The 72089-nt window shown below is 38.0% G+C and overlaps 2 protein-coding genes across 2 annotated transcripts; one reads left to right on the plus strand and one right to left on the minus strand.

Annotated features, from left to right (window-relative positions):
- The first annotated feature begins 33634 nt into the window (after positions 1-33634).
- Positions 33635-35520, plus strand: LOC122040204 (lysine histidine transporter 1-like). The gene is made up of 7 exons (XM_042599548.1): positions 33635-33801; positions 33892-34275; positions 34363-34756; positions 34881-34986; positions 35072-35163; positions 35270-35338; positions 35422-35520. The coding sequence occupies exons 1-7, from the start codon at positions 33635-33637 to the stop codon at positions 35518-35520; spliced, it is 1311 nt and encodes a 436-aa protein (XP_042455482.1).
- Positions 35521-70767: 35247 nt separating this feature from the next.
- Positions 70768-71214, minus strand: LOC122044167 (zinc finger MYM-type protein 1-like). The gene has a single exon (XM_042604700.1). The coding sequence runs from the start codon at positions 71212-71214 to the stop codon at positions 70768-70770; it is 447 nt and encodes a 148-aa protein (XP_042460634.1).
- Positions 71215-72089: the final 875 nt, after the last annotated feature.

A 72089-nucleotide genomic window follows, 5' to 3' on the forward strand; every position in this document is an offset into this window, starting at 1 on the left:
TGAGACGTTCCTATTGGTGGAACGGTATGAAGAAAGACATCGCGGATTTCGTAGCTAGATGTCTTGTTTGTCAGCAGGTGAAGGCTGAGCACCAGAGATTCAGCGGATTCCTATTCCTGAGTGGAAGTGGGATCACATTACCATGGACTTTGTGGTAGGGTTGCCGAGGACACGACGAGGCCATGACGCGATTTGGGTAATCGTTGATCGATTAACCAAATCCGCGCACTTTTTAGCGATTCGGAGGACTGATCCCCTGGATCGATTAGCAGATTTGTATTGTCGAGAGATTATCAGACTACATGGTGTTCCGTTGAGTATCATTTCGGATAGAGATCCACGGTTTACGTCTCGTTTCTGGCAGAGTCTGCAGCAGGCCTTGGGCACACAGCTCCGTTTCAGTACAGCCTTCCATCCACAGACAGATGGACAGTCAGAGCGGACCATTCAGACTTTAGAGGACCTGCTGAGATCATGTGTTATGGATTTCGGAGGCAGTTGGGAGGACCATCTGCCGTTGGTAGAGTTTGCCTACAACAACAGCTTCCATTCGGCTATCCAGATGGCACCGTTTGAGGCGTTGTATGGTAGACCTTGTCGGACACCCGTCCTTTGGGATGAGGTTGGAGAGGCCCAGTTGTTGGGACCTCATAGAGTTCAGCAGGATGCAGAGTTGGTCCGTACTATCAGACGGAGGATGTCAGAGGCGCAGGATCGTCAGAAGAGCTATGCTGATCGGAGACGCAGACCCCTGGAGTTCTCTGTTGGCGACCATGTATTTCTGCGAGTTTCACCCACGAAAGGGGTGAAGAGATTTGGCCTCAGAGGTAAGCTAGCTCCGCGGTACATTGGCCCTTTCGAGATCTTGGAGAGGATCGGAGCGGTAGCTTACAGACTGGCACTACCACCGTCCCTGTCAGGCGTCCACGATGTATTCCACGTATCTATGCTGAGGAGATACGTACCTGACCCGACGCATGTACTGGCTGATATTCCAGTTCCAGTTCAGCCTGACATTACCTATGAGGAGGTTCCGGTACGGATTCTCGACCGGAAGGAGCGTCAGTTGCGGAACAAGACCATCCGGCTGGTTAAAGTCCGATGGCAGCATCATTTGGACGAGGAGGCTACTTGGGAGCTCGAGGACACTATCCGAACTCGATATCCCCATCTTTTCACTTGAGGTATGTGATTTATTTACCGTTCAGCATTTATACTCTATATCTGTTGTTAGTACTTGCTGATGGTAGATAACGAAATTTGGGGACCAAATTTTTATAAGTGGGGGAGAATGTAAAATACCGGAAATAGACGAATATGATTAAGGGAATTTTCCGGAATTCTTGAAATTTTTTCGGGAATTTTTCGGAGCTCGCACGAACAAGTTAACAGGGATGGAAACGGGGCCGGGAAAAGCCTGTTTTACGCTATCCATTTATGTGAGGAAAAGTTTATTTTCTTTTCCTTTTCTAATTCTTTTTCTTTTTATTCTTTTTCTGATTTTCCTTTCTTATTTCTTTTCTCCTCCCCCGCGTGCCGAGCCATCTCCCCGAAAACCGCCCGCACCCTCTTCCATTCTTCTCTCACGCCGAAGCGCCTATCCTCCTTGCCCTAACCACACTCGGCGGTTCCATCTTCCCCCGAGCATTTAGGTAGTGATCAAGGGAGAAGCCGAGCACTCCTCTTCGTTTTCTTTCTTCTTCCTCTTCGCCGAGACCCCACTTCTGTTCCTCCTCACTGAGCGACGCGCCGCCGCCACCACAATCGCCGCCGTCGCCTCTTGCTGCGGAGTTCTCAGCGCTGCCGCCGGCCTTCCTCAGCCCTAGAGCTTTCCCTCCGATCGTCGAGCAGAGCTTCTGCCCTAGCCGAGCCCTGCTGAAGTTGTGCCCTTGCACTGCCGCCGGCCACAGGTTCGTTTCATCACAAGACTTAGGCTTTGTACCCTAACTGTGATTGGAATTAGGTACTCTTTCGATTTGAGGTTAGGGTACAGATCCAATCAGTAGCGTTTGGGCCTGTTGGATAACATCAAGTGTTGATTTTGAGTATTTTGATTTAGGAATCAGTAATTTCTGAGGTAGCTGCAGCTAGGAATTTTGGCAGTAGGTTCCTCAGGATTGGAGCAGCTGTTTACCTTGAAATCCAACAGCAAACGACTTGTTTTTCAGCAGCAAGCAGTGGCTATGATTTGAGGTAAGGGGTAGGAATTTGATATATTTTGTAGTTAGGTTCATGTGTAGTAATTTTGATACGTGATGTTGATGAATTAGGTTTATGTATCAAATTGGAGATAAATTGGATTTCTGGATGGTTAGATTGATCAGGGTTTTACCCTAATTTAGCCTTAAGAATTTTATTTAGCTATACATTTGGATTAGTTAAATAAAATATAATTGTATTGGTGACACAGGACTTTGATTCGAGACGAGTTTATCGATAGTCGGATTGGACTACCCTATTGGAGGCGAGTACTTTTGACTTATGTCATTTGATATGCTTAGTAATTAAATTAACATGTTGCATTAATTGTGTTTCTTATCTGTTTCGGTTAATCACTACCCAAATCTTACATGCTTGATTGATTGATTGGTTTTGCATCTCAGGTATATTTTACCTGTTTGTACATGCTTATAGGGGTAGTGATATGTCATGCTTGACCATGTTCAGGACCTAGGTTTTTATACCTTCTGTGTACCTTTGATTCGATATGATTCGTTGACCTAGGGTGCACTTTTCTATATATATGGATTAGGTCAGGATGTTTATATGGTTATTGCCATGCATCATTTGCATGATTGCATGCTGTGCGATAGTCCGCTCCATTATTGTTGAGCACATCGCCAGTTACATGGATCTGCACACACCACCACTTATGGGTTAGTAGTCGATTCAGGATGAGTGTGTTGCAGCAGGGACTCTGTTAGGCACCGTTGGTCCGCTCATGGGTAGTGTGACACAACGTGTTATCCGGCAGGGATTCCTCCCCGTCTTTGAGTACCGGGAGTTGAGAGCATTGCGCTCCCCCATCTATGATTTGGGGTAGGAGGATAGGTGTACTCCGACATCCGTCCACTCGGTCACTCATCGGGAGTAGTGACGACAGAGTGCACGTTGTCACCCTACCCACTCGGCCTCACTTTTGTATGGGGTGATCGACTGGCGTCGGGGTGACCAGGACGCATCATTGGCATCATGTGCATGATGCATTTATTGCTGTGTTTGTGTTTGCTGCATTTATATCTTGCATATTGTTTGGATACCTATGTTTGACATGCATCAGATTTCCTTATCCCTCGGATTGTTTGACCTTATACTCAGGGAGTACAGTATTCTCTGCTTATTTCAGATGCATTCTTATCTTTCTTATCAGGATGTTCGCATGATTAGTGCTAGGTGTTGTTTCTTTACTTTGCATATCAACTGTACTGCTGAGTGTTGGACTCACCCGCCTCCATTGTTGTTATTTTCGGGTTGATCTTTGTCAGGAGGGAGTTCAGTCGCTAGTCCCCATCGCACGTAGCTACTCCGCTGCTGGTTTTTGAGTTGTTTCATTTTAGCTTTTCGCTATCAGACTTTATTTTAGTTTTGTTTTGGACTTACATATGGATATTGTATGGAATCTTTCCGTTGGATGAACTTTTCGTATGATTTGGATTTACTTTACTACATGCCTGCCTGAACGGCAAAAGAGGTAAGAAAAATCGGATTTGGGCTTTACGAGTGTAGTTGAGTATGGTTGATTTCGAGTCAGAGTATTATTACTGCGTGGTTGTGTCAGCCAGAGGCTGAATATATATATAAACTGCGTGGTGATTGATTTTTATTATTGTTATGATTCCAGCCGCATGTGGCTGAGTATTTAGTGCTTGTAGAAAATCTTTGATTGTCCGCCGTACAGGGGAGATGCTGCCGAAATTTTCTCGGACAGGGACTCTTCTGGGGGCGTGACAGCTTGAATCTGCTGGAATTTAAAACTTAGGTAAAGCTTAATCGAAAGTCTGCACTTAATAGTGGTTCTTCCTGCTATGTGTCACGGCAACAAAGAAAACACAAAACCTAAAAATCCGAAAGCCATGAAAACACGAAAGCCATGAAAACAGATCAAAACTCGGAACTACTCCTACTGCAGGTGAGTAGCAACTCACCTCGTTGTTCTTGGACTTACAACCGAGAAGAAGGAGGCTTCTAGGGCTTCGGATATATGCTTCCTCGACGATCTCTTGGTATCTTCTTGCTCTCCTCGACGAGAGGATCACAAAGGTATGAAGAACTCGCGGAGAAGGGTGCTCGCCGGCCGCCGGAGACGAAGCCCTAGCTTCGTCTCTGTTTTCGCCCGAGAGGAAAAAACGCCGTCACGAGAGGAGGAGAGGAGAAGATTTTTGTCACGGGGAAAACATAAGTTCTCTTCTTATAACTTTAATATTCTGTTAACTAACTATTGCTTAAATACAACTTGATTCGGGTTTTATTAAGAAAAGTTCGGCTGGTCTGTTGGTGGGCTGCGTTCTGCTTAAGGCCTAGCGCATGGGTTCGAAACTTGGCTGCAACCATTTTTCCTTCCTATTTATTTCCTATTCATTAACTACTTCTTAAATAAAATATTTCTCCTTTTTAAATAAGAAACGATCGCTAGCACACTTGGTCAGCCCGGCTTTAACCAAATCCCAGGTCGCGGCTTCGATTTCTCAGCCGCGCACTTTTATTTCCAATTTATTTTACTGTTCCTAACTACTAGTTAAATATATATCGCTCCATATATGATTAACAAAACTGTGTAGCTCAGCTGGTTGGGCCGATTTCTGCTTGGGCCGAGGAGCTGGGTTCGAACCCCAGCTTCTACAAACTTATTTTTTTTTCTTTTCTTTTTATTTTATTTTTAAAACTTCTTCCTCTGGGTAAAAATACCAAACGAACTCCAAAAATTACATAAAAGTACTCTAAAAATTCCTAAAAATCTCTAGAATATTTTAAAAGCATTTCCAGATTTTTATAAGGACTTTTAGAACTCGAAATAGGGAAAATTGGGTCGTTACACTTCTTGTGGCCGAGACTTCATCATCTCTTGGAGGCATAGAAGTGGCCGGATCTAGCTTGGAGAAAAGGAGAGAAAGGAGTCTTGTTTCATGCATCCCTTGGAGCTTGATTGGTGGAAAAAGATCTTCATCTTTTGGAAGCATTGTGCTTGGCCGAAACTTGAAGAAAGGAGAAGAAGGTGCTTTGGTGGTTTCTCATCTCGGAAGATCGTTGCCCACACAACGTCCGAGGTTAGAAGAGGAATACGGTAGAAGATCAAGAGGTCTTTCTAAAAGGTATAACTAGTATTTTTCCTTTCCGCATCATACTAGCTATTTTTGGAAATAATACCAAATACAAGAGGCATGCGATTCTAGTATTTCGAATTTGTTTTTGATGTTGTGTTCTTTTGTTTTTTTTCCTTGTGATTTGATTGTTCTTTTCGGTTGACCTAAAGTTATTTAAGGAAATTAAATATTAACTTTCCTTAAAAGGCTTTGTCTAGTCGGTGGTGGTTGTTCCCATATCCAAGAAGGTCATGTGCCTCGCCACGTCAGTACTGGAAGCCAATTTTGGAAATTAATATTTAATGAAATTAATAACCTAGGTGATTTGGATCGAACGTGTTAAGTTCCGCAGGAGATCCGAGTCTAAACCCAAAAGAACAAATAGATTAAACTTTGGATCAAACGTGTTAAGTTCCGCAGGCGATCCAAGTTTAATTTAAAAGAACACATGGTAGCTAGGAAAAGGTTCAGACCTTTATATAAAATTTTTGTACAGTGGAACCATTAGGTTTTCCGAGTAGCAACCAACAATTGGTATCAGAGCTAGGGTTTTGCCTCTGTGTATTTGGTATTAGTTTAATTATGCACACGTTATACATAATTTAGGCAGGTTAATAGTAGGATGTGCTAACTTTGTGGATGCAGGATCCAACTATTATGGCTTATAGTTATTATGTGTGTGATTGGACCCTTGGACATGTCAAGGGCATTTTATTGTGTGTGCCTGATTGCATTATAAAATACAGCAGGAGCTGTATTTAGTTTTATTAGGATTTTATTTTTTGATCTAATTACATGTACATTCCTTTTATGGAATATAGGATCGATGGATGTAAATTTTATTTTATGTTCGATCTAGTTTACATGTACATTCCTTCGAGGAATATAGGATCGAAAAATGTAAAATTCTATTTATGTCGCGGATCGAATCTTGCAAGGCGTGTAACCTTTTGAGGATCAGAGGCACAGCGGAACAAGGAGCAAGATGGATGCGACAACTAGACCCGGTGGCGGTGGCCAAAGATGGCAGCAGCTAGGGTTGGCGACACACGGAGGACAACAATAGATAAAAGCCATAATAGTTGAAAATTAGTTTTTCTATTTATTGCTTTTTATGCTGTGTTGTGTGTGCTTGTTAGTATGCATGCTAAGTAGGCTAGCATAGTCAAAATTCTTCACTTTAAATAACTAAGTGGGAGAGGAATTTATTTTTAAATAAATTCCACGGTCTCCATTACTGGTTTATAAGTGATGCAACAAGCTTGCGCGTTGGCTCTGAGTGCCTTCCTCCATATCGGATGAGCTTGTTTGCGGATCACTAGCTTAAACTTCCATTTTGGATGATTATAGGAAGTTAATTAAGAGCGTGTGATCTTCCCCATCGGAAGGGAAACAATCTTATTAACGGACTTAGTGTCAAGTAATGGTATACACTTAGGCACGTCTAATAGTATCCTCCCCATCGGAGTCACTGCTATTATTTGTGTGACCGAAGAAAACCAACTATTGATTTGTCAAATAAATAAGTTGACAAGATAATAAAATTAAAAACCCCTCTAACAAATGTTTGATTTTGTATACGTCCACACTATCGTGGCATACAAAATTCACAGTGTTTGAGGTAATTTTATTTTTCATAAAGATTTATTGACAAGATAATTAATGGATAAACCCCTCCTCTTACAAATGTTTAATTTTGTATACGTCCACATTATCGTGGCATGCAAAATTCTCGGTGTTTGAGGTGTTGGAGAATTTAAATAATATTGTTTGGGGAATCAATATTATTTTAAATTCAAAAGTTTTGACCAAATATTTGATCAAAGAAAGATCAACTATTAATTTTATTCATCATAAAGTAAAGTTGACGAGATAATAAAATTAAAGGATAAAATCTCTTCTTTGATTTTGTATATGCCCACACTATCGTGGCATACAAAATTCATGGGGATTTTAAGGAATTGATCTTGACCAAATATTTTTGTGATTCATAGGATTTAAAATGTTTGTCAATTCCCTAGCTGTTATACTATAGAAAAGACTTAGTAGTCCCGATTATAAAAAATTGGAAATAGGACTTGGACATTAAGGTAGTCTGTCTTTTTAGAACTAAAGAACAATATAGGTGTATTTAATTCATTAGTTGAAAAATGTTTAGTGGTGTTATCTACCAGAACCTGGAGTGTAGATACAGATGCCATTAATCATATTCGCAATTCATTGCAGGGTTCCAGGAAACTCGATAACTAAATGAAAATAAAAACACCGTCCACAAGGGCACTGCTGTAAAAGTGGCAGATGTTGCAGTGGGAGATGTTTATCCTTTAAATAGGAATAAAATATGGATTATTAGAAATTGTCTTTACGTACTAAGTTTAGAAAGAACCTGATTTCAATTTCTAAACTATTATAGAATAGATATTGTGTCTATTTTGATAACAAAGCTGTTATCAAGAAAAATAGAGAAGTTATCTATTCTGGTATGTTGGTTAACAATTTATAAATAACTCTCACGATGCAATAAATGGAAATTATAACACATCTTCTAACTTTAAGAGAAAGCAACCTTCGGAAATGAACCAATTATATCTTTGGCATCTAAGGCTAGGTTATATTAACTTGAGTAGGATTCATTGGTAGCTGATGAACTTTTGGGTTCATTAGTAGTGGAAATCTTTCCAACCTGCGAGTCTTACTTGGAAGGAAAAATAACCAAGAAGCTTTTAAGTCTAAGGGGTATGGAGCCAAAGATATGTTGGAATTTGTTCATTCTGATTTGTGTGATCCTATGACTATCCAGACAAGAGGTAGTATCGAATATTTCGTCTATTTTATAGACAACTATTCAAGATACAAATACATTTACTTGATGTGCCGCAAGACTAAGTGTTTTTGATTAGTTCAAAAAGTACAAGGCTGATGCGGAGAAAAGTCAAAGTAAAAGTATCAAGACACTACGGTGAGATCGTAGTGGCAAGTACCTCTTTGGGAGAATTTATGAGTCACTTATCAGAAGTAGGGATTCAATCCCAACTAACTGCACCTGGTACACCCCAACAGAATGGTGTAGAAAAAGGAAGGTATATGACTCTTATAGAAATAAGTAGATTGATGATGAGTTATTTGGAAAATTACCAAATTCATTTTAAGGATATACTCTGGAAACGGAAGTGAACATAGTAACTTCCAAAGTCAGAACTCTCTACTCATATAGAATTGCTGAATAAGCGTAAGTCTATTTTGAAGCATATTCGGATTCGGGTAGTCCAGCACATATGCTGAAGAGAGATAATGATAAGTTGGACAGGAATTCACTTGTTTATGGGTTATCCTAGAGAAATGAAAGAAGGATTATAGTCTTAAAAATCAGAAAGGTCATTGTTAGCATCAATGACCAATTTTTAGAAAAGGACTATGTAATAAATTACGTGCCCATAAGTAAATTTGTTCTTAAGGAAATAATAAAGGACATGTCTAACCTAGTACCAACTGTACAAGATGAAATATCACAAGAAACTGCAACACGTATCACAAATGATACACAATTGCAGAAAGTGCCTCGTCGTAGTGGGAGTGTTGTTAGGCAACCTAAAAAGATTCATGTTTTGGGAGAGTTTTTGGACTCGATCCCTGGAGGACATGAACCTGATCTCCGGACATATGACGAAGCACTCTAAGATAAAGATGCAGCATCTTGGCAAAGAGTAATGAATTGTTGGTGCAACCTTAGGTCAAGGTTGACCTGGTTGACCAGACTCGAGTTGACTTGACTCAAGTTGACTAATTGACTCGAGTTGTGTTTTGATGTTTGACGAGTTATGTTTGACAATGTTTGACGTGAACAGAAAAGTTGTATCTTGATGTTTTACAAGGATACAAGCTTGGGAGATTGTGGGTGCAACCCGTGGTCAAGGTTGACCTGGTTGACCCGAGGTGAGTTGACCTGACTCGGAAAAGTCCAAGCAGGGAGCTTGGCATGTGAAAAGTCCAAGCAGGGAGTTTGGCATGGTGAAAAGTCCAAACAGGGAGTTTGGCATGGTGAAAAGTCCAAGCAGGGAGCTTGGCACGGGGAAAGTCCAAGCAGGAAGCTTGGCACGGGAAAAGTCCAAGTATGGAGACTTGGCACGGAGAAGTCCAAGTATGGAAGCTTGGCACATGGGAAGTCAGAGAGGGCTCGGTAGCTCGTTCTCCGGACTGTGGTCAGAGAGGGCTCGGGAGCTTGTTCTCTGGACCGGATGGAAGTCGGAGAGGGCTCGGTAGCTCGTTCCCCGAACTGTGGTCAGAGAGGGCTCGATAGCTCGTTCTCTGAACCGGATGTGGAAAGTCCTGGTGAGTGAAGCCGGGCAAGGGAAAATCCAGATGGATCAAGGGTCATCGGACATCTGGTGTTGAGAAGGTCAAGTAGGTCAAGAGAGTGACCGGATACTTGACACGAAGAGAAAAGTCCAAGTGGGTCAAAGGGATTGACCGGACACTTGGTGGGGAGTCTTAGCAGGTCAAGGGAGTGACCGAATGCTAAGCATGATGTACCAACAGGTCAAGGTTGACCGGATGTTGGTTTGGAAGGCTTGAGACTTGGTTTGGGCAAAAACCAAGCTCTGGATCGATCAGTGGATCGATCCAGTGATACATGAGTATCTGGATCGGTGCGGTGACCGATCGGTAACAACGATAGCCTCGAGTGTTATCGATCGATGCGGACCGATCGGCAACGATCGAAGGCAAGAAGGAAGGGACATGCATGATGATCGGTCCTCGGGACCGATCGAGTCTTCTGGACCGATCGGGACATAGCTTGATCGGTCGAGCTTCTGATCGGTCCCCAACACGATCGGGGCGGTGTGGACCGATCGGGTTGGAGCTGATCGGTCCAAGACTAGCCGTTGTGAGTAACAACGGCTGATCTCGATCTTCTATGTCTTCTTACGCCTTCACAGGTTTGCGGGTTCAGCTATATAAAGAGTCGAGCGACTCTACTTCTTCTTGCTTCGCAAGTTCTTCCCGGTTCCTTCTGCGAGCTTTGCTGAGCTTCGGGTGAGCTTCCTTCTGGTTTTCTAGCTGAGCTTGGATCCGAGAAGTTGCTTCATCAGGATTCCAGTCGACAACGAGAAGGCAAGCAAAGGGTTTTACATTTCGATTGTTCTTGTTTGCTTTCTCTACTGTTGTACTCCTTATTGCTGTTGCAAAGTTATTGTGGCGAGGTTTCTCCACCCAGAAGGAGTTCATATTAGCCGGTTTTCCGGGGTCTCATCCACCGACGGATTGATAGGCATCGTCCACCTTACGGACACGCCGAGGAGTAGGAGTTTCATCTCCAAACCTCGTTACATCGACGAGTTTGAGGTTTGCTATTCTCCGTTGTCGTTTCTATTGTTTATTTCCGCTACGCTAACCTTGATTTGTAGAAAGAAACGAACAATTTGGGGCGGCTATTCACACCCCCCCTCTAGCCGCGACCATCGATCCTAACAAGTGGTATCAGAGCAAGGTTGCTCTTCGACGGATTAACACCCAAGGAAGCACAACCTAGAGAATGGATTTACTTGGAGAAGACATCACGATTCCACCCTTCTACGATCGCGACGACTTCGCGTTTTGGAAGGTAAGAATGAAATATTTTCTTATGACTAATCTTGAGAATTGGAGTTGTGCCCAAGTAGGTTTCGCTCCTCCAATGGATGAAGAAGGAAAACCTATCGAAAAGAAAAAGTGGACGAAGGATCAAATCCACCGATCCGGAATCAATGACGAGGTAACGAAAATTCTGGAATTTTCATTACCTAATGATGTCTTGTGTGAGATAGGTGGTTACAACGATGCCAAGGAGTTGTGGAACAACTTGGCGAAGTTCCATGAGGAGAGCTCCAATTCAAGCCATGAGGAGGAGTCAAGTGAGCCAAGTAGCTCACATCATGGAAGTGTCGAATTAGAAGTTGAGGGCCACTCAACATCTAAGGATGAAGTGGAGGAGAGCTCCTTTTCAAGTTCGGAGCAAGAAGAAGAAGAAGTTTCTACCTCCGGAAGGGATGAAGAAGAGAGCTTTCATCCATCCTCAAACCTAGGTAACTCAAGCATTTTAATTTCTAGCAAATTACACATAATGTGCTTTGAGTGTAGGGAATTTGGGCACTACAAGAGTAAGTGTCCAAAGAGGATTAGAAAGTCCCCACCGGCGCCAAAGATCAAGGAAGCCGGAGTCCCGATACGCAAGAGCAAGGAGCACGTGGTGTGCTTCCAATGCAAGCGAAGGGGACATTATCGGAGCCAATGTCCGAGGGGAAGGCAACCTCACAAGGACAAGAAGACAAGCACATCGATAGGGGGAGCTAAGGCAAACCCTAAGGTAATCTCTAAGGCACATTATTGCAATAATAATAAGACACATGCTAGTAGCCTTATTGCTATTGTTAATAATGGTAAGCATGATAACATTAGAAATCGATACACATGCTTAGGTGCCAAACATGTGAGCCTAGATAAGGATAACACTAGGAAAGCCAACCCTAGAATTAACCCATCTAAGGCTAAGGAAAACCTAGGTAGGAATTCCAAATCAACTAGACATATGTCTAGGAATACCTCAAAGAAAAATGATAAATTAAAGCTTGAGGTATTAGAGAAAGAAAATCTAGTCTTGAGGTCAAGACTTGACTCTCTAGAAAAGGCTCTTAAGGATTTGACTCTAGGGTCTAGGGGTCAAAAACCCAAGTCCAAGGACAAGAAAGGTTTGGGTCACAAACCTAAATCCCAAGTGGTCAAGCCCACTTATCACAATGTTCCATTAGATTATGGAACAAAATCTAGGGCAAGGAAGACCATCACCAAGGTCACAAGGGGAGTCACCCCTAGAGTTGATCTTGATGAGTCCCAAATGACCAAGGCTTCAAAGCCTAGAAGGGTCATTAGGAGGGTTGTTAGGGAAGTCATCCCTAGTGAATATTTAGTGAACCCAATGAGCTCAAATAGGTATTGGGTTCCTAGGAGCGTGATTTCATCACGCTAGATGAGTTAGGATGTGCCAACCTTACTTGAATAGGTAGTTAACCTAATCATGGCAAAAGGTGGCACTTTAGGAATTTTCAAGGTGTAATCAAGCCTTGAAAATGAAATGGAAAGTTATTCCTAAGGTGATTAGGATGTGCCAATCACATTTGAGGAGTTTTCTAGAGTCAATCTAATTGGCACATAGTTGATCTAAAAATCTTTGGTTTATGATTTTAGGTCTATTACACTTAGGAATATAAAACCTATGGCAAAATGATCAAAACTATCAAAAATGGCAATTAAGGCTAGAATTAGGTATCTTCTATACCTTTACATGTTATTTGCCATATATTGTTTGCCATATGCCATGTCATGACATCATATTTATTTTATGATCATTTAAAATGTCATGATAATGCTTAGGTTAGTTAAATGTCATGCTTTATTTAAGTTTCATACTTTATGCCATGACATCATGACATTGGCACATGTTTCCATTTATGATACAATTATATGCCATGTCATCATCTTGTGCATTAATGATCAATGAAATTGATTTAAGGACTAAAACACAATTTGATATGGAGATCAAATTGTTATTTAGAAAAATGCATGAGAACTTAGATTAAGCTAACCTAAACCCATATCTCACATCAAAATTGACTTGGATGTGTTTGATACACCTTAGATGTGTGTGAGATATTAGGATTGTGAGTTAGGATCAAGGTGCATAGTTCTTGTACCTAGATGAGCCTAATTCTAATTGGGGGATCATAGGGAAAGTTTGTGTACAAGTCATGTACATTTAGCCCTAAGATTGTGGTCCCAAATTAAAGGGTTTAAAATCATTTCAAAATTGATTTGAAAAACCTTGATGAAGCTTTTCTAGTGATAGCATTCATCATTGAACAAGTTGATACAAAGATAAGTTAACTTTGAGCTATTTCAAAGACTTTTGAACCTTGTATCAAGATTGAAAAATGGAAGTTATTTTCATAGAAAACTATTTTTCCATGATAGTATATGTTATGAGGAATGTATCCTCAAATTTTCACAATTTTTGGAATTTTCTATAATTTTCTAGAGGTTTCTGAATTTCGTGGAGAGAAATCAGGACTTATCAGACCTTTATCAGGTTTGTGGACCGATCAGAAGGGTTTCTGATCGGTCCAGGGGAGCCTGGATCGGTCACTGTGACCGATCCAGAGGGAGCCTGATCGGTCTGGTGATCGATCAGGGCGTGCCAACCTGCTGAATTTCGACTGTTTGTCTGAAATTGCAGCTATGGAAGTGGTGTTTTAGAGTTCTAAAGGTTTGAAACTCTCCAAGACATTGTTGGTGCAATAGTCAAGGAGGAGTTGACTTTTAGGGGGAGTTTTTACTCCTAAAAGACTTAAGTGATATGGGATTATCACTAAGTTAATTGTTGACTCTAGTGTCAAGGGGGAAATTAAGGGTTTCAATGAAAGGTATGAGACTTTCATTAGGAAGAAATTCTTGACCTTGATTCACTCTTTTTGATGTGTGTCAAAAAGGGGGAGAGTGTAGGTTTGGGGAGAATGTTCAAGGAAGAACATTAGAAAACCTAAGTTTGATTATGAGTTTTGTCAAACATCAAAAAGGGGGAGATTGTTGGTGCAACCTTAGGTCAAGGTTGACCTGGTTGACCAGACTCGAGTTGACTTGACTCGAGTTGTGTTTTGATGTTTGACGAGTTATGTTTGACAATGTTTGACGTGAACAGAAAAGTTGTATCTTGATGTTTTACAAGGATACAAGCTTGGGAGATTGTGGGTGCAACCCGTGGTCAAGGTTGACCTGGTTGACCCGAGGTGAGTTGACCTGACTCGGAAAAGTCCAAGCAGGGAGCTTGGCATGGGAAAAGTCCAAGAAGGGAGTTTGGCATGGTGAAAAGTCCAAGCAGGGAGTTTGGCATGGTGAAAAGTCCAAGCAGGGAGCTTGGCACGGGAAAAGTCCAAGCAGGGAGCTTGGCACGGGAAAAGTCCAAGTATGGAGACTTGGCGCGGAGAAGTCCAAGTATGGAAGCTTGGCACATGGGAAGTCGGAGAGGGCTCGGTAGCTCGTTCTCCGGACTGTGGTCAGAGAGGGCTCGGGAGCTCGTTCTCTGGACCGGATGGAAGTCGGAGAGGGCTCGGTAGCTCGTTCCCCGAACTGTGGTCAGAGAGGGCTCGGTAGCTCGTTCTCTGGACCGGATGTGGAAAGTCCTGGTGAGTGAAGCCGGGCAAGGGAAAATCCAGATGGATCAAGGGTGATCGGACATTTGGTGTTGAGAAGGTCAAGTAGGTCAAGGGAGTGACCGGATACTTGACACGAAGAGAAAAGTCCAAGTGGGTCAAAGGGATTGACCGGACACTTGGTGGGGAGTCTTAGCAGGTCAAGGGAGTGACCGAATGCTAAGCATGATGTACCAACAGGTCAAGGTTGACCGAATGTTGGTTTGGAAGGCTTGGGACTTGGTTTGGGCAAAAACCAAGCTCTGGATCGATCAGTGGATCGATCCAGTGATACATTGGGTATCTGGATCGGTCTGGTGACCGATCAGTAACCAAACAGTAGCCTACTGAGTGTTATCTGATCGGTCTGCAGACCGATCAGGAAACGACGATCAGAAGGCAAGAAGGGAAGGGACATACATGCTGATCGATCCGATCCTCAGGACCGATCAGAGTCTTCCTGGACCGATCAGGACATAGCCTGATCGATCCCCAAGACCGATCAGGGACAGTGTGGACCGATCAGGTTGGAGCCTGATCGGTCCAGGACTAGCCGTTGTGAGTAACAACGGCTAGATCTCGGTCTTCTGTGTCTTATTCTGCCTTCACAGGTTTGCAGGTTCAGCTATATAAAGAGTCGAGCGACTCTACAGGGCTTTCTTCTTGCTTCTGCAAGTTCTTCCTGGTTCCTTCTGCGAGCTTTGTTGAGCTCTCATTGCCGAAGCTTCGGGTGAGCTTCCTGCTGGTTTTCTAGCTGAGCTTGGATCCGAGAAGTTGCTGCTTCATCAGGATTCCAGTCGACAACGAGAAGGCAAGCAAAGGGTTTTACATTTCGATTGTTCTTGTTTGCTTTCTCTACTGTTGTACTCCTTATTGCTGTTGCAAAGTTATTGTGGCGAGGTTTCTCCACCCAGAAGGAGTTCATATTAGCCGGTTTTCCGGGGTCTCATCCACCGACGGATTGATAGGCTTCGTCCACCTTACGGACACACCGAGGAGTAGGAGTTTCATCTCCGAACCTCGTTACATCGACGAGTTTGAGGTTTGCTATTCTCCGTTGTCGTTTCTATTGTTTATTTCTGCTGCGCTAACCTTGATTTGTAGAAAGAAACGAACGATTTTGGGCGGCTATTCACACCCCCCCTCTAGCTGCGACCATCGATCCTAACATGAATAACAGAATTAGAATATATGTATTCTAATAAAATCTAGAAGCTAGTAGAACCACCAAATGGTGTAAAAGCCTTTGGGTATAAAAAGGTCTATAATAGGAAAAGAGGAATAGACAGGAAGGTAGAAACTTTCAAAGCAAGGCTTGATAAAAAAGGAAACTTTTTCATTGGCAGCCATGCTTAAATCTATCTGGATTTTTTTATCTATTTGACAAGTGGATGTCAAGACAGCATTCCTTAATGGAAGTCTTGAAGAAAGTATCCATATAAAGCAACCAAAAGGGTTCATTGCAAAAGGCTAAGAGCATCTTGTGTGCAAGCTCAATCAGTCTAAGGACTGAGACAAACCTTCAAAGGTCTTGGAACATCCGGTTTATCAAAGTTATCCAGACCCATGGATTTATTTAGTAACCGGATAAGTCTTGTGTATACAAAAGGTGTGATGGAAACGTGGTGGTATTTCTTATACTATACGTAGATTACATTTTTGATAGTTGGAAACAATATCAAGGTGTTATCGGAAGTAAGGGTATGGTTGTCCAAGCAATTCGTTATAAAGGACTTAGGAAAATAAGCACATATTCTTGGGAACAAGGTTCGCAAGAAAAAATGTTGTGCTTATCTCAAGCTTTATATAACAAGCTCGTTTTAGCATGCAAAACTCCAAGAAAGGTTTTCTACCTTTTAAGCATGGAGTGTCTTTATCTAAAGAGATGTCTCCGATGACATCAAAGAAGATTGAGGACATGTAGGCAGTTCTTTATGCTTCGAAAGATAGACAGCCTAATGTATGCTATGCACGAGATCAGAAATCTGTTTTGCCAATGGCATAGTTAACAGATATCAAAGTAACCCTAGACAAGGACATTGGACTGCAGTAAAGCATATATTAAAGTACCTTAGAGGCACTAGAGATTATATGCTAGCTTATAAGGCAGTTAATTTGGTCCATGTGGGTTGCACGAATTTTGACTTCCAATCAGATAGGGACAATAATAAGTCAACCTCGGGGTTTTGTGTTTACATTAGGAGGAAAAGTCATAACTATGGAATAGTGATAAGCATAGGTGTTTTTCTGGACTCCACCATAGAAGCTGAGTATATGGCAAGCCTCTGAGGTAGCCATAAAAGCTAAATGACTCAATAACCTCAAGATGGACTTAGATATGATTTCTGGTTTGTCCAAATATTATTACAATTCATTATAATAATAGTGGTGCAGTAGCAAACTCGAAGAAACCATAAGTCTATAAGGCAAGTAAACGTAATAGAGCGCAAGTACCACCCAATACGAGAAATCGTATAAACGAGAAGAAGTTGTTGCTGCCTAGATTGCATTAAGTGATAACCTAGAAGATCCTTTCACTAAAGCCCTTAAGGCAAGCGCTTTTGATGGGCATGTTGAAGGTTTGGGAATCAGATGTATGGTAGCAGATATAGCAGCTTAGTCTTTTAGTATAAGTGGGAGATTGTTAAGATGTACACTAAAAGCCTAGCTTTTGGTATAAACATTTATCTAGAAATAAGAATCACATTGGTCAAATGTCTACATTTATGATAAATGTAATTGTTCAATTAATTTATATTGTAGATAACATGGTGTGTGGTGTCACACACAGAAGATCATGTTATCGGTTCCTTATAAATTATAAACAGTAGCTCACGACCAAGATGGAATGGAATAAATCATTGGAAGGTCGTAGTGTAATTAGGTATTAGTTTATCTTAACTATATAATTACACTAGTACACTTAGAGTGTATTGAGTAGGACCATTTGAGGTCGTTTCTTTTATACTGACTTTATAAAGGAACAAAGACCTCAGTTATTATGGAAGTGTGTGCTCTTAATCCTAATATAATAACAAGCACATATATTTGATATTTATTTCTTTAATTTATCCATGGGTGAAATTTAGTTCGATAAATCAATAAGCCCGATAAGTTGGGAAATGATATCACTTATAGTGTGTGTTGTTGATTATAGAAGGAAACTGTGTCCTAGTGATCTAGGTTGAGAATGTCCCCAAGAGGAGCTCATAAGGATTGTCATGTTAAACCCTGCAGGTGGACTTAGTCCGACATGACGATGAAGTTGAGTGGTACTACTCTTGGAGCTAGATATTAATTAAGTGAGTTGTCAGTAACTTACTTAATTAGTGGACATTTGTTATCTTAAACACAGGGAGACTAACACACTCATAATAAGAAGGAGCCCAAAATGTAATTTGGGATTGGTGCGGTAGTTCAATAATAGTTCTCTAGTGGAATGAATTATTATTGATAAAATTAAGTTGTGTGTTCGGGGCGAACACGGGATGCTTAATTTTATCGGGAGACCAAAACCAATTCCTCCTCTCGGTCCCTATCGTAGCCTCTTAATTATAGAGTACTATACCCACCTATACCCACCTTCTTACCCATCCCATAGGGGCCGGCCAAGCTAGCTTGGAAACCAAGCTAGGGCCGGCCAAAGTTTGGTTCATGGGTGCTTCAAGGTGGCCGGCCCTAGCTTGGGTTCAAGCTTGGTGTGGCCGGCCCAAATTAAAATAAAAGGATTTTTATTTTTTAAAATTTTTCTTATGTGGATAACATGATTTAAATCAGAGTTTAAAAATTTAAATCTTCCCTTTTATAAGATTCTACAAAATCTTAAGAGAAGAGCTAAATCTCTTTCCTTATTTGTAGATTAAAAGGTTGATTTTAATTTTGGTAAAAACTTTCCTTTTAATTATGTTCATGATTTAAAAGAAAGTTTAAAAATTAAAAATTCTCTTTTATTAGTTTCTACAAAAGATTAAGAAAAGATTTAATATCTTTCCTTATTTGTAGATTGAAAGGAGATTTTAATTTTTAGAGATAACTTTCCTTTTTGGAAATTATCCACATGTTTAAAAGAAAGATTTTAATTTATAAAATTTCTTTTTATTAACCAATCATGAAGGGATTAAAATTATTGGAGAAATTTTTATAAATTTCTAGAAACAAATTAGGAAGTTTTAATTTTTGTTTTAATTAAAACTCTCCTTGTTTTGGGGAAAGAGGTGGCCGGCCAAATAAATTGGAGAAGAGAAAATTATTTTTAATTAAATAAATTTTCCTTTTCATGGCAAAAGAATTAAGGAAGTTTTTATTTAAATTTCCTTATTTGCCAAGACTAAGGATTATAAAAGAGGGGGTAGAGGAGGCTTCATTGTGAACAACTCTATTCTTTCTTTTCTTCCTTGGTGTGGCCGACCCCTAGAGGTTCCCTTTCTCCTTCTCTCTTCTCCTTCTTGTGGCCGAGACTTCATCATCTCTTGGAGGCATAGAAGTGGCCGGATCTAGCTTGGAGAAAAGGAGAGAAAGGAGTCTTGTTTCATGCATCCCTTGGAGCTTGGTTGGTGGAAAAAGATCTTCATCTTTTGGAAGCATTGTGCTTGGCCGAAACTTGAAGAAAGGAGAAGAAGGTGCTTTGGTGGTTTCTCATCTCGGAAGATCGTTGCCCACACAACGTCCGAGGTTAGAAGAGGAATACGGTAGAAGATCAAGAGGTCTTTCTAAAAGGTATAACTAGTATTTTTCCTTTCCGCATCATACTAGTTATTTTTGGAAATAATACCAAATACAAGAGGCATGCGATTCTAGTATTTCGAATTTGTTTTCGATGTTGTGTTCTTTTATTTTTTTTTCCTTGTGATTTGATTGTTCTTTTCGGTTGACTTAAAGTTATTTAAGGAAATTAAATATTAACTTTCCTTAAAAGGCTTTGTCTAGTCGGTGGTGGTTGTTCCCATATCCAAGAAGGTCATGTACCTCGCCACGTCAGTATTGGAAGCCAATTTTGGAAATTAATATTTAATGAAATTAATAACCTAGGTGATTTGGATCGAACGTGTTAAGTTCCGCAGGAGATCCGAGTCTAAACCTAAAAGAACAAATAGATTAAACTTTGGATCAAATGTATTAAGTTCCGCATGCGATCCAAGTTTAATTTAAAAGAACACATGGTAGCTAGGAAAAGGTTCAGACCTTTGTACAAAATTTTTGTACAGTGGAACCATTAGGTTTTCCGAGTAGCAACCAACAGCAGGTTGCTCTGGCATCGGCTTCCACCTTCTTGATTAGGTTGGGTTCCCAGTTTTTGCAGGGTGTAGTCTTGCCGTCTCCGTCGGTTGGTAGTTGCAATCCAGTCTTGACAATCATCCACGTCTCGAACTAGATTTTGAGGAAAGTTTCCATTCGTCCCTTCAAGTACCAGAAATCTTCTCGGTGAAGAGCGCAGGACGAACGGTGCTGAAACCCTCTTGTTGGGTCATTGATAGTATGCAAAACAAAAAAATAGAAGAGATGTCCCAAGACTAGGTCTTGGATTAGGAGTGCGGGAAATAAAGTTAAGATTACGAGCTCGAGTGGTGTTGCACCAACTTCGAGCTAAAATCGATTCGTAAAAATAATTAGAATGTAGCTATTACGCTTGATTCTAATTGATCTCCGTAAAATCGAAAACAACATGAAAAAAAATTACGTGATTGGTGGTTGCACTAGATCAACGCGACCCCGCTCTGATACCAATTGTTGGATCGAGAAGCGCTAGAGGGGGGGTGAATAGCGCTCGTGGCTATTTCACGTTTCGGAATCAACTTCGTAAAACTCGATGAGTAATAAGAGTAATAAAACAGCGGAAATAAAAGGCACACAATGCGAACACAGGTCGTTTACTTGGTTCGGAGCCTGTGACGACTCCTACTCCAAGGCCCGCGGTCGTTGACCGCTTTCGATGGGCAACAACTATAGAATCGATAAAGTTTACAAGTATAACAATTGCAACTCAAATTAAAATAATGATCTTATACCGACAACAAGAGATGAAGAAACGAAGCTCCGGGTCGTCGGGAGGTTGTCGCAGCACTTCGGGATCGTGTCGTTAGCAGCTTGTCGTAGAAGGATCGCTTGGACGAAGATGTATGGAGTGCTGCCTCAAACCCCTATTTTATACTGTGCTGGAGGCGCCTCCAAGCCTGTCCAAGGCGCCTCCAATCCCTGAGTCTGCCGCGGAGATAAGTGCAAAAATTTTCCTCGCTTATCCTGCTTGAGGCGCCTCCATGGCTTGTCCAAGGCGCCTCCAATCCCAGCTTCAAGGCACCTCCAGCCTGGTCCGAGGTGCCTCCAAGCTTGCTGCGCTGACTTCTTCTGGCTTGTACCCGAGGCACCTCCAAGCTCCATGGAGGCACCTCGGACATTGTTCATCCGAGGCTAAACTCTAGTTTTTGGCCATGCAAAACATGTTAGTCTACAAATACAAACACATCCTGCAAAACCAAGTTAGCACAAATATTAATCATGATAATAAAATATTCTGACAGTGTTCGGACTGTCCGTGTCTGACTTCAAATTTCTGACTGGAAGTCCTAGATCGACCCGACGCCTACTGTTCCCTCTGCGGGGAACGCGCCCTCACCTACTCTACTCAGGAGTTTTGCCTGTTGCAAGTATGATCCTCCAGATCGACTGGACTTTTGCTCGACGCTCGATAGGGGTGGGCATCGGCCGGTTTGGTCCGGTTTTACCCTACTACAGTTTTATTTTTTCGGTTTCAGTTTTAAAGATTTTTGATCCAAAACCAAACCATTTTATTACGGTTCGGTCCGGTTTTTATTGTAATACGGTCCAGTTTATACGGTCGGTTATATACGATTTATACAATGAATTAAATTGATTTTGTGCTACTACAAATATTAGTTTAGAGACAAAGAAAAAGTATCAAGTTATTAAAATAATTATGAATTTAAAGTAATACTAAAATGTTGTTATCCGGTAACAATAAGTAAATATAAATATATAATTTGATTATGCTATTATATTATAAATGATTAGAAACTAATCCACTTGTATGATCCAATATCCATAAAAATAATGTTTTAAGTATAATACGGTCGGTTCGGTTTTTTCGCTTTTTTGGGAGTCAAAACCGTAAACCGAACCGAATAACCGAAATTTAAAAAACTTAAACCGAAACCGGCCGAAACACTGAAAAAACCGAACAAAAAAAATCGAAATTTTTCAGTTCGGTCGATTTTTTCGGTTTGAACTGAATTATGCCCACCCCTAGCGCTCGATGCTTTCAGACTTTCTGATGGACTCCCGCTTCCCGACCCGTCCAGTCTTCCACCTGGTTCGCGACACCAGGACTTTCCACCTAGGGTTACCACCTCCTAGGACTTTTGCCTGAAGCTCTCGACCCGCCAAGACTTTCCGCATAGGGTTACCGCCCCCTATAACCTAGGGTTACCACCCCCTAGGGTTTTCCACCTGCCTAACCGTAGCTAGGACTTTTGCCTAAGTACCACTTTAGACTTTCCTGCAAGCTCCATAAACCTTGTTAGATAACAACATAACCTTAACTTTGAATTCCTTTGTCATTATCAAAACAACTGTTCGATTATCGGATACTTCCCGTACCAACAGAGAGGAATGTCTATTTCTAGCCGAAGTATATCATTCATCATAATACACATCACTGTCAAATCACTAAAAAAAATAGACTCAATTCTGTGAGTGCTTGTCAAACATTTTGAGGAAGTAAGTCATGGAAAGCTACTAGAATAAGTCTTTGCATGAATACATAATAGTTATGACTTTTTATTCCAAACATCTTTAACCTATTCATATCTATACATCAAACCATATTTGAGGCATACCCATCTAGAAATTTTATTTCTTTTAACTAATTACATAAAATTTACTTACCATCTTTGTCCAATGTATAACAAGCCTTTGAAAATCTATTGGTTGTTTCATTTTGATGAAACTTGGCTCTATTTGTTGGACCAGTTAGGGCCGGTAAGAGGGGGTTGAGTTTATCTATCAAAAAGTAAAACAAACACCTTTCCCATTCTTTCAACTCTAATTAAAAGAAAAATAATGATAAATTAAAATAACAACTAGAAAGACGAGGTGCAAGGTTTACTTGGTTACATCCTAGATGGTTGTTAATCTCAGGCAAGTGAAAGCGCAATAAAAATCTCCTTCGTTGAAAGCGGAGAAGTCTCTTACACTCGTTGAAAAACTTAGATAGTTGTTAGGAAATGATTACAAGAGTTGATTTCTATTTCCTAGGTCGAGGTCTTTTTATAGCCCCTGGGAAAAGTTATCCGTGGCTGGAAGACGCTTCCAACAGGCTGGAAGGCGCCTCCAACAAGATGGAAGGCACCTCCAGCGAGGCGCCAAAGGATAAAGTTTTATCTTTTGGCAACGACAATATTAGCCTGGTCGAAGGCGCCTTCCATAGGGTTGAAAGGCGCCTTTGTACTGTTCATCGAAGACGCCTTCCAACCATGGAAGGCACCTTCCACAATGAAGGTGAGGAGGCACACGGAAGTGCCTCGGAGGCACTTTCAACTCCCTTTGAAGGCGCCTCCATCAGCACTTACAGCCACCTTTTGCTCTTTTGCTGCTCCGATCGCCTGGGTGATCGTTGCCATCCAGGATAGGCTCACCCGAACCTATTTCTCGATCTTCTCCTCGAGCAGACTTCCACTCTGGCTTCTCATCCCTCAGAATGTCGCCCATGTTATTCTCGGCCACCGGTGTACTCTTCCGTAGCACCTCGTCCCTCGGATGCACCTAGCCCGTCGGCTCCCTTTCCGTACCATCCTTTTAGCTAGCTGCGTCTTCTACTCGACTTCTTGTGTTTCTAAGCTCTTGTACACTTAGACATAAGGTTCAAACATAACAGAACATAACTTTAACTTGGTTGATCACATCAAAACTACCATAGAGTTTCAACACTATTGACTAGTTCTTTTAATTTGTCACATGATTTTACATTATCTTTAATTCTTCCAGGCATGCTCATCACAATGTTGAAGATATTATCGAAGAAAATTTTATCAATATGCATGATATCTAAATTATATTGAATAAGTAAATGTTTTCAATACAACATCTCCAAAAAAATATTATTTTTCTTCTAGCCACACTTGTACATGCTAATAATATATTTATTTATCTCATCGGAATTAGATTGAAATACTGGTAAAAATCCATAATTGTTTATTCGCTCAATGATTTATTCACCTGAAGCATGGACTGGAAGAGGTTTTCTGACCATAACACTCTATAAGAAAATTGGGATTAGATAATACTTAAAAGACAATATTTTTTTTTAAAAAAAAATATTATCTTTTCTTTTTTATAATATTTTTAGTAGAAAACGTTGTCTATATTTTTTTAGTTCTTATTAAAGATAATATTTTTTCAAATAAATGTTGTCTATTAGTATGTTTTTATTAAAGATAATGTTTTTAAAAAAAGGTTGTCTATAAAATTCAAAGAGTTCATTGTTAAGAAATCAATATATAAGTGACAATGATCATCTATGAGCTGAACAATTTTTTGATGGGGATGTCTCTTTAGAGTCCAATGAAATGGTTAATAATTGACACATTAATAAATTATAAAAGATATATTAGTTTCACTTTTCACCGATGTCTTCGTTGGCAACAGACTGCTTCAAGTCCTTTAAATATGCTTGTACATGTGGCTTTATCAAACAAGAAGCCTGAAGAACTTCCACCGGTAAAGCTTACTAAATATCTCCAGAAAATCCCTTTATTTATTCTTGAAAGAAGTTACTTTTATTTAGGTGTTGTAAATATTATATTTTGTTGCAGCTTGTGGAGTCATTGTTGAATAATGTAACGGAGGAGTTTGAACATCGTATTACAAAACAGAATGACTTGGTATGTTTCAAATTTAAAAGCATTTTTGACGAAGTAGATATAAAATTGTTATCTTTTTAAGGCTATGGAAAAATCCATTTGGACATACTAGTATGTTTCTATTTTGTGATTGTTGCTTCTGCAATAGTTATATCCAACCTTAGATTTCTTGTGTTGATGTTGGCCAAGTAAAATGCCATCTTTGTAAACCATCAAGTAATAATCTTTCCTTTACATGAATGAAATCTGGAAACATGTCATAGCAGCATGAGTAAACATTACTCTGTCCCCTCGAGGTGGTGCGATGATTAAGATATAGAGTGTTGCCACATGAGGTCTTAGGGTCGAAACTTGGCGTGACCGAGCATAACCTCCCCCATGTCTTGGCCATTTGCACTAATGGCTAGTAGTCACCCGTGATTTACCTCCTCCGTATTGACCTAGGGACGGGTTAGCGGGGGCGCTGGGGGCGAGCGAATCGCCTTTTGCCACATGAGTAAACATTACTTTGAGGTCGCGGGGTCGAAACTCAGGATAGTCGGGGCGTAAATCTCTGGTCCCTGTGCAACTCATCTCACCTGCCACATGCTCGCTCAGGATGCTATGATTTATCTCCCTCATGATGGCTTTAGGTCGGATGCGACGGGAGAGAACGATTTCACCTTTTGCCAATGCGTAAACATTACTTTCTTATCCCAATAAGCATCATCAATCAACTGATTCATATGATTACTTAACCAAACAGGATAAATCAACTTCAAAGGGCATTAACAATTGCACATTAGTCAAGACAAAGGCATCAATATGTGCTCTATCTGCTGACAGTGGAACAGAGGTATAATGCACAATTGCTACTATCTAAATACTGATGCAATACTAGTAAATTGACTAATTTAATTTTTCCTAAAAGGAAACTGAAAGGAGGCATTTTTGCAAAGTCGAAAGAAGAGGGCTATAATAAGAAGATATCCAAAGAGACGTCAAAGCAAAAACTTTTAATGTAACTGATTTTCAAACAAGATAGAGCTATTCAGGTTCCTTTTCCTATTTGAAGGCTATCCTATACTTTGTTTATCAGTTAAATGAACTGAGTTATCGCATTAGAGTAACAAAATTTTAGCGTTATTTACAAATGGTAGGAACTTAAGCATACTCTTCAAAGTACCAAACTTGGAATAGGGCTGATGCAAATGATGCACACTGAGGAATTTAATCAATAAACATAGAAGTTCAATTCAAAAGGGATAAGTTTTAATCAAACTATATATTCAATCTATCTAGTGTTATATTTGTAAAATCTGTTCATTGAGTCTAATGTATAAATTATGTGAGTTTGTTTATTATCTTGAGTTTAATATATAGATGCTGCATCTGTTGTTAGCTTATTATTTTTGTCAAATCTGTTCATTAGGTTTAATGTATTGATTATGTGAGCTACTTCATCTTAATTATAATGTAATAATTTAATGTATTGATTATGTGAGCTGCTTCATCTTAATTATAATGTAATAATTTAATGTATTGATTATGTGAGCTGCTTCATCTTAATTATAATATAATAATTTTCTTTCTCGCAGATGAATGTGGAAAGAAACTGAATGTGGAGTTTTTGTTTTTCCAAGAAGGGTACTCATATATTTTCGAGAAGATGCAATATTACCAGAAAGATTCAATCCAAGAAGTAAGATATGTTGGAACTAATATGCATATCTAGTAGTAGGATTTTTACTTTTATATATACTTTAACATGGATCCAAAGTTTGTGGATTGTGTATATATTTTCTATTTGAATCGTAAGATACATTTCTGGTTCAATAGTAAGAAGATTAATCAGTTGTACTTTCCTGATATTTTAATTGGCCTTATTTATAAGGATTAATTAAGTAATTCGTGATGTAATATAATAGACAATGGTTTTGTAAATAGATTATATTTTAGTAAAAATTTATATTTTAAAAAAGATAATACTTTTTTATCCATTAAAAAAATATTGTCTTTGCTAAAACAACGCTTTTTAAGCCTTGTAAAAGCATTGTCTTTGCAAAAAAAAAAAAAAAAAATGACAACGCTTTTTAAGCGTTACAAAAGTGTTGTTTTTGCAAAAAATGATAATGTTTTTTAAGTATTGTCTTTGAGCAGACTTTTAATAACAATGTTTTTAACAATATTTTTTTCAGCCATATAGACAACGTGTAAAAAGCATTGTCTTTCAGCATTTTTCTTGTAGTGATATTTTAGATTTTTTTTTTAAATTTCGCCTAAAAAGGTGATCAACCGGTAAAAATTTACGATGATTAGCAAACCAAGATACATTCCTACTGTAAGGTAATGAAAATACATCAGACTCTGTCATGCAGTGTGGGCATACTAATTTAATAGTCGTGCTCCAACTCGACAATATTGAGTATGCTAGAAAATCACTGATCATCCATAATAATGAAACATGCAGTCTAAAATTATTTTTACTTGCAACATTATAAGTTATCGACCCATATTTCATAATTCATCCAATTCGGCAAACAAAGGTTGCTAGAAAATATCTATCTTCTCTTTGGGATTGGTTGGACCATGAATAAACATAATAAGGAACATAAGTTCATCTTTCATATACATCCATCCATGATGGTAAATTGTACAGTGTTAATATAATTGCCCAAGATGAATATTATTACCCTGATTGACCAAATGACTGAAATCCATCAAGGGAGAGTCTCAATCTCATAGTATGTAGTTCCATTGCAAAAGAGGAAAATACAACATCAAGATGTTTACATGCAGGGAAATCACGAGGATGTCACATTTTATATCCTTCGTGCTCATGCTCATGATGGCACATCATTTGGCAAGCTATAGCAGCAAATGCATACAAGCGTTGAAGTCTAGTAATTAACGAAAAATAATATATCATTTTCTAAGCAATTTTTTTCTTTTTCTTCCCTAGTATGTGAGTACCATGCTTATAACGAGGGTGTGTACAAATTTTGCATTCACTTATATCGCTGTCTTTATTCTAAAATATTATGTAATTGTTTATACAATAATCAATTTTCTCTACAAGCAAACATAAACCTCTAACCAATTTCTTTGTACTGTAAAAACTATCAGTCGTTATGTTATCAACAGGAAGTAACTCTAACATCAATACATGTCATCGTAACATCTTTCTAAAAAATGATATTCAGCTTTCATATTCAATAACCTTGTAGTAGTTGATAGTTGGGGTTGTCTATAAGAAATGTCTTTCCACACTTCTCTTTCACCGGACTTTAACATTTAATATAGTTGTTGATATTCAAGTGTTGGTATTTCATCTATATTGAAATAATCAACTACAACATTCATCGCATCATGAACCATTGATTTCATTGTAATATCATTAGTTGATAATTCAGCTGTAGTAAAATTTGTGTCAGATGACGAACCACTAGAAGGTCCAATCGGTTCATACAAATAAGGCTATTCGTGACAGTACCAGTTATAGTAATTTGTCACAAAATCATTGCTCCATATATGTACTTTTATGGTATCCTCATCACGAAAGACTCTATTTTTATATTTTGAATGATTACATGGACATCGTAACTCAACACCATTCATACATTTTGGATAACTCTTAGCAAAGTTCACAAACTCTTCAACTTCAGTAATAAAATCATCTCTAATAAATCTATTTCCTAATTGATTGTACATCCAAGATTTGTTCATAGACATTATCACCTAATGAGAAATAATTTGCTATAATTTGTTTCAAAGTATAATAGTTGTTAAAACTATTCAATTGAGAATTAAAAATATAATTTGTGAAATCACATATTGAACTTATAGTATGTATCAACCTAAATCACAAAATAACAAAGAAATGAGATCTAAAATTATCTTAAATGTAGATAAATTAGATCTGATAATGAGCAGTGCAATTGGTGAAGAGCAACAAATGCAGTATACACGAAAAATCAGAGTTAAAATTAATAACAAACACTAACATAATAGTACAAATTCACGGCAGGACTAAGGTAGCTATAAAACTTCTAACATCAACAAAATAGTTAATGAGTGTCAACGTCCTAATCCAAGATAGAGTATATTTAACAAAGATAAGATGCAAAGGCATTTACAACTTTTCATGATACATCTTAATCACAAACATTCATTTACAGATTGAATCCATCTTCATTTTTTTATCGATTTGATCCTTGTAACCCATCTATTTTTTATAATCTTAAAACATAAAAGTAGAAGGGGAGCCTTGGCGCAATGGTAAAGTTGTTGCTGTATGACCAAAAGGTCATGGGTTCGAATCCTGGAAATAACCTCTTGCAAAAAGCAAGGTAAGGCTACGTTCAATGGATCTTTCCCCGAGACCCCACATAGCCGGAGCTTCATTTTTTTTAAAACATAAAAGTATAAGAAATCCAAGAACATCGTGAAGTTTTACTTTCTTTTTCTTTATGAACCACACGGAACTTCCAAATTTTAAGTATTTCCATGCATTCAATGAGCACACATCAAATTTTAGCCAAGCTTGTGGTCATAGACAAGTATTTCCATGCATTCATTAATCAACATAGCTGCTAGAGTGATGATGGCCAACATAACGACCAGCTGCATGCTGGCCGCCAACACAGCTACCAACCGCGTGCTAGCAGTCGGCACAGTCGCCAGCCATGTGCTGGCAACCAGCACAGCCGCTAGCTGTGTGCTGGCAATCAAAATAGTGGCCAAGTGTGTGCTGACAGCTAGAACAGTCGCCAGGCGCTCGCTAGCAGTGTGCTGCGGTCGGAACAGCCGCCAACCATGTACTAGCAACAAGAACAGTCGCCAGTCATGTGATGGTGGCTATAACAGCCGCCAACCGCTTGCTGACGGCCAGAACAACCGGTAGTCGCGTGTTGGCTGCCGGAACAGCTACCAACCGCGTGCTAATGGCCGACATAGCCGCCAGCCATGTGTTGTGCTAGCCACAAGTCACCACTACTGTTGGGAAGAGGGAGAGAGGGGGGAGGAGAGGACTTACTTAAGAATCGTCGGAGTCGAAGGAGATTGGGTAAGAATGGTCGCGCGTGTGCGTAAGAGGAGATCGGGGCTGGGCCATGCCCTAGTAATCGACATTATCGGCGAAATCATGATTCCATCGGTAATCTCGTGTATTACCGACGGAATCTTAGTTCCATCGGTAATACATTAAACCTACCGATGGAATCACAATTCCGTCAGTAATCTATAATGGGTATTACCGATCAAATCACAATTCCATCGGTAATACAACAAAATTACTGACGGAATCACGATTCCATTGATAATGTTAGGGTTTTATCTAATATCCGTGTTATTCCTAACGGAATAATATTTTCATCGATAATCTTGTCGGCAATACTAGTTTTTTTTTTGTAGTGGAAAAATATTATATCACATTGATCAAGTTAAGTAATCTTTCTTAATAAATAATTAGCTGAATAATTTTACTTAACTTGACTAACCTAGTGAACGCTACTATCTTCTAGTTGTTAGTTAGTAACTAAAGGTTAGACATTTAAGGATAAATTTTTAGATGATTATTTTTAAAAGTAATATCAAATTATGTGGGAGGATCATTTTTGAAAACTATATTCAAAAATTTTCTTTGAAATGTTTTTCAATTTTTAAAAAAATACTTTGGAAAATCTTTTGAAAAATTACTTTGAAAATCTTTTGAAAATTATTTTGAAAAATTTCTTGAAAAATACTTTGGAACATTGCATTAAAAATTTTCTTTAAAATATTTTAAAAAATACTTTAAAAATTGCTTTAAAAAGATTGTTTCAGAAATTTCTTCAATTTCACTTAGTATTTTTGTTTTGAAACTCTCCCTAGAATAGATCTGAAAATCAAACTTGTATTTGTTACTCATAGTTCTTTAGTGCATATTAGCTGTTGTCTATGTGTGTTATTCATTTATACTATGTATACTTATTTTGATAAATGTCAAAGGGGATGGCAAGAGTTTAAGATAAGAAAATTTTTTAAAAATTTCTTATCTTAAATAATAACCCAATAATGAATAAAATGCTAATTTCTTTTCTCTTAAATGTTATATTATTTTTCTACATATATTTTTCACTTTAACATAGGTTGTTAATTGTTATTGTATCAAAAAGGGAAGATTATTGGTGCAATTAGCACCGATTGTCATATCAGATTTTGATGACTGAAAAATGGATTAAAGTTAGATGTTGTATTTTCTAACCTATTTATCAAGTGTGTAGGACTGAAAGACTTGATGAGACATGATACCAGGCTAAAGTCCAATTATGTTGATAATTGGCATGGGAAGACTAGATAGGTTGATATCTAGAAGGAAGTCTAGTTAGATTTACAGGACCTGCCAACTGGCTGAAGTCCAGATTGGGTATCTGACATGAAGTCCTAGTGGGTTAAGGTCACATAAGTCTACAATGGTAAGTAAGGTAAGCGCTGGAGGAAAGTGATCCAATAAGGACGAGTCCTAGTGGGACTGTAGGTATTGGTCCAGCTTAAAGTCATTTTGGAAGTCTAAGCTGAGACCATGACTAGATCCCGATCTTAGTGAGACAGGATCCAATTAATAATGCTATTTTATAATTGTACTAACTTTATTTTGCAAGTTATTTTTTTATTATTGGCTAACATAAACTTATAGGATTAAATTGCAAAGATCAGCTCAGATAACAGTGTCCAAGTCACCTCAGAGCTACATGGAGATGCCTCAGAGCTGCGCGGAGATGCCTCGGAGCTGCGTGGAGGTGCCTCGGAGCTATGCTGAGGTGCCTTCGATAGGGCGGAGGTGCCCTCGCAAAGATAAAGTTTGTGGATAAACTTTCATTGCTCGGAGGCGCCCTTTGCATGGATAAACTGTGGAGTTCACGCACGGATAAGAGACGCTAGAGGTGCCCTGGAGATGTTGGAGGTACCTTCGACACTGTTTATAAGAGGGGTTTAGCTAGTAGTCAAGAGACAACACTTCTATGCAATTCTTTCATCATTCGATTGCTCCGACTATGTGCATATTATTGTGCTACTGCCGCAAGACTACTCTGCAACATCCGACCGCTATCGGCAGACCAACACTAACACACGGGCGCTTCAACTTCTACATCATTGTGTTGGATAACTTAATTTCAGTCATTTACTTTATTGCTTAAAAGAAGTATAGGTTGTTACACGTACCTTATATTCTCTTTGTATTCGATTACTCTTCTTAGAATTTACCAGTAGCAAATTTAGTGGATTATCCATCAATAGGTCAAAGAGATCTGAGTCTTGGAGTAGGAGTCGTCGAAGACACTTAACCAAGTAAATCAACCACATTTTGTTTTTCACTTTCATATTTAGTTTTATTTCGATGCGCACTTGATTTTGAAAAGCCGAAAAGACTCATTTTTAAATACATGTGATTCACCTTCATATGCCTATGATCCTGTAATATATGTGTTCAGCTCATTAATATTCATGAACAAAAATTATGAACTATTTGTAAATAATATTTAAGAAGAGAGTTTGTGAACTATAATTATCAATAAAGCTCTTATCAATATGGTAAATAAACAAATAAGTTCTCAAAATCTAGGTCACTAACCAACTAAATAAACTCAAAAATATAAAAATTTTAAATAATCAAACAAACTTAATTTGAGAGCCCAATAACATTTAAATACCAAGCTCAAGCCATGTTTGAACTAACCTCAAGCTTGTAAAAAAGAAACAAAGTCGTGCTTGAATAATTATTTTAACGATTTGATTTATTTTAGTCTCGACTTGACTTGATTATTTTATTAAATAAGTTTGAACAATATAAAGATTGACTTGATTTAGCTTGTTTATAACCCTACCAACATTTAGTTTATTTACAGTGCTAAAGGCTAGCATTTTTATTTTTTATGTTAGATAAAGTTTACATATTGATACCGTCTTTACTTAAAACACTAGAAGGCCAAACAGAATCACTTAAAACATTAACTTTAGACAATTTGATTATATTTGAAGTAAATATATATTTAAATGATAAATATACAATTATTTCATGAATTAATAAAAACTAATGGTCACCAGTGGTACAATAAGATTCCTTATATCTAAAACCTCAATTAAACTTGCTTTTAATGCTTCTTCTTTGTAGAGATTCAGCATTAACTTTGATTCATTCAACAATATTAGGAATAATAAAACAAGAATGTCATGATATACCACATAAAGAAAGTAAAACGCATATCTGCGCCAATTAATTTTCCTATGTTAACACATCGATTGAATATTCTTGCATACATTAACGGAAAATTTACAGCTGTTGTATATGCAAGAATTTATTGTGATTAAAGTGTGATTTTCCATTTGAAGAATATCCTTTCCCATTTTTCTATTAATTTCCCTTTTTATTATGAACTATTTCTTGTCATGGATATATTATATTTAGTTATCTACTAAATTACACACACATTTAATTCGTTATTTTCTTCATTTTGTATTGCAAATCAATTATTAATAAAAATAAAATTATAACCCAGCAACAAAGTTACCTAAGAAGTCTTAAAAAGCTTAATTGTCGCCTGTCTATATATTTCCATCTTCATTCGCCTTCATTCTCTCAGTTTTGGGCTGTTCTTTCCCACAAGCTCCCCTCTGATTGTTTTAACTGTAGACATGAGCACACAGGATTCCTCCATGCCACTGGAATCCGACAAGGTACTTTGAACTCATATATGAACTGCTGCATCAGAGACTTCTTTTTTCTTGACGGAAGATGTAGGAATTTATCTATTTTTCTCTATTAGTGTTTTTGTTTCAGCCTAGTTCTTCCTTTTTAAATTCTTCGATAAACTGAAGCAGGCCTTATTTTTCTTCTCTGCGTATTGTTTTCCTTTTTGTTTGTTCCATGAGTATGTTTTTTCGTTTTGAAGTGGTTTCTTACAGGTTTTACATTGCCATTGCACGGACAATCATGTAACCTAAGGGAAACAATTATTCTAAATCAATATGTAGAAGACATATGAAGCCTTGATCAACATAATTGTGATAATTGTCCATAGTCAAGGGAAAAAGCACCATAAGGTTTACACCTTGTTTTTTTGTCTTTGTTTTTCCACTTGTCCATGAGAACAAGAACAAAACTGTTGTTTGCCGGCCAACCTTGATTTTTTTCCCCATCGATGTACTATTTGAGAACGTGTAATTGTTTTCTTGGAAAAGATAACCGATAAGGAGAACTTTGAAGACTTTCGATGTTCTATCTGCAATGCTACTTGATGTTCTGCAGACATATAATGAGAAGAGCATTGATGATTGGCTCCCCATCACTTCTTCAAGGAATGCCAAGTGGTGGTATTCAGCCTTCCACAATGTCACAGCCATGGTTGGAGCCGGTGTCCTTAGCTTACCCTATGCTTTGGCTCAGCTTGGTTGGTAAGTTCTACCTCTTCCTCCACACTTACCACATCTTGTTTGGGTTAGGAAAAAAGGAAAATGATGGCCTTTGAGTTCATTCTTGAACAGGGGTCCGGGCATTACTGTCCTCGTTATCTCATGGATCATCACCCTGTACACCCTCTGGCAAATGGTGGAGATGCACGAGGTGGTTCCTGGAAAGCGTTTCGACCGGTATCATGAACTCGGGCAGCATGCTTTCGGGGAGAAACTTGGGCTTTGGATTGTGGTGCCCCAACAGCTTATTGTTGAGGTCGGGGTGAATATTGTTTACATGGTCACTGGTGGAAAATCTCTCAAGAAGTTCCATGATCTTGTTTGCCCTGACTGCAAGTCCATCAAGCTCACCTACTTCATCATGATCTTTGGCTCGTGTCATTTTGTTCTATCGCAGCTCCCCAACTTAAATTCAATTTCAGGTGTCTCCCTGGCTGCGGCAGTCATGTCCTTAAGGTTCTAAATCAATTACGACCATTCAAAGCATCATATTCACAATATACTCGTTCAATTTAATGATGGTATATATCTACTCTTTCCCAGTTACTCCACCATTGCATGGGCAGGTGCACTGCACAAAGGGAAGCAAGAAAATGTAGACTTTGGGTACAAGGCTTCGACCACGTCGGGAACAGTTTTCAACTTCTTTGCTGCACTGGGGGATGTAGCTTTTGCTTATGCTGGCCACAATGTTGTGTTGGAGATTCAAGCAACCATCCCCTCCACTCCTGAGAAGCCTTCTAAGAAGCCAATGTGGAAGGGTGTCGTTGTTGCCTACATCGTTGTGGCTATTTGCTACTTCCCAGTTGCGTTGATAGGTTATTGGGCTTTTGGCAATACTGTCGAGGACAATATCCTTATCACCCTCGAGAAGCCTAGTTGGCTCATTGCCATTGCCAACATGTTTGTGGTCATTCATGTCGTTGGGAGCTACCAGGTAATAAATAATACATTCCATCAGTAACATTAATTCTTTGTTGGCATTTTCCGTTCACAGGCAAATTTTCTCTTTTAAGTTTATTACTTTCCTTATTCCAGCCCTGTTCTGGTCCTATTTGCAGATATATGCCATGCCAGTTTTTGATATGATAGAAACAGTTCTTGTCAAGAGCCTGAAGTTCCGTCCCAGCCTAATGCTGCGCCTAATTTCTCGTTCAGTTTACGTTGGTCAGTTAGATTTCCTGATGTTTAATCTTAAAATCTTGAGCTCTTAACGCACCATGGCATCACTAATTCTATTTCTGGTTTTCAGCATTCACCATGTTTATTGCCATAGTCTTCCCCTTCTTTGGAGGACTCCTTGGATTTTTCGGTGGCTTTGCATTCGCGCCAACCACATATTTCGTAAGCATCTACTTGTTTTTATAATATAACCAATGTTTAATTCAGTTTACAGTGATCAATTCCTCAAGGTCAACAGTTCTCAAACTTTCTTGTAAACGTTAAACAGCTTCCATGTGTAATGTGGCTAGCTATCTACAAACCCAGAAGGTTTAGCTTGTCTTGGTTCACTAACTGGGTAACAAAACACAACTTGACCATTCCTTTGCATCACTTTATTTCTTAAACTTTGTTTAATTTCATTGTTTTGGTTTGCTCCAGATATGCATTATCCTTGGGGTTTTCCTGATGATCTTATCTCCTATCGGTGGACTAAGGCTGATTATTATACAAGCAAAGAACTACTCTTTCTTTTCCTAAGTTCTATTTGGCAAGTCTTTATGATAAGTTTACTTGGATGACAAGATTGTAGGGGGAGGAGAAGGAAGGGAAAATATCATACAATTCCACAGAGCACGAATCAGTTATGTGCATTTGTATCTTATTTACCTCTTCTGCCATCTCTTCTGATCTTTCCTCATAAGTAAACCAAGATTTATGTTCAAAGTTCGGTAACCATAAAATGTGTTGGACTCATGAGTCGCAGGGTTTGCTATATTGTGATAAATAGGGCGTGTAAATACTGTGATTGAAGTTTGGCCATCATATGTAGTTGATTCATTTCCTATTATATCTTGTGCGATGGCAACAAATTATATTGTGATAAATATTATCATGCCTAACAGTTTATTATCTTTTGAAAAATCACAAATATGATTTCAAAGATAAGAGAACCAAAAATACAAATATAAGCAAGCAATATAAAGTGCCAATGGGAGCAATTTAAGATATAAGATTAAAATACAATTATGAGCATTGTGCTGGCACCGTGGCCAACGTAGTTTTCATGCTATCAAATTATATTCTTTTCTTAGTTTAATTAAAATTTACTTCAACTGAGCTCATTCCTCTTTGACAAGTAGTATTGTTTCTGTCCTTTTTATAGTCCATGGGCAAGGATAGATATCTCCTTTTGATGTTTCTATCAAAAGGTCTCTTCAATTTTATCAACTTAATTATTAACTTCAAGAATTTGTCTAGTGTTAGGTAAGGTAACATGATATGTTTATTTTTTTTCTTCGTTGAGGATCATGTTGTCTTCTTTTATTGAGAAAGGTCCATAGATGACGATGTTATTTCTAGTAGAGGGTATTATCATGGAAGTTGCTAACAAGTAATAAATCAATAGGAATAGGATTTAGGAACTCCATAGTAGTAGGCATGTGGGTTGGGCCTTAGCTTTCTCTAACCAATGCAATATAATTTATTCGTTAGACTTAGGTTTTGTCTACTAAGGCTAATGGTAGGGAAGACAAATATGGTTGGTAAAAGGGGTGGGTAAAAGAGATTTTTCATCTATTGTTTTTATGGGAAAATATTTGAAAAAATATTTCTACAGTGAGTTGACAGGTGAGAAAATATAATTTTTTTATTATTTTATTTGTGACCTTGATGATAATATCTTTCTCTGTCATATCCTTTCGTATGACTGGATCGATCATCTCAAAAATAATCAAAGAGGTTAATTGAAATTATAATTTTTTTATTCTGCCACATCCTGCATTTATAGAGAAAAACCTTTGAAACCTCAACCTCGGTTACAAACCTTCGAAAATATATATATATATGTCCTGCTTGGCCAAAAACCTTCGTAACTCGACAAGTGGAACTCTCACTTGTCATATCACAATCATCTCCTCAATGTAGATGTTTGTAAACAAGACTACAAAACACATCTTTACATGTTCTAGCCATTCTTTTCCTTTGAACATTGTTATGTAGTATCACGAAGTCACGTGAGATTGGGGGCGAGCGTATTTACTTTTTACCATAACGAAATCATATGGGATTGCATAACATTACCTTTATCTCTTTCTTTGGTATACTAATTAATATTCATTTGATTCAAGTGTAGGAGAATAAACAATGATATTAGGATTTTTTTTTTTTTTCGATTTCTCATGGAAAATCAAAATAATTACAAGGAGATGTAGAAAATATGCCATATATCCTCATGGAATGTGAAACAAGGATGGTCAAATTTATACCTAACTCTATATGGATTACATCTTATATATAGTCTGATACCCATTATCTTTTATCAACCTATTAATGATAATGAATAATGAATTTAAGGTAAACGAGTCTACATATATAATATCCACATCCAAAAGCAAATATAATATTTAGATCATTTTAATAGGTTTGGACTTACGTGACAACATTAAGTGGATTATAAATTCATAATAAGCCCACCAAATGAATTATCAGATATATAAAATATCCAATAATCTCCCACTTGATCTACATTTGAAGATAATATAACACACAATATATTTCTTAGTTACATGTAACAATGTTAATCTTTATGCGTAAAAATACCCCTATAAATAATCTGGTTCATTAATTCTATCAACAATGACTAAAGGAGTCATAACTATTATAAATGTAATAAGTCTCACAATAATCACAATACGAATTTCATTAATGACATAAATCGGATATGGATGTGTAGCATGAAAATTACATAAAAGAAAATATGTACATGCACATTTTTAACTGATCCTCCTAATGACCCAAAGAATCCATGTCATATTTACAAATACCTTAAGGTAAATTGTAGTTGTAAACCATGACCTATTTTTTATGACTCAAAATAGAGTTTATATTATATTTACTACACCAAATGCTAAACTGCATTAAAAAATTATGATATCTTTATTTCAAAGTGATGATTAAAACCCATTACTATTGCAACAACAAAAAATTGTATGTGTGAAATGAACATATATACATAATAATAAAAGTGTTCATTACATAGAGCAATAAAATGACAAACATAAATACAGACTCCCTCTAAACAAGTACTTCACCCAATAGAAGCACCCCCATATGTGCAACATGCACATGAAACACCTTAGGTTGCAAGCCCTTGGTGAGTGGATTTGCAATTATAAAGTTTGTACAAATATGCTCTATCCACACTAAATCACTCTGAACTCTTTCTTTGACAGCTAGAAACTTAATGTTAATGTGTTTAGACTTCAATGAATTGTGATTTTTTTTAATACAATTTTGCAACTTTATTATCACAATTGATCTTCAATGGCCTATCAATACCATTGACGATCTATAATGTTATGATGATGTTTCGCAACCATATCCCTTGATTTGATGCTTCGTAGTAGGCTATAAACTCTGCCTCCATTGTACAAGTGGCTATAAGCATCTATTTGACGCTTTTCCAAGAGATAGCCCTTCCTGCCAACATAAAGACATAATCTAAGGTGGATCTCCTACTGTCTAAGCATCTTGTAAAGTCTACATCTGAATATCTAATAACATCTAGATGATTTGATATATGATACCCGAATTCTGTCATCTCTTGGAACAAAAGGTGTTTATATCAAGGTATGTTGTATTCCTAGAGAAAGAGTTTCTCTTGCAAGAAAATAGTGGGAGTGAGGCTAAACTTAGGGAAGTTCAAGAGACTCCAATCGAAGATGTTGGTGCAACATCCCTCAGGTCAAGGTTGACCTGTTGACCAAGCTTGAGTCTTGGTTTGAGTTTTGATGTTTGACAATACAAGGTTGATTGAAGAAGAGTCAAGTAGGTCAAGGATGACCGGATACTTGACTGGGAAGTCCTAACTGGGATGTTAGGCAGAAGGAAAGACCTAGTGAGTGAAGCTAGGCAGTGAGGAAAATCCTAATAAGTGAAGCTAGGTGAAAGTCCTGGTGAGTGAAGCTAGGCAGAAGAAAATCCTGGTGAGTGAAGCCATGTGAAAATCCTAGTGAGTGAAGCTAGGTGAAAGACCTGGTGAGTGAAGTCAGGCAGAAGAGAAGTCCTAGTGAGTGAAGCTAGGTAGATTGGAAGTCCTGGTGAGTGAAGTCATGCACGGGGAAATCCAGATGGGTCAAGGTTGACCAGACATCTGGTGAAAGTCCAAATAGGTCAAAGGATTGACTGGATACTTGGCACGGAGAGATCCAGATGGGTCAAGGTTGACCAGACATCTGGTGAAAGTCCAAGTAGGTCAAGGGAGTGACCGGATACTTGGCAAGATGAAGAAAAGTCCAAGTGGGTCAAAGGAAGTGACTGGACACTTGGTGAGGGAGTCCTAGTAGGTCAAGGGTGACCGGATGCTAGGCATGATGAACCAAGATGTCAAGGTTGACCGGATGTTTGTTTGGGAGGCTTGGGACTTGGTTTTGGGCAAAAACCAGAAGTCGAATAGATCAACCGATCGATTGGCTGGAGCCCAACCGATCGGTCAATCGATTGGGGTGTCCCTGCGAGAAGCCTTCGTCCCAATCGATCGGTGGATCGATTGGGAGGAAGTCGCAAGCGCACAGAATGCCTCTAGATCGATCGGCCGATCGATCCAGAGGTCCCAATCGATCAGTGAATCGATTGGGAAGGTGTTGTATGTCGCGATAAGCCCTAGATCGATCAGCCGATCGATCTAAGTGAATTTCCAGAGCACAGAGGCACTCTGGATCGATCCGTGGATCGATCCAAAGCCTCCCCGATCGATCGGGAGCAATCCAATCGATCGAGATCCGACCGTTGGCGCAGATAAAGGCCGTTGGCGTGCGTCTTCTTCAGTAGAACTTCTACTGTTCAATCACGATCTTCACCAGCAACTCCACAGCTCTCACTAAGCTCCAGATCGCCAGTTCTTGAAGGTTCTTGGAGGTTCTTCCAAGTCAAGAGGCGGATCAAAAGCAAGAAGAAGAAGCTAGGGTTAGGGCTTTTGTACTCATTGTAAGCTTGTGCTTGTATTTCATTACCTTTCCCTTTCTTCTTGTATTGAGAGTCTTGTAGGGCTTCTCCGCCTTTGGTAGTTACCATAAAGGAGTGTTTCATAGTGGAGGGTGCGTGAGTAGGTGTGGATCCTTAGACTAGTCACCTCTTGTGAGGTGGATACCAAGTAAACCATCCTTGTTAGCGTTGCGTGTTTTTGTTTCTTGTATTTCCGCTGCATATCTCTGAAGAAACAAGCAACGACGAGCACCTAGCACGCGACGAGCTATTAACCCCCCTCCCCCTCTAGCTACTTTTCGGTCCTAACAAGTGGTATCAGAGCGAGGCCACTCTTCACCGGAATCATCGCTGGAAGGGGCAAACAAAACAAGCAAAGCTAGAGGGTGAAGAAGTTGAAGAAATTCTACAAGTCGAAGACTTCATCAAAAGGCTCAACTTCAAGATGCAATTCCAAGATGGACTTGGATTTGAAACAAGGGTGGCTCCACCGTACACATCCACAAGCTTCGATTCTTAGAGATCAAGAATCGAAAATTTCTTGATGATGAAGATAGAGTAATGGTTTGCTCTCATGGAAGGATTTAAAGCTCCAATAAACTCCAAGGGCAAGCCTCTCAAGAAAAGCAAATGGAGTCAAGAGCAAGTTCAAAGGAGCAAGGCAAACGATAAAGTGACCAAGCTTTTGGTCAACTTATTGCCAAGCAATATTTTGGCTCAAGTTGGAGAATTCAAGGATGCCAAGGAGCTTTGGAGCAAGTTGGCATCAATTCATGAGATCCCCTCCACTATACCAAATCAAGAGGAATCCAAAGGCGACTCATTGGAGGAAGAGGAAGAGGACTCCGAAGTTGAAAGATGCTCAACTTCCGAAGAAGAAGTCCAAGAAGAAGCTTCATCCTCAAAGGAGAGCAAGGAAGGAGTATATTCCTTGTTTCATGTACAAGAGGATGAAGATGAAGGTGAAGCCTCCACCTCTAGGATTGAGGGGGAGCAATCTTCATTGACACCGGATCAAGAGCAAGAAGAATCCTCCACATCCGGGTCAAGAGAAGAAGAGGATGAAGAAGCTTCCACCTCCACGAATCAAGTCAAATCTATTGGAGGAGTATCATCTTCGGATCAAGAGGAAGCTTCTACCTCCGGATCAAAAGGAGAAGATGCCACCCCTACAAGAAAAGGTATAACAATTTCAATTACTAATAAAAAATCATATTATATGCTTTGAATGTAGGGAAAAAGGGCATTACAAAAGTAAATGCCCTAAATTGGCCAAGAAGAAAGGCCAAGTGGCACAAAAGGGCAAGGAGAGGCCCAAGGAGACCATCCCCAATACAAAGAATAGCAAGGAGCACATTGTGTGTTTCTCTTGCAATCAAAAGGGGCATTACCGAAGTCAATGCCCTAAGGGGAAGAAGAAGGTGGTCAAGGCTCTTGGAGGAAGCTCAACTCAAGGGGGAGCCTCCAAGGTAAAAAAGAAGGTATCTTTTATTGAGCCTACCCCTTTAAATTATGGTAAAGAGCATGCTAGTACTAACTTATATCATTTTAATGCTATTTACCATGAAAATAGGAGGCATGGTAAAATTAAGGAAAATCATATAGCTTATCATGCTAAAACCTCTCAACCTAGGGCTAGAAATGTAGATAAAAAACTAGGCAAGAACACTAAGGTCAATAACGATAAGCCTAGAAATAAAAAATGCTCATGGATTTAATGGAAAACCAAAAACTAAGGACTTAGTGATGGAAAATCAAGTCTTGAGGTCAAGACTTGACAAACTAGAAAAGACCCTAAAAAGGATGGAAAATATCCTTAAAGGGCAAAATGAGCAAAATCTAGGTTTAGGACAACAAGGGTCATCCAAGGGCCATAGAGGTTTGGGATACAAACCTAAAATCAAAAAGGATGTACCTACTTACCATAGGGTTCCATATAGCTATGAAATCAACCCTAAGTCTAGAAGTCAAGTCAAGGATACAAGGGAAGTCATCCCTAGAAGTATCTTTGCAACAACAAATGTGACTAAGACTTCTAAGAAGTCTAAGAAAGTCACTAACAAGGTCACAAGGGAGACTATCCCTAGAGTTGACCTAGAAAAAGTGACCAAGGCTTCTAAGAAGCCAAATAAGGTCACTAGGAAGGTATCTAGGGAAGTTATCCCTAGTGAATACCTAGAGCATCCAAGGAGCATCAATAGGTTTTGGGTTCCTAGGAGCATCTTCTCTACCCCATAGAAGGGTTAGAGAGTGTCAACTCTAAGAAGAAGGGTAGTTAACCCAACTTTGAAGAAATTGACACTCAAGGAGCATTTTCAAGGTTATTATTAACCTTTGAAAATGAAATGGATTTATGTTTACTCTTGGGAAGAGTAAAATGTGTCACAATTTGATAAATTGGATGATATTTTAAGTGACACAAATTGAGAGAATCATAAGAACTGCCAAGTTGGGATTTTGGTATGTTCTTAGGAAATTTAAGGTCAATCTAAGCCTTAATTTAAAGTGCTACTCTTGTGAAAAAATGAAATTTGCCAATATTTGAGGAATATACTTAATTTCAATTGGCAAAAATTAATCAAGAGAATTAGAAATACCAATATAGGTTTTGGCATTTTCTTGAAGAACTTTTGGGCAATCTAGGTTTAATTTTTAAGTTAGCTAAGATTAAGGATACTTAGATAGGTAATCTAGGTAATTTTATTTATGTTAAACCTTGTCATGTTATGTTTGCCCATCACATGCCATGACACCATATTTAGTTTTATATTTTTCATTCATGACTTATTATGAAAAATATAAAAATACCATGTCATGTCATACATACATCATCTAATTATAGGAATCTTTCTTTTGAAAGCTATTTCATTTTGATGTATGTCATAACATTATCATGCATTATGTTTAATTCTTTAAAAGCAAGGACAAATGGCATTTATCAACAAGTGTTTTCAACAAGTGTTTTCAACAAGTGTTGTCAACAAGTGGTATTAACAAGTAACATCCTAAGTGGATGTTCAATATCCACAAAATGCCTAGATAGATATGCATGATCCCTAGATTAGGGCAAAACCAAACTTTACATCTCACAAAGACCAATAAGATGACTTGTATGTGTTTTAGTGCACATTAGATACAAGTGAGATGTTAGGATGATGAACAAAACTCAAGATGTTGATTTAGTGCATTCTTTTTAGTTTTAAGTTCATCAAAACATATAGTTATGTGTTTTCCCATCATTGGAAAAGCTAATGTACAAGTAATGTGCATTAAGCCCAAGGAATATGGTGGGATATTGGTTTTGAAAATGTTTTTAAAATAATTTTGGAAAACCTTGGTGAAGGCTATCTTTTGAGAGTAATCACCATTGAATAGTTAAACATAAACTTGAAGAAAACATTAAAGTTTTTACAAGGTTTCAAGTTTGTGTCAATCTTTGAAAATATGAAGTATTTTCTTAGAAAACTATTTTTCCTTGATAGTATATACCCTAAATAATGTCTACACAAATTTTTACGATTTTTGGAATTTTGTAGATTTTTCTAGTGGCTTCTGAAATTCACAGAAAGTGAATTTCAGCAACTATCAGACCTCAATCAATCACCCGATCTATTGAAGGGTCTCAATCGATCGGGCGATCGATTGAGAGCAAACTTCTCACGAACAGAAGCTTTCTGGATCGATCCACCGATCGATCCAGCCCTCCTGAATCGATCAGTGGATCGATTCAGCAAGGTTCAATCGATTGGAACCCAACTCCAATCGGTCCAAGTTGCTGATTTTGGCTGGGAATGCCTGATTTCAGCATCTTTGAACCTATTTTAGTCTAGGTAACCATTCCAAACCCCTGGAAATATATTTGTATACATAAAAAGGGTGTTTTCATGTGGAAAACAAGGATGGATTGGTTAAGGAAGGCTAAGTTGAAGTTTAGGTTGAGGTTTGTTTCAAATTTTGAATATTTGAACCTCAAAACTTCTAAAATTGAGTTTCCTAAAGTTTTAGGGATTCCAAGTCATTGTTGGTGCAATGACAGAAGTTACCACCATGTCTTTAGGGGGAGGGACTCTTTAAAGACATGAAAATTATTTTTCATGAACCTTGGAAGGTGGTTAACCTTCCGTTAAGAACATGCTCAAGGTTGAGCGTTTGAACTTTAATGGGGAGTGGATATCCTCATTGTTCAAGTGGTTTCAAGTGGATAATGCTCAAGGATGGGCATTTGCCTACATTGGGGGAGAATGTAGGGTTAAGGATAATGAAGGGTATGGGACCTTCATTATCGTGTTGATCACAACGAGTGAAGTTGTGAACAATGATGAGCAACTCTTCAGGGGGAGAGTTTTCAACAAGTGAATTTGTTGATGTGTGCCCAAAAATGGGGCATGGTTTGATGTGTGCCAATAGGGGGAGAATGAAAGTGAGTAAGTTAGACTTTCATTACCTAGAGGGAGTTTGCTCTCTTAGGGGAAGAATAAAGGGCTTAACTTATGTATTCATTACCTAGTGGCATGAAGCAGGTTTAGGCTATGGGATTAGCCTAACTTACATGTGGTATTGTAAGTGATAGTGTTGGTATTGTCAAACATCAAAAAGGGGAGATTGTTGGTGCAACATCCCTCAAGTCAAGGTTAACTTGGTTGACTAAGCTTGAGTCTTGGTTTGGGTTTCGATGTTTGACAATACAAGGTTGATTGAAGAAGAGTCAAGTAGGTCAAGGATGACCGGATACTTGACTGGGAAGTCCTAACTGGGGTGTTAGGTAGAAGGAAAGACCTAGTGAGTGAAGCTAGGCAGTGAGGAAAATCCTAGTAAGTGAAGCTAGGTGAAAGTCATGGTGAGTGAAGCCAGGCAGAAGAAAATCCTGGTGAGTGAAGCCAGGTGAAAATCCTAGTGAGTGAAGCTAGGTGAAAGACCTGGTGATAGTGTTGGTATTGTCAAACATCAAAAAGGGGGAGATTGTTGGTGCAACATCCCTCATGTCAAGGTTGACCTGGTTGACCAAACTTGAGTCTTGGTTTGGGTTTCGATGTTTGACAATACAAGGTTGATTGAAGAAGAGTCAAGTAGGTCAAGGATGACCGGATACTTGACTGGGAAGTCCTAACTGGGATGTTAGGCAGAAGGAAAGACCTAGTGAGTGAAACTAGGCAGTGAGGAAAATCCTAGTAAGTGAAACTAGGTGAAAGTCCTGGTAAGTGAAGCCAGACAGAAGAAAATCCTGGTGAGTGAAGTCAGGTGAAAATCCTAGTGAGTGAAGCTAAGTGAAAGACCTAGTGAGTGAAGCCAGGCAGAAGAGAAGTCCTAGTGAGTGAAGGTAGGCAGATTGGAAGTCTTGGTGAGTGAAGCCAGGCACGGGGAAATCCAGATGGGTCAAGGTTGACCAGACATCTGGTGAAAGTCCAAGTAGGTCAAAGGATTGACTGGATACTTAGCACGGAGAGATCCAAATGGGTCAAGGTTGACCAAACATCTGGTGAAAGTCCAAGTAGGTCAAGGGAGTGACCGGATACTTGGAAAGATGAAGAAAAGTCCAAGTGGGTCAAAGGGAGTGACTGGATACTTGGTGAGGGAGTCCTAGCAGGTCAAGGGTGACCGGATGCTCGGCATGATGAACCAACATGTCAAGGTTGACCGGATGTTTGTTTGGGAGGCTTGGGACTTGGTTTTGGGCAAAAACCAGAAGTCGAATAGATCAGCCGATCGATTGGCTGGAGCCCAACCGATCGGTCGATCGATTGGGGTGTCCCTGCGAGAAGCCTTCGTCCCAATCGATCGGTGGATCGATTGGGAGGAAGTCGCGAGCGCACAGAATGCCTCTGGATCGATCGGCCGATCGATCCAGAGGTCCCAATCGATCAGTGAATCGATTGGGAAGGTGCTGTATGTCGCGATAAGCCCTGGATCGATCAGCCGATCGATCTAGGCGAATTTCCAGAGCACAGAGGCGCTCTGGATCGATCCGTGGATCGATCCAAAGCCTCCCCGATCGATTGGGAACAATCCAATCGATCGGGATCCGACCGTTAGCGCAGATAAAGGCCGTTAGCGTGCGTCTTCTTCGGTAGAACTTCTACTGTTCAATCACGATCTTCACCAGCAACTCCACATCTCTCACTAAGCTCCAGATCGCCAATTCTTGAAGATTCTTGGAGGTTCTTCCAAGTCAAGAGGCGGATCAAAAGCAAGAAGAAGAAGCTAGGGTTAGGGCTTTTGTACTCATTGTAAGCTTGTGCTTGTATTTCATTACCTTTCCCTTTCTTCTTGTATTGAGAGTCTTATAGGGCTTCTCCGCCTTTGGTAGTTACCATAAAGGAGTGTTTCATAGTGGAGGGTGCGTGAGTAGGTGTGGATCCTTGGACTAGTCACCTCTTGTGAGGTGGATACCAAGTAAACCATCCTTGTTAGTGTTGCGTGTTTTTGTTTCTTGTATTTCCACTGCATATCTGAAGAAACAAGCAACGACGAGCACCTAGCACGCGACGAGCTATTCACCCCCCCCCCCCTCTAGCTACTTTTCGGTCCTAACAGAAGAGAGGCTTAATCAGGAACCACAACTGATTATTCATGAGAATGAGGTAACAGATGAACCTATTGTTACACCACCTCTTCATAGATCTAGTAGGACACATCTAATTCCCAAGAAATATGAATTTCTCATATGTGAATCTAAAGATATGTTACTCATTGAGGATGAAAAACCTACAAGTTATGAAAAAGTTTTGAATAGTTCCAAAGGGACTCATGGTTAGAAGCCATAAAATCAGAAATAGATTTCATGTATAAAAACCAAGTTTAGAACTTGGTGGACCCACCTGAAGGCATAACAGTTATTGGGTGCAAGTAGATTTTCAAGAAAAAAAATGACATAGATGGTAATTTGATTACTTACAAAGCAAGATTGGTGGTAAAAGGCTATTGTCAAAAATATGATGTTGACTATGACGAAACCTTCTCACCAATAGCTATGCTTAAATCCATTCGGATACTCTTAGTCATTGTAACTCATTATGATTATGAGATATGACAAGTGAATGTGAAAATTTATTTGAGGATGTGTATATGATACAATCCGAGGGTTTCACATCGATTGATAAAACTAAAGTATACAAATTTTAATGATCTATTTATAGACTGAAGCAAGCATCAAAGAGTTGGAACATCCATTTTGATGAGCTAATCAAAGAGTTTGATTCTCATAAAATCTAGATGAACCTCGTGTGTACATAAACCTTAGTGGGAGTGCAGTCATATTGCTGGTGGCATAGGTGATAACTGTTGGGTTCGTCGGGCCGCGAAAACCGTTTTTTCGCGTCGCGGAAACCCCGAGTCACCCAAAGCCATGGATCTCGTGCAAAGATTCGTAAACAAAACTTTTCGAAAAACCTTTTTCTTGTACGAGTTTGTAAAAACTTTAGATCTACACTAAAGTTAAGATCATTACCCTTGTAGCGAAGCCCTTCGCGTTCCCGCTCGTCCAAGAAGTTGCCGGATCTCTAGACCGTCAAGCGTCGGTCCTCTAGAAGTATCCACACGAACAATTCTTGATGGAGAAAACCTAAACAAAGGTGTGCTAGCACCTTGATAGGTCACGGCAAGGAAGAGGAGGGAGAGCAAGGAGAGAACACAAGGAAGAAGAAGGAGTTACACCACTTGAATGGAAAAATGAATTCCCACTCCAACACAAAGTGGCCGGCCACTCTAAAAAAAAACTCCCAAATTAATTGCATTAATTGCAATTAATATGAAGCCATTAAAGAGAATGGCTTTGTAACTTCCATGAGGTGGCACCCATGATGATGTGGAACATCATTATTGGTCCACCTAATGTCAACTCACCAATGAGGTGGCAAAAGGTCAAGTCAAAATTGACCTTTGGTCTTCCTTCTCAAATCAAGTCAAACTTGACTTAATCTCTACCATGGTTGATCTAATCTAACCATTTGATTCGAGCCAACTTAATATAATGAATCTAATTCATTAAATTAAATTGATTCAATGAGTCAAAATCTAAATTAGACTCATTGAACACATGAATCAACTTGAGTCGAACTCAAGTTAGCCTAATTAGGATTACTCTTAATCCAATTTGATTCATCAAATGAATCTAATCATCTTGGTTCATCATATGAACCTAATCTCCATCTAATTGTCCTAAGTGTGTGACCCTATAGGTTCTTGTAACGTTGGCAATGCCCTAAACCCATTTAGGAGCATAAGTAATGAGCGGTATCTAGCAACACATCATTACTACCCAAGTTACAAGAATGTCGAGATCCGACATCACCTTGTGACTACTAATTGTGACTCCTCACAATATATGAGACATTGTCCTTCTATCCTAGACATCTAGATTGATCAATATGAGGCATAGACCGTGTCATCCTCTAATCAATCTAAATTTTGAACTCCAAGTAGACTCACTCGATCAAATGAGCTCAACATCTAATGTTGACTCATTTGGGCATGGCCATGCAATTAGTGGTCTCACTCTATCAAGAATACCGATGTCGCTCCCGTCATATGGGAGGGATAGATCTCATCTACATCACTCACATCCCTCTACATAATTCGTTATATACCCAGTAATCGCCTTTATAGTCCACCCAGTTATGGGTGACGTTTGACGAAACCAAAGTACATAACTCCTTATGTAGGGATCCATGGTGACTTCAGGTCTAAGGACTAATAGTCATACTAATAGCCACATGAGAAAGTATATGACACTCATATAACGATCCATGATACTTTCTCATGGCGGGTCATTCAGTATACATTCTCTAATGCATACCCATGTGTCAGCTTGATATCTCTATATCTATGACTTATGAGATCAAGTCATCGAGCTGACCTACATGCTAGTCTTATTGTATTAACATTGTCCCTGAATGTTAATACTCGACTAGGAATGATTTAGAGTAGTGTTCCCTATATCATCTCACTATCGATTCAACCAATCGATTGATATAGGTAAGAACCTTCTACTCAAGGACGCTATTATACTTAGTCTATTTGGCACTAATATAAATAAGTATAATAACCAAACAAATGCCTTTATTAATATACAAGAATATGATACAATAAGTCCATACAATCATCAAATGATTGGCTCTAGGGCTCTAACTAATAATAACGCTCACCCTAGACGCTCCTTATATCCTGTCCCCAGGTTATGTGAAGGGAGGTAAATCATGGATAACTACTAGCTTGAGAAATGACCAGTGCATGGAGGAGGGTAGGATTTTGACTACTACTAGGAATTGATCCCCATATCTTATAGTGGCAATACCCCATGCACTAGTCAATTGCCCATCCCGAGGGGATAAGTGCAGTCATATTACTAGTATTATATGTTGATGACATATTACTCATAGAAAATGATGTGCATATTCTATAGTTAGTTAAAGTTTGATTGTCCAAATGTTCTTTGTGAAAGACATAGGAGAAACAACTTATTTCCTTGGGATTAAGATATATAGAGATAGATGGAGAAAGTTGCTTGGTCTTTCACAATCTATATACATATATAAAGTGTGAAAACAATTTAGCATGGAAGAATTCAAGAGAGGTTTCTTCCCATGAGATATAAGATTCACCTTTTGAAGTCTATATATCTGAGCACACAAGATGAGAGGATATGTATAAGTCAGATCTCATATGTGTCAACTATAGGATCAATCATGTATACTATGTTATGTACTACATCTAATCTATATCGTATGCTCTGAGTGTCACGAGAAGATATCAGTCGGATCCAGGAATAGATCACCAATGGATCATTGGATGGTTGTCAAGGCAATCCTTAAGTACTTGAGAAAAACTAAGGATGTATCCTTGGTATATGGAGATGGTGATATGATAATTCGCGGATATATTAATACCAACTTTTAGACATACATGGATGACTCCAAATTATAGTCTGGATACATATTTACCTTAACTGGAGGCACAATAAGTTAGAAGAATTCCAAACAATAAACAATTATTGATTCTACCATTGAGGCGGAATATGTTACATCTTTTGAAACAACAAAGGAAGAGATTTGGATCAAGGAGTTCATCACTGAACTTCGTATGGTTCTGAGCATTGTTTAAGCATTACTATCTTACCACAATAACAATGGGGTCATTGTACATGCCAAGGAACTAAGGCCTCATCAATGATCTAAGCATATTCTTCGCCCCTATCATTTGATCAAGGAGATCAGAAGTAGGAAAGAAATATAAATTAAGAAAATTTTCACTGAAAGAAACCTAGCAGATCTTTTGATAAAAGTTCTATCACAAAGTAACTTTGAAAGTCACATTGAGTCCTCTAGTGTATGATACTAAGACAATTGACATTAGGTCAAGTGGGAGTATGTTATATTTGAGAGTGTCCTAAGGCAATAGCCTTAGATATTGTATTATTTATTAGATAAATAAATTTTTTTAGTTGAATGTACATTATATATGTATATGATATTAATTTTAAATTCAATTAATGAAGTACACAATACAATGCATAGCATGAGAGAAATTGTGATTGGATCACAATTAGTGGATATCTCTCCATGTATAATTACGTATGTATTAAAATATTCTCTAGTCGATGAATTGATGAGATTATGCATCATTAATTCTGTAAGACTAGCATATATTATTTGCCTTAATTTATCCAAGCAGTCTGTAAGGTCTCATGAGCGATAAATTAAAGAAGTTACTTACAAATTTCCAAAGAATGTCACGAGCGTTAACTAAGGAAGACATCTACAAAATTTCCTACAAATTATTAATTTTTTCAGAATTTAAAAGAAATTTATATGACACAGTTTAAGGGGATGGACCTATTAAGTTTGATGGAAGTCAATGATACCCAATTAAATTGAGAGTTGATGGAACTAATTACCCTAAGTTAGAATTAATAACCCTAAGTATAAGTATATAAAGTTTAGCTGAAATCCCTCGTCGTACTGTGCTCCCCAATCACCGTCACCTCTTCATCTCATCACCCACACGAGTGGCGACGGAGCTCTCTGCCGGTGTTTGAGATCCGACCAGGCATCGTTCCATGTGGGTGGTTTCTTTGAGGGTGTCGTGATCGAGCGCGACAATCACCAGCCATCTCATCGACGGTGCAAAACGGTTGGGCGAGGGTTTCCGCCGGAGGAACGAGGAAGCAAAGGCAAGTACTCTGCGATTATGTGGGTATGAGATCATTGAGGTAAGGATCGGTAGCTAGGAGCAGAGGATAGGTTGTCTTGAAGTGATTGTCTTCTTGAATGAGCTGTAATTTGAGGTTTATGATGTTCTCGCTGTTCTTGCCTGTTCTTGCTTTCTCGTGTTCGCAATGGATTGAACTTTCTTGTTTGAATCGGGGTTTCTTGCTTGGGTTCTTCATGATGGTTCAATTGTCGATATAGTCAATGATTGATTTTGATGTTACCTTGTTTCTTCTTGTTGGTTTGAGTTTCTGGATAGGCTCTTTGGAGATTTAGGTATGGAATGGTTGCTAACCTATTGTCTTTGATGTGTTCATTTATCTTGCGTTTCATTTATGGTTTTCAGCCACAAATTTAGGGATTTTCAAACGAATTCAATGTTGCCTTGATTCTTCTCGTTGATTCGAGTACCCTGATGGTTTTGGTTGGGAATTAGGCATGGTTGGTGGTGTTTGTTTTCCTATCGATTTAGGAAGTTTGGGATCAATTGTGGACTAATTGAGGTTGACCGGAGTGGTTTCTGATCTTCTGGTTGTTGCTGAATGTGTGGACATTTCACTAATCGTGATGTTGTGTTGTAGTTGATTCTGAAGATGTTCCCTCCTCCGTGATGTTCTCTGGCTTTCTTGACAGATCTGGGTTTTTAGATGGTTTTACGAACGTTTATTTTCTCTTGGATGCATTAGAACCTTGGATTGGAATTTGGGAGGTTTTGATTCTATTACAAAATAACATGCTATTCTGTTATGTTGATAGAGAATCCTTGTCCAATTTCTGGTTGCATTTCTTGGATAATTTCAGTTATGGTGCATGTGATTTCTTATGTTAAGTGTAGGAAGGTATATCTCCTTACTGTACTATTTTGGTAAAATATTGCTACGGTGTGACCTATTTATTTCTTTTGTTTTCTTTCTTCTTCACTATAGATTTAGGCTACTGGTTAGTAACTGAATGGTGTTGATTAAAGAAAGGTTCTTATGAATTAGGGTGTATACAGAATGAATGGAATGTGCTATTGATATAAGTATAATGTAGATAAACTAGGTTTTCTTATATAGCTAATTGGATGGGTATGAGTAAATGTGGTGATAGTATGGGATGGGTGCCTCGGGATGAGTTCCGAGGAGGTCCCTTCCAAACATGATTGATACTGTAATTTATGATTGATACTGTAATTTATGTTAGCTTCGGCTATATGATTACATGTTCTCCTAGAAGGTACCTCTAGGGTCATGAGACTGATTGACTCACTCAAAAAGTGGTTACCACTTTATGACATATCCACCCCTATTAACTGTGCAAACTCTTTTCTGTTGATGCAATCGACCTCAAAGGTTTTAATGTCCGATAAATATGTTTAAGTATGTTTAATAGAGCTTGATCATGGGAAGTCCTAGTTGTAGGCTAGGCAAGGGAAATCTCGGTATATCGTGGAAGCCAGGTGGATTCAATAGGTCTAGAAGACCTGATCCCTGGATAGCCGAATACTGAGGTAAGAAAAATCTTGATAGATCATGAAAGCCAGGTGGATAGGTCTAGAGGACCTGATCCCTGGGTAGCTGAATACTGAGTCTTGGTGAGTGAAGGCAGGTGGAGAAAATCCTAGGGGATGGTAACCTTACGTTCTGGTAAGTGAAGCCAGATGGAGAAAATCCTAGGAGGAAATAACCTTAAGTAACGAGAAGTCTTGGAGGAGTGAACTCCAAGTAAGGTTGATCGGATGATTTCCAGTTGACCACACGCGGTCGACCGGACCAGCGAATCTTGGTGATTCTAGGTTTAGTTTTACCATAGTATTCTGTATTGTTATTATTACTGCTGACTAATGTAGTATTGTAGGAAAGGCCTTAGTGGATCAGGCGATCAGATATTGAGCAGAGAAAGTCCAAACAAGTCTGGAAAATCAATGTTTGGTAGGTAAGTTGAGGTAAACAACTAGAGGAGCAATAGAGAGGTCGAGTTCCTAAAGGGAACAACCTAAGATCGCTGATCCAACTAAAGAAACCAGGAAGGTTTCCCAGTTGAGATTAAGATAGGTTCTACTGTTTAATATTACTCATGCATTATATATTACTGTGTTTGTTGAGATCGAAATATAGCTAGAGGGGGGGTGAATAGCTCGGCGCGATCTCGTGCTCGTCGTTGCTTGCTTCTTGCGATGATATGCAGTGGAAAATACAAAGAAACAAATACACAACGCTAATACTAGGGATTTACTTGGTATCCACCTCAAGAAGAGGTGACTAATCCAAGGATCCACACACTCACGCACCCTCCACTATGAAAACACTCCTTCTCGGTAACTACCGAAGGCTGAGAAGCCTTACAAGCTCTCAGTACAAGAAGAAAGGAAAGGGAAACAAAATACAATAGGATCTTACAAGTTTGCACAAGGAAACCCTAACCCTAACTTCTTCCTCGCCTCTTGACTTGGACGTGCACCAGCACAAGCCTCCAAGAACCTTCAAGAACTGGCGGTGAGAACTTTGTGGAGTCGCTGTGAAGATCGCTGAAGAGAAGAATTGAAGCCATGGAAGTTGTCTAGAGAGAAATGCTCGCCAATAGCTAAATACGACGCCAACGGTCGAATCCCAATCGATTGGATTGCTCCCAATCGATTGGGGAGGCTTTGGATTGATCAGTCGATCGATCCAGAGTGCCTCTGTGCTCTCAGGAATTGCTTGGATCGATCGGCTGATCGATCCAAGGCTTATCGCGCAGAATCGCGACTCCCAATCGATCGCCCGATCGATTGGAGGCTCTCAATCGATCGACTGATAGATTGGGAGGCTTTCTGTTCGTGCGGCACTTCTTCCCAATCGATCCACTAATCGATTGGGAGGAGGTTTATCGCGGGGACTCACCTAATCGATCAGTCGATCGATTGGGCATGAGCTAATCGATAGACTGATCGATCCAACTTCTGTTTTTTCTCAAAAACAAGTCCAAAGTCCCCGATACCAACATCCGGTCAACCATGACCTGTTGGTATATCATGCCTAGCATCCGGTCACCCTTGACCTGCTATGACTCCCTCACCAAGTGTCCGGTCAATCCCTTTGACCCATTTGGACTTTTCTCCTCGGGCCAAGTGTCCGGTCATACTTGACCCACTTGGACTTATCTCCACCAGGTGTCCGATCAACCTTGATCCACCTGGATTTCCCGTGCCAAGTATTCGGTCAATCCCTTTGACTTACTTGAACTTCCTAACACCAGATGTCTGATCAAACTTGATCCAACTGGATTTCCTATGCCTGGCTTCACTCACCAGGACTTTCACCTAGCTTCACTCACTAGGATTTTCCATCTGCCCGGCTTCACTCACCGGGACTTTCACCTAGCTTTACTCACTAGGATTTCCCATCTGCCTAACTTCACTCACCAGGACTTTCCAGCTGCCCGGCTTCACTCACCGGGACTTTCCATAACTGCCTGGCTTCACTCACCAGAACTTTCCTTCTGCCTAGCTTCACTCACTAGGACTTTTTATAACTGCATGGCTTCACTCACCGGGATTTTCCAGTCGAGTATCCAGTCAACCTTGACCTACTTGACTCTCCTTCATAATCTTCCCACATGAACAATCGCACCTGCAATTTTCATGTGTTGTCTACATGCATTGTCAAACATCGAAACCCAAACATTAAGACTCGAACTTGACCCAATTCAAACTCAGTCAACCAGGTCAACCTTGACCTAGGGAATATTGCACCAATAGTGTTAACCTTTGTGTTGCAGGGATATTTTATCTAACACTGTTTTGTAGGTTATGGCCTAATCGGTCGACCGAACTTAGGGATAAGTCAACCGAACCAAGGTGATTTAGCACAGCCAATTCAATCAGCAACGATCAGAAATAAAAGGAAACTACATTGATCGGTCGATCGAACCAGAGGATTGGTCGACCGAACGATCAATCATTAAAGGCACAGTAAATACGAATCTCAACAAACCTCGACGAACAGGGAAGGAGCCTGTTCGATCGACCGAACAAAGGGATCGATCGATCGAACCCTTAATGATCATTAATTGTCGAAGATCGAATTAGCATCGAATCTCAGCCAGGAAGGAAGGGAGCTGGTTCGGTCGACTAAACCAGGGATCGGTCGATCGAACATCGACGATTCTTCTAAAAGAGAGCTCGAGGCCTAAGGCTGAGAACAACGCTGTTTGGTTCGAAATTAATCACTGTGTAAGATTCTGCTGATCATGCTACTACTCTACAACTCGCAAGCTGCTCCATCCAGAAGTGTCGACCAAGCTTCGTCTTTTATTATTGTCGGTATATTTATGTAATCTTGCATTGTACTTAAACACTTACAAGATAGTAGGGTATTACTATCTTGCATATTGTACGCACTACTTCTTTCCGAGGTCTTCGAAAGAAGGGTTTTAGTGGATTGTCCATCGGTGTAGTCAAGAATCATGGGTCTTGGAGTATGAGTCGACCTAGGCTTCAAACTAAGCAACCGAACTGTTCTTTATTTTTTCGCTGCACGACTTTATTTTTAACGAGTAAAAGAAAAGTTTTAAAAGCGCGATATTCACCTCCCCTCTATCGCACTCATTCGATCCAACATTTTCATCTATTGTTCTTTACTCTATATTGTAATTTAGTCTATATTCTATGCTTATTAGCTACTGTTCCTACTTCTTATGGATGTCATATCTTCATATTGAGATATTTTTGCTGGGTCAGTAGACTCATGATGCCTACGTTACAGATGAGGACGTCTCCTGGGATATGATGGAAGGCATACGGATGGAGTAGATGAGGAGACGAGATGGACGCATGGCACTGTCCGGATGCCCTAGGAGTGCAGAGTAGACTTGTTTCCTTATGAGACCTCCTTCACTTGTATAGGGAGTTGTTTTGCTAACTTCATGTTCCTTTTAGTTAGTCTCTTGTTTGAGGTGATATCGTTTTACATTAGACAAAATGGTTCCTCCTAATGGGATTGTTACTATGGTTATTTTTATAGCAGACGTTGAGAGGGTTGTCCCTTACAAAAAAAAAAAAAAATCTCTTGAGGGAAGACTAGGGATGTTTCATAGTCGGTCCTCACTGGCTAAAAATATTAAGATATTGAGAGTTAACATATGGATGCTGGTTAAGGATAACTAGTTTATTGGATCTGACTTGTTATGAGACTTTATATGGTTCTTTACATGTCGATGAAGATCTTATTACAGCTCAAGTGCAAGTTTCCTTAGACTTGAGGTATTAAAGTTATCTTAGTCATGGAAACTTATACTTTGATATCTTGATAATCACCTTTTAGGGGGTGAAAGTTTGGGATGATTGGGTATAAGTTAATATCCCTGAAGGTTTTTGAATAACCTATAGAGGATTCACCACTCCTTTTATAAGGAGACGTATACCCTACAACCCCTTGTCAGGATTATTACTAATAAATCTTTGACCAAAGTATAACAGATCAAGACGATCAATCTTCTTGGACATGTATTTGAGTAAATTGAATTCACAGGATAAGGAATTATTACTTGGACTATGTGAGACGTAGTCAATTTAATATAAATTAACACATAGACCATGTCCTAAATCATATGGGTATAAGATGAGTAAAAGGAATAGACACACTATTGACTGTAGTTGCTGAAGGGTTCACTATTATTCTAGGATCAACTATGATTTTTTTGTCAATTGGAGGTCATGATGTACTACTAGGTGTCACTCATAATCAATTCATAATTAATGGTTAATTATGAACGACCAACATAACCAGAAATTTATTTAGTCACACTTACTATGAGTATGAGCACATAATTGAATGTGTCCTTTGAGAAATACCAAGTAGTGTATGTCTTTTGGTAAATTGAAATTTTTTTTATTAAAATTAAATCAAGGTAAAATTTTCAAGCTCAATTATCATCTTTATAATTTAGTTAAAAAATAATATAATAAAAACATATTATAAAAAAAATAAATTACAAAAATTTAAAGAATTTTTTTTACATATATTAAAAAAAAGATATGATTAATTTTATTTAAAGTAATAAATAAATTAAGTTATAAGTTATTTATAAATTTTGTTCATTAAATAGTTATAACTTTCGAGCTTATTTATTATAATGTTTTATGCTATCAAACAATTAAGAATTTTAAGTTTTTTTTCATAAATATTAAAGTTTATTTACAACCCTCCTTATCAAAGGAATTGATATATTCATAACACCTGCATATATGCCTAATGTAACATATATTAGGTACCAAACTCACATGGCATGTGATATAATTTTATTTTAGTTGGTTTGAGATATTCATTTTATGCTTGATTAATTTTGAGAATGATTGGTTCGATTTTAAAGAAGTTTTTTTTAATTGATCATCAAGATAAATTAGGAAGTGTTTATGACGAGTGACTTATTTGTCAAACATTCTTTGATCAATCGTTCATTAAATTTTTTTTTTTATTAATTCATTAAAATTAGAACATTCTTTGATCAATCGTTCATTAAATTTTTTTTTTTATTAATTCATTAAAATTAGGACTTAGATCCTTAAACGTCTTAAAAACTAAAACTATATTATATAACTGGATCATTACCCCAGAGGTAGCATGTGATATAATGAAGGATATAGTGGAAGTGCTATTGCAATCTCATTGATCATGTTTTATTTGATCAGCGAAACACAACATGTGATGGGATGAATGACTACCAAGAAAGTAGCGTGTCCATCATAATAATGAGATATGCTAAATAAACCCGACCTGTCAACCTAATCCCAAAAAAATCAAGTTCGACTCGGATTTGGATTAAGATTTTTTAGTTGGTTTAGTTTCGGGTTAGGTTCATGTAGGATTTGGGTTGACACCTAAATTTAGGATTTAAGGATTAAATCAAATTTTTTTTTGAAAATTAAGATATTTTATTATATATAAATAATAAAATGTAGTAGAAAATAATGATGAGTTATTAAGCTAAGATAAAAGTAAAAAATTCTAAAAAAATTTAAAAAAAAAAGTTTTTTCGAGTTGGGTAGGTTATTTTGGTTGCCCGGATTCATGTTCAAGTTTATGGATTTCGGGTTTAGTTCAAGTTTGGGTCGGACTTTTTTTTGGTAACTAATCTTCAACCCGATCTGAACCCATCCGATCCACTCAAATTGACATCCCTAATTTATGCCGACTAATCCTGGACATGACCGATCTAACCTTATGAAAGGTTTTTATAGGTCACTAGGATAAAGTGAGAAGTATTCATAGTGAGTGGCCTATCAGTACAGTATTTTTAGATTAACTATTTATTAAAAAAATCATCTATTAATTCACCGAAAGTGAGACTCTATCTTTATATCCTTGAAAAACTAAAAAGACATACGCACCGTTGCCCTGGAGGCATAGCACATGTGATATAGTGAAGGATATAGTGGAAGTGCTATTGCAATCTCATGGATTATGTTATGTTTGATCAATCAAACACAACATGTGATGAAATGAATGACTATCAAGAAAGTAGCATTGCCATCATGATAATGAGATATGCCAAATAAATTGCCAACAATAATGAGGTTGCATCCATGGATAATAATATTTAGATATGAGGTTATATATCCATGCAGTTATTAAAATGGATGTTTTTATGCTAATTAATTATTATCTTAATTATATTTGTACTAAAATAAACTTATGAACTCAAATTAAAGATCTGTTGTTACTGAATATTACCATGTTAGACTCTACAATTTAGTTGATTCACAATGATATTATATTACAAAATCAAACTAAATCTGATAACGTGATCAATCAACATTGGATGAAATTGATGATGGGGTGATTAGTTCGCATGCTAACAAATTAAAGATACAAGCACAACAAAGAGTCACCTTCATGAACATGTCCATTATCTTTGATGATCAGAGCTAGCTAAGTAACTATATATTCTAAGCAAATGTCTTCCATGATTTATTCCCTTCTAGAAAATATGAGACTGTTTTGGAGGGACCACTAAGTTGACGACTTCATCTGTTTTCTCCAATAGATAACCGTATATTATTTGATATTTGAGTAATTAGTTTGGAGCTCTAATGTTTTACTAATATTTCACTGAGTAACAATAGCTTCATTTAGATTTTATCATCTTTTGAAGTTTACTTATGTCTTTGTTTTCAAATATCTGTTTAAGTGTTTGATTTCTATCAACTTTTGGCAGGCTTTATATTTTTAAGTTGTTAGGGTTTATATATATGAAACCATAATAGTAGCTAGGTATATGCATGCACGCTGGATTTTTATTTTTTATTTAATAAGGTTTCTAACTGTTTCAACCAATATCCTGGATATATTACCGATTCAATCCCATAAAAATTTATCATCCATCACCAAAATAAATTCAGAAGCACAAGAGTTTTATCATCCAACAGCCAATATCTCAAGTTTGTCATCCGATTTGAAGAAATTATCCTATATTATACTGTAATTAGGAAGTAAATTATGAATATTTGGAAACAGTTGGAACGTAGTTGTGCCGGGGACAAAAATAATTCAGCTGGCTTTTTTATTAGCGCTAGCTGTTGTGGTCCAGTTAATTAATTGAATAATTAATCTATGCACAAGTTGATTAATTAGCAGGACGTTTTTCTATATCAATTTGTGTATCAATTAGCAAGACATTATGAAAATTAATGTGATTATATAGACATCAATTGGACCATAAAGTTACATAAATCAAACGCTAGCTCCAACCTGGCGACAGGCAATACATTATAGCTAATTGATTATGCTAGTGCTGCACATTATACGAAGAGAGGTAAGTATTAGGGTCAGTATTGTGCTCATAAAATGTCTATATATCTCTATAATGATATAATATTGTCCACTTTTTATCTAGACCCCTATGTCTTTATTCTTGGGTTCTCCCCAAAATGTCTCATGCCAATGGAGATATTTTATATTTTTTTAAACTCATGATCTTTACCAAATCTTCTCCCCGTAAGTAGTTGGATCCGGTCAATCTCACCCTGACCTGCTTCGGGTTTCCCTGCGAGCATTTTGTTACCCTGACCTACTTTCCTCTCCGCAAGTATCTGATCACCTTGATCTACTCCAGGCCTCCCTGCGAACATCTGATCATCCTGACCTACTTCGAGCCTCCCCACGGGCATTTAGTCACCCTAAGCTTACTCCAGGCCTCCTCGCAAGCATCCGGTCACCCTGATCTACTCCGGGCTCACCCTCAACTTCGTTCAAGGCTGCCCCACATACCATCTGGTCTGGACTATGGCTCTGATACCATTTGTTGTGCCCAAAGCATGTCCACATATCTCCACGATGGCATGATATTGTCCACTTTGGGCCTAGACCCTCATGACTTTGCTCTCGGGCTCTTCCCAAAAGGTTTCATGCCCATGGAGATATTCTGTATTCTTTTAAAACCCATGATGTTTACCAAATCTTTCCAATGTGGGACTTTGATTGAATCTCAACAATCATCTCTTCAAACGAATGTCCACCATTACTCTCATGGTATAGGCCTCCCCGCGAGCATCCACACCCAGTCACCTTGACCTACTTCGGGCCTCCTCGCAAGTATTTGGTCACCTTGACCTACTTCGGGCCTCCCGGCGAGCATTCAGTCACCTTGACATGCTCCAGGTCTCCCCGCAAGCATCCAATCATCCTGGCCTGCTCCGGGCCTCCTCGTAAGTATCCGGTCATCCTGACCTACTTCAGGGCCTTTCCCACAAGTATCTAGTCATCCTGACCTATTCCGGGCCTCCTCGTAAGCAGCTAGATCCGGTCAATCTTGATCTGCTTCGGGCATATCCGCAAGCATTCAGTCACCCTGACCTACTCCAGGCCTCCCCACAAGCATCTGGTCACCTTAACCTATTCCGGGTTCCCCGCGAACATCCGATCACCCTGACCTACTTCGAGCCTCCCCGCAAGCATTTAGTCACTCTGACTTACTTCGAGCCTCTTCGCAAGCATCCGGTCACCCTGGCTTACTCCGGGTCCACCCTCAATTTCATTCAAGGCAACCCACATTACATCTGGTCTAGACCATGACTCTGATATCATTTATTGTGCCCAATGGATGTCCACATATCTCCACAATGACATGATATTGTCCACTTTGAGCCTAGACCCTCATGGCTTTACTCTTGGGCTCTCCCCAAAAGGTATTATGCCAGTGAAAATATCCTACATCCTTTTAATCTCATGATCTTTCTCAAATCTTTTCAATATGAGACTTTAATTGAATCCCAATAGTCAATTTATAACCGACCGCTAAATTAGATAACAAATAGAAAAGTTTTTTTTAGGATATCCGTCTGTCGAGAATTGATCCTTCTCCTAGTGAAACTATCACTCGTTACTGCATCTTGTGGGGATAGGTGACAGCTCCGGTCCTTCTACAGAGGAGGCTCGGGGCGGAAAAAAAAAAGGTCCAAAATAAATTTGGGCCCCAACTACTCAAGCCCCTAATTACATGCCTAAAAAGATAAAAGTAAAAGATAATATCAAAAGATTCTGAAATATGAATTTGGGTCCAACTATTCAAGGCCCCAATTACATGCCTATAATATATAATACTAAAAAAAAAATTTAGACCCTCTCAAATCATGGGCTCAAGGTCATCGTCCAGTACCACCCTCCTCCAGGGTCGGCCTGATAGATGACCAACGATACATGTAGCAAAAAATGATTTATTCATTCCAACACCCCCACTAATCCATCCGAGAGGCGAGACATGCATGCACGGAACATGAAATTAAACAACCTTTTGAGCCGTACCTAATTAGGAGGATTATTAGAAATTTAAGTGGACTTTATATATATATATATATATATATATATATATATATATATATATATATATATATATATATATATATATATATCGCACAGTCGTACGACCGTACACGTACAACATATTAGATTTTTCTAATTATTTTTTTTAATTTGAATTAAAAAATAATATTTCTATATATAAATCCTTAATATATAAATATATCCCCTAAATACATTATAATACTCAATAAATATTTAAATTTATTTCATTTTTTATTTTTCTTTTAACTAAATACTATAATTCAATTGGGATGTCTGAACCCTAGAGGTAAAATGTTTTTAAAAAAATAATTTGAAAATTATAACTCAATTGGGAAGCATGAACCCTAAAATAAAATCTTAAAAAATATTTTAATTAATTTTTTTAATTCAAAGTTTTAAAAAATTAATAATAATAAATAATAACATACAATATCCATTATTTCAATTTTGAATTTTTAAAAATCAATATTTCCTTATATATAAATCTCTAATCCATGAATATATCTTCTAAACACATTACAATACTCCATAAATACTTAAATTTATTTTATTTTTATCTTTTATTTTTACTAAATACTATAACCCAATTGGAAAATTTAAACCCTAGAGGTAAAATCTTTTTAAAAAAATAGCTTACAAATTATAACTCTATTAGAAAGCATGGACCCTAGGAATAAAATTTTTAAAAAATATTTTAATTATTTTTTTAATTCAAACTTTTAAGAAATAATTTAAAAGAAAAAAGAAAGCGTTGATACCCTGCGCGACGCGCACAGTACGCTATCAGGTTTATATGTCCCTAGATTTGCATTTCCTCCTACAAGTGTTCGCACGAAGATAGTAAGCGGGCACTTGGTTCGTGGAAGGGAATGAGAATGAAAATGAGATAGATAGAGGTGGAGAATAGGAATAGAGGGGTTTCAATCCGAACATTGTTATTTCCCATTCTCTCATTTTACTTAGTAATGATTCATTCCCATATTTGAGGGATTGAATCCGTGGGACAATATGAGGGATTTAATCCATGGGACTCATCACCAATCTTCCAAACTAAACATTAACTTTTAATTCTTTTTTATTCCCCACTCTCATCCCATCTAATCAAACACCTACTAAATTTTTATTAACAATGGCAATTGGGTTGGATGTGAATAGGCTTTGAGAATGATCGCTTTAATCAAAGTTGATTTTACTTTGGTAGACTAAAAGCATGTGTTTTTTTTTATTTTCTTTTTTTAAGAAGATATATATAGTACGAAATCAACAAAAGAATCTATATACTAGGCAAGGCGTCTCAATACCTTTTAAAACCCTATAGCAAAAAATATATATTTAAGCTTTAACATAACATATTTTAAAATTAAATTTTATAATTTTAAAAATAATTTTATATAAAATATTGAAGAAGAGTTTTGATACAACGACTAGCGGAGCCAGAATTTATAGCCCGTCCAGACTACAAATATCCTCCAGATAGCTCCTTGAGCTAAAGACCCTATATTTTTATTTAGGAATAAAATATTAATGTCATCAATAGGTCAAATCTGCATCATTTTAGTTGGTCTATCTGGGCAATAGCTGGGGAAGCCTACACTTGGTTCCGCCATTGGGCCCAATTGTAAAAATTTTTTGTTTGAATATTAAAAGTAATTAGCCTCTTGTAAAGTAGGATAAAATCTTGAAAAATAAGATAAGATTATGTACAATAAATTCTTATTTAGAAATGATTAATATAAGAAAATAGTAATTTGACGGCGGAATTATCCATCACTAATCGGTTGCTAAATGAACATAGCAACCAATTAATATCATCGCCATAGAATGGGTCGATGATGTTATTTAGCGACAAAATTAAATATTTTGTCAAATGAAATTTAATATTCGTCTCTAGCGATAGAGTTAAATATTCCATCATTAAAATTAGAGTAGGAAGTTTATTATCTATCACTAAAATTAGGGATGGAATATTTAATTCCATCCCTAATTTTAGAGACCGATATTAAATTATGTATCTTAGCGACGGAATAGTTAATTCCGCCATTAAATTCGTTAACGATGTCATCATAGCTCTAGTCAAATTTATCGATGGAATATTAAACATCTTTTGCTAATTATAGATGAAATAATACAAATCCTTCACTAAGTTTAGAGACGGAAATATAAAATTTTGTCACTTATTAGTGATGGAATATTAATAATCCATCACTAAATAGAGACGGATTTTTATTATTTCGTCGCTAATTAGAGATACTAATTAGAGATAGAATATTAATATTTCAGCTCTAATTAGTGAACGATTTTTGTTAATTTTTGCTAATTATACTTAAAATATAGTAGCACCCCACTTTTTATATATATATTAATTAACATCAACACAAACAATGATTTTCAAACACATTCACATTGATATCAAACACAAATTATATTACACATTCACATTACACATTATAACATTACACAAACGAGACAATCCACATAACACATTCACAAAAATGATACAATCAAATCCAATCTAATCAAGCATCAAATTCAATCCAACAAAAAAATAAAGATGAATATCCAGACATCTCAAATAAAGTATAATACATCTGAATTTAATAATATGAAATACAATACATCATCAGAAGAATTATGACTAACAAATTTAATTTAAACTAAACAAGGTATACTAAAAAAATGTAACTAGACAATAGTTTGTGGAAAAAAAATACTTGAATGATAATTTGGATATCTAATGATGACGATATATAGAATATCATTATCTACAATTTTCTTAAAAAGATGTAATATAATTAGAGATGCATCTAATATCAAAATTAATATATATTTTTTATGTTTCATGAGTGATAAACAAAACAAAAGAAAAATAAGATGTCAACACACCTCTTAGTCAACTCTGATCAATATTGTGAGGGTCCTGAGTCTCTTGAGACCTAAACCCATGCTGTGTTTGATTCATTCGAGCCATGAATTATTGCATTTCCTATCCAATTTCCTCATAAGATCTTCTGGAATTGCTGAGCCTCTTCAAATTGTTGCTCTAATGCCGAGAGTCGATTTTTCAAATTTTGGTTTTCTTCGCTTAAGGCTTGTACTTCAGTAGATGATCCGTTGGGACGTCCCCTGGTCTTAGGAGCTATCACACAATCATATACGATTCTTGCATGGGAGCCAAGATCGTAGATAGAAGGGATCTTTTTCTTTCCACCGACCACATCATAATAAATCTCATTTAACTGGTCAATAGATAGAGTCTGTGACTCATCTCTCTCTCTAGCAAACCAAAATACCTATACAATTCTAGCAGTCATTTCTTGCTATTTAAATAAAAAAACATTCATATCAGCTATACAATTAGAATAGCTAATTATTAATAAGAAAAGTATTTTATATTCAAGTATATATTCTTATGTCTATTGTCTTCGATCGATGATCAACAAATGTGTTATCCTTTGACTCGTGTGTCTTGTTAGATATCTCCCAATAAGTAGGAGGTAATGTAATTTATATGCTTGAATATTAAATAATACAATTAAATCAAAATAAATTTATTAATAATTAAAGAATTCTTATATAAATTTATTAATTATAAACTCACCAAATCTATGACATGCTCAATGATCGATCGGGATCCAACTATATATTTTCTGGATTCGGTACTAGAGTCAGCCAACTCAGTGTTTCTGATGGCTCGAGCTATCATTGGATTTTTCCTACTATCTATCTGTAGCCCAGATAGCTCGTCATGCATCACAAATATCCTTGGGCACATAGGATAATGATCTTATTCCCTTTTATCTTTGCTTTGTATAGTATATCTTTGCAGAATTTGGCACAAGCTACTTTTTAGGTTGCATAAAATATCGCCTGGTGTCCTAACTCCCAAGTATATCTTTTCTGCAATAATAAGTTCATAAATTAGTATAAAAATAATAAAAATTCTGATAATAAAAATTATTTACCAAAAATTCCTCATAATAGAAATCTCTCATCCCCTAGTCCGCATGCCTCAATGTAGTACCCGGATGCGTATACTCGTTCTTTAAATTTCGATGTTATGTACGTCGCTACTCAATGACCATTTGGGATAAAACTATATAAAATATAAAAAATAAATAAATACTTACGCAAATTTTTTCGGTGGTTTTTAGAAATTTTTTAAAAAAACTTAAAGTTTTTTTTGGAAGTGTCAACTTTAGTTTACCAAAATTATTTCTACAAAATTAGTTTTTACAAACTTAGAAAATTATTGATTTTTTTTTTGGTGATATCAAAAATATTTTTTACTTAGAAAATTTTTTCTAAAATTATTACAATTTTTTTTAAGTGCTATCAAAATTATTTTTAAAAATTTTCAAAACTTGATAAGTTTTTCAAAATGTTGAAAATCATTTTCTTAAAAATAAAAACTTTCCTATTTTTTTTGAAAAATTTACCTTTAGATTTCTTTTGGTACCCCATTTTTTATATGATCAAAGGGGAAGAAGAAAAGATTAAGTCTAGAGGCAGATAGTTTTAACTTTCTTAATTTTTACACTTTAATTGCAAATTTATTGCTTTTACTTTATGTTAGTTTACCCTAACTTAACTTGGGTTGCTCACATCATAAAGAGGGAGATTGATGGTACCCTAAGATAGTTTTGATGTGATCAAACAAGCTAAGTTAGGTCCTGTTGTGTTTAATCCTGTGTCTAAGTATGCAGGAACTTAGGAGCACAGGATGTCGAGCAAAAGACGCAGCTAGCGAGAAGGACGACACGGGAGAGAGTCGACGGACTCGGTGCGTTTGAGGGATGAGGTGTTACGGAAGAGTACGTGAGCAGACGAGAAGGAGGCGCACGACGTTTCTAAGGGATGAGAAGTCGGAGTAGAAGCTTGCTAGAGGAGAAGGTCGGAAGTTGGGTTTGGGTGAGCCCTATTCTGGATGGCCGAAATCATCCAAGCGAGTGGAGCTGGAGCGGAAGACCCAGACTGAAACAAGCAGAGCCAAAGCTAGAGGCATGAAGAGAAAGTCAACAAAATGTTGACTTCCCCTTCGGGTGCTCGGAACCATTCCGAGCGCTCGGAGCAGTCCGAGCGCCCAGAACCCAAGTTTTATCAATTTCAACGTGGCCTTTGACCGTTGCATAGGGGATAAGGTTTTATCCCATTCCAGGCGGCTAAAACCCTTCAAGGCACCCCAAGTGAGGCTATATAAGCAACCTTGCTCTTAAAGCTTTACAACAATGCAAAATAGTTTGACACAACACTTGTGCTTAAGTTTGTTAGAGTTTTGCTTTGCTTTGTGAGATTTGAATACTTTAAGAGGCTTCTTCGTCTAAAGGAGATTCTTAGTGTGCTTCAACTTCTTTGGATTAACAACCTCTCCAGTTGTAACCAAGTAAATTCTCGATGCCTCTTTCCTTTTAGTCTTTTATTTATTCTTATGCAAGTGTTTATTTAAGTTATAAGCCGAGGAAGGTATATTTGTTTATTTTTGTACAGGGGTTATTCCCCACCCCCCTCTCTAGTCGGCCGCCAAGTGTCCTAACAATTATGACTAGATGACTAGTATTCTCTTGAGGAGATTAGTTGACTAGTATTTTGTGGATGCGGTCGTTTATTATCTACCTATACATTAGTAAGATTATACTGTACTGTAGGATATCGAGTATCTCACTAGACCTTTGCTTATTATGTAGGCTCATGCATATACATTAGTAAGATGATACCATAGTGTAAGATATCGAGTATCCTACAAGACCCTTGGTTATTATTTAGGCTTATGCTTATATGCTAGTGAGGTTAAACTAGAAGAACATTATCCTCGGAGGGATTGTTATTGCTTATTTTGTCATTATGGTTTGGTATATGTATATATCCTATTTACCCATTGGATTATCCATCGTAGAGTGTTCTCCTATAGACAGTAATCACTTATGTATCTTGTCCGCTCACAGGACGATCCGCGATATAGTGTTCTCCTACAGATAGTGACAGTTTACATTCCCTGACTGCCCACGGGACCATATATCCGTGGTATAACGTTCTCCCGCAGTCAGTAGTGGAGGTGCTAGATAGTTACCTTATCCTGTTCGCCCATGAGACCATTCGTGGTAGAGCGTTCTCTTGCAGACAATGACTAATTATATACCCTAACCGTCCACGAGACTCATTCATGGTAGCATGTTGTTACATGTAGCCAGTGCTTGCTACATGCTGGTTGTGTATTTGTTTGTGGAAGATCTGTATGTACTCTCAATCTATTGGTCTTACATGGTTGAGTAGGATAGTGGAGGATTATGTAGTTGTTATGCCTTTATTAGCAGACGATTATATTGATGCACTTAAATTGGTTAGTAAGTATTTTACCTAAGATTACATTCCTTTGATCTCCTTATATAGTATCATGCACTATCTTTTATAATTGCTAAGTATTTTGTACTCACTATCCCTTGCTTTCCCTTTATTTCCATGTTAGTAGCTAGAGGATATGTTGTATCGCTCAGAGATTCTGACTGTCTATCCCACGTCACATTCGAGGGTGGTTTTCTAGTTTTGCTTTATGCTTTATTTGCGTTTTGAGTTGTTGACTTGACATTGTATTGATTAGACTTGGACTTGGAGTTTAGCCTTGTGACTTCTTGTATTTACTTTGATGTTGTTGGGTCAAGCCGAGCCGGCTCGCAGTTAGTTATTTGGGTTTATATGTTTTATATGATATCTTCCACAATGTTTGATTCCAGCCATGTGGGCTATAGATGTTATACTTGTACTGCCTTGTGGCATTATATCCAAGTTTCATATATTGTCATAAAAAGGGAGATGATGTCTATTTATCAGACAGGGATTCCTTCAGGTCATGACACAAACAATTTGTTCAAAGTTTAGTTCCTTTACACTCAAAGCAACTTCAAATTCATTTCACTCCGTTGAGCTTTGAAAATCTCTATAAATTTTTGTAACATGTATTTTACCTCATTTCATTTTGTGAGATGCAGACTGTACTTTACTTGATTGTAAGATATTTATCCACCTATGAAGCTATTTCAGAAAGGAAAAGAGTTAATGGTATTTCAGGGAGCCATGCACCGAATGGATCATAGGCGTTGGAGTAACAACCATTTGGGTTGTGAAGTAATTAAATCATTGTGTCTTGTGTACATTTTTATTCTTTTATTATATTTTCAAAAATAAAATAAGTTTTGAAAAATATGAGCGCTATTATCTTCTTGATTGTAAGAAATTTCTCAGCATTCGAAGTTATTTTCAATGACTGATCCAGACACAAATTTAAGAAGGTGATTTGTGACTATGCAGTCTACTCTGCTGCTCGGGCTTGTTTTCCTTCTCGCCCCTCGAACTGTAGCCTACAAGAGAAGCGCTAGAAGCCTAGAACAGAGGCAAGGGTGCTAACAGAGAGCAAGGGGGTACGTCTATAGTACTCGAATCACTCATAATATTGAATCGTCTGTCAAAATTCATCTATGCTTCTCAGATTAACTCTAGTGTGATGGGAAATTTTTAGGTCAAGCTCGCCACCTCTATAATTAATCCGCTTTAAGAGTAATATATCCGGATGGAATGATTCCATTGGCTATTAGTTTTTCCCGTTGAACCAATCAAATTTTGCTCAATTATTAATTTTCTGTTGATTTAATTGAATGATTCTCCAATTTTAAGCAATTAATTAGAGAATCTCTCCCTTCCTATTATCATCTTCCTCCTCATCTTCGTCTTTCTCCTCCACCCTCATGAGGAGCATGGGAGTAGCCTTTTGGTGCATGGAAGGGTGCAACCTTGTCTCCAAGCTCTACTCCATCTTTAATTTTCGGCTGATTTGGGCTGCGCTAGAGAGAAATAGAGTTGAGAGATGTGTGACTATTTCCTACAAAGGATGGACAACGACCATGGCGGTTACCTTACGCATTGTTGGCACCGGTGGCCATTTCTCCAGCGATGACAACCTCGATCCCCTCCTTGGCGATGGCAACGATGATCACCTTCTCTCTAGTGACTTCGGCGACCCCTTCGCCATCGACCTCCAAGACCTACTGGTGAACCCTTTCTCCCACTTCAGAGGCACCGATCGTGACGATGAAGCTGAAACGCCCTAGCTGGCTAGCTTCTACTGCCAAGGCCGCCGTTGAAGGCTGCGAAATGAGATCTCGTCAAGACCAGCACTGCTACTGCCGGGAGAAGGGGGATGCCTCCGCACACCCCCACGTCCCCAGCCTCCTCCAATGGTTGTTTTGGAAAAGGAGACAATTTAGTGGTATTTCAGGGAGTGATACATCTGACAGATAGTAGGCTTTGGAGTAGCATCCCTAGGGGTTGTGAACCAAGTTAATCATTGTGCCCTGTGTCTACATTTTTATTCTTTTATTCCATTGCTATTTTATTATATTTTCGAAAAGAAATCAAGTTTCACAAATATAAGTGTTATTCACCCCTATAGCGCACTCTACAGTAGTACTAATTCATCTACTAAGTGTCTCATGGAGACAAAAGACGATTCGTTTACCCCAACACCTCCATCAATTTGTTCTTAGATCAACATGGAAGAGGTAAATCATGAATGACTATTAACCTTGGATAATTGATAACATATAAAAAAAGATAAATACCCTATTACTAACCAAAATTTACTCCACAAATCTCTTGATAATAATAGTATTATACACTAATCAACTATATGTCCGAAGGAACATCTAGTCTCATGAATAAGGAAGAAGTGGCATGGTGATGGCATAAAGGCAGTTAGTCCACATTAACATGAGAGTCGGTCAAAGGTCTAAAAAGCTTTAATTTAAAAAGACAAATTATACAACCACTAGCTGGAGTTGATGAGCAAAACAATGAACATACAATGCATACGGATTTTCTTTCATTATCAGTGACTTTAAGCCATTAAATTCTCCAGACATATTTGAAGCACCATCATATCCTTGACCCCTCAATCTCGCCACTGTCAAACCATACTTAGCAAATAAAGAGTCGATTGCCTCCTTCAAACAAGCAGCTGTAATTGTTGCAACATGAACTACAACCATAAATCGTTCAGTCACTTCTTCATGTTTGTTCACATATCTAATAACAACTATCATTTGCTCTTTCACTGAACAGTCACGAGCCTCATCAAGTAGTAAAGTGAACCACCTATCTCCAAGATCAGCTAGAATAGCATTTGTGGTCTCAACTGCACAAGCATTCACTAATTGCTTTTGAATTTTTAGGGCAATCATTTGATTATTTCCAGGTGCATTCATTCCAACAACTGCCGCAACTTCTGGACACTCTGAGCTATACCATTTGAGCAACTCTAAAAAATGTCCTTTATTGGATGATGTCGAAGACTCATCATGTCCCCGAAAAGGTAATCCTTGTAACAACAAAAATTGAATTACTTTTAAATGGAAGTCAAGCATTTGTAATAAGCAACTTCAAGCTCATGTTTCCCCGATGAAAATGAATACTCCACACTTTGTCTTTGATTCTTGAAACCCTCAATGCCTCATTGTGCGCACTACCAACTCCACCTACATGCTCATTGAATTTTTCAATTGCTTTTTTCCAATTTATGAAACCAGATCTCGTAAACACATCATCTCCTCCAAACCCTATATTACTAGGTCTAAAAAGATAACACCAGAAACAAAAGGCTGCATCCTTTAAAACACTATACTCCAACCAATCATGGTCTTTAAACCAAACCTCTCTGAAACATCTATTGTCTTTACCCATTTTTTTCCTTGGAAAATTATAGCCTCGAGGTTGACAAGGGCCCATAGCAACATATTCTTTTCGAATACGATCTCTAACACCAACATCATACTCTTCAATCAATTTTCGTAAACTAAGATCAGCAACAATTTCTACTTCACTACTCAGATTTTCAATATTTTCAAATAAAATTTGTGGAGGAGGAGGAGGTGGTGGTGGTTGTGGTGTAAGAGTAGACTCTTCATCTGGAACACTAGACGATTCAATTGAACTCCTAGGCCTCTTTGCAAAATATTTCAACATTTTCTACAAATTATAATTTAACATGAGACCCGAAGTAGGTCAAAGTGACAAGATGTTCACGGGGAGGCCCGGACTAGGCGAATAGTTTGAGATTATTAGTTCAAACAATCTTGATAGA

The sequence above is a fragment of the Zingiber officinale genome, chromosome 2A (assembly GCF_018446385.1).
Source record: "Zingiber officinale cultivar Zhangliang chromosome 2A, Zo_v1.1, whole genome shotgun sequence".
Lineage (NCBI taxonomy): Eukaryota > Viridiplantae > Streptophyta > Magnoliopsida > Zingiberales > Zingiberaceae > Zingiber > Zingiber officinale.

What these genes read in the sequence shown, in the direction of transcription:
- LOC122044167 (XM_042604700.1), bottom strand. Translation starts at nt 71,214, where the DNA reads ATGAATGCACCTGGAAATAATCAAATGATTGCCCTAAAAATTCAAAAG.
- LOC122040204 (XM_042599548.1), top strand. Translation starts at nt 33,635, where the DNA reads ATGCTACTTGATGTTCTGCAGACATATAATGAGAAGAGCATTGATGAT. An exon ending in GCGGCAGTCATGTCCTTAAG is followed by an intron (nt 34,276 to 34,362) that starts GTTCTAAATCAA and finishes ACTCTTTCCCAG; the next exon opens with TTACTCCACCATTGCATGGG. An exon ending in TGTCTTGGTTCACTAACTGG is followed by an intron (nt 35,339 to 35,421) that starts GTAACAAAACAC and finishes GGTTTGCTCCAG; the next exon opens with ATATGCATTATCCTTGGGGT.